Source organism: Camelus bactrianus, chromosome 23 (assembly GCF_048773025.1).
Source record: "Camelus bactrianus isolate YW-2024 breed Bactrian camel chromosome 23, ASM4877302v1, whole genome shotgun sequence".
NCBI lineage: Eukaryota > Metazoa > Chordata > Mammalia > Artiodactyla > Camelidae > Camelus > Camelus bactrianus.
Window position 1 is genome coordinate 37,516,959 of NC_133561.1, and position 72,089 is coordinate 37,589,047.

General features: G+C 42.0%; 1 long non-coding RNA gene across 1 annotated transcript; it reads right to left on the reverse strand.

Moving 5' to 3' along the window:
• Positions 1–23,019: 23,019 nt before the first annotated feature.
• Positions 23,020–57,355, reverse strand: LOC141574787 (uncharacterized). Its single transcript, XR_012501934.1, has 3 exons — positions 54,658–57,355; positions 50,005–50,570; positions 23,020–25,566 (listed from the first exon to the last, which is right to left on the reverse strand). It is a non-coding gene; the product is annotated as an uncharacterized LOC141574787 (long non-coding RNA).
• Positions 57,356–72,089: the final 14,734 nt, after the last annotated feature.

Consider the following 72,089-nt stretch of genomic DNA (forward strand, 5'->3'; position numbering starts at 1 on the left):
TAATGTATCTGACTAAATACACCGAAAGGGTTGTTTAAAAGAAATTAAGATAAAGCCATCCTGAATAAGCTGTCAGTATCATCTGCACAAATCCCCACACAAATGTCTCATTTCTCACTTCCACATAGGTGTTCAGGTAGCCTAACTTGGGTCTTGGTTTCTTATAACATGGGGATGGGAAGAGATGTGGATAGATTTATGTAGCAAATTTAAACCTAGAGTATTTGCTGTGTAGGAATCCTAGAAATAAACAAATTGATATATAGTCCCAGCCTTAAGAAGCTTAGCCTTTCCATTTACAACAGCATTAAAAATAAAATGAGAGACACATTTAACAAAAATTTACAAGATTTGTACATTGAACATTTTGAAGTATCACCGAAGAAAACTTTAAAAATTTACATATATGGAAGGCATCCCATGTTCATGGAATGGTAGACAATATTGTTAATAATGTTAAGACTCCCCAAAGTGATTTACAAATTCAGTGGAATCCCTATCAAAATTCCAACTGACTTCTTTGCAAAATTTGAAAAACTGATACCAAAATTCATATGGAAGTGCAAGGGGCCCAGGACAGACAAAACAATCTTGAAAAAGAAGAACAAAGTTGGAGGACTCACTTTAAAGTTTACTAAAAAGCTGTAGTACTCAAGTCAGTATAGTGCTGGCATAAGTTTGGATCAATGAGACACAATAAAACCCAGAGGGGAAAATCTTACATTTACAGTCAGTTTTCCACAAGAGTGCCAACAACACTCCATTGAAAGAATAGTCTATTCAACAAATGGTGCAGAGACAGCTGGGTATCTGCAGGGAAAAGAATGAATCTGGAATCTGGACCCCCATATTGTATATAACAAATAAAAATTAATTCAAAATGGATCACAGACAGAAACATAATAACTAAACCTATAAACTTTCTAAAAGAAGACGCAGTATAAATCTTTGTGGTCCTAGGATAGGCTTTGGGTTCCTAGATACAATACCACGAGCAGAAGTGACAGAAGATAAAGGCAGAGAAACTGGACTTCATCAAAATTAAAACCTTTTTCTTACAAAGGACATCATCAAGAAATTGAAATTACAGGGGAAGGTTGTTTATAAGGGATAGAGTGCATGCTTAGCAAGAAAAATAAAATAAATCAATACGTCTAATTACCTCCCCTATAAAGAAATTGTTTTAATGTTTAAGAAAACTAAAGTGAAATGACAATCTGCAGAATAGGAGAAAATTTTGCATAGCATATACCTAATAAGAGACTAGTATCCAGGATATGTAACAAATGCTTAGAACTGAACAAGACAAAGATAATTGACCCAATTTTTAAATTTGCCAAGGATTTAAATAGATACACAAATGTCCAATAAGCATATGAAAAGATGCTCAGCATCACTAGCCAAATCAATATCAAAATGTGATCTCATTTTACACCCAATAGAATGGTTATAATCAAACATGGACAATAACAAGTGTTGTTCAGGAGGAAGAGATACCTTATATGTGGCCATTGGAAAGGGACAATGGTGCAGCTTCTTTGCAGAAGTCTGGTGTTTCCTCAAAAGGTTAGAGTTATATGGCTCAGCATTTCCCCTCCTACATATTGAGCCATCCCTCAGTATCCTCGGGGGGTTGATTTCTGGAACCCCCACCCTGGATACCATAACCCAAGGATGTTCGAGTCTCTTTACAATCAGCCATCTGGATCCATGAAGTGGAAACTACACTTAAGGTGGGCCAACTCTACAGCCAAAAGAATGAAAACATATTCTCAGGAAAATCTTGTACATCAATATTCATAGTAGCCAAAAGTTACAAACAATATCCATCCATCAATGAATGGATAAACAAAATTACCAAGCATAGTCCCACAAACTTTTGGTCTTTGAATCTTTGACAAAGGAGGTGAGAACATACAATAGAATAAAGATAGCCTCTTCAGCAAATGGTGTAGGGAAAACTGGATAGCTGCATGTAAATCAATGAAGTTAGACTACTCCCTCACAGCATACACAAAAATAAATTCAAAATGGCTTAAAGACTTAAATATGTAGACAAGACGCTATAAACCTCTTAGACGAAAAGATAGGCAAATCATCTGACATACATCTCAGCAATGTTCTCCTAGAGCAGCCTACTCAAGCAATAGAAATACAAGCAAATATATATAAGTGGGATCTAATTAAACTTACAAGCTTTTGCACAGCAAAGGAAACAGTAAGGAAAACAAAAAGACAACCTATGGAATGGAAGAAAATATTTGCAATGAATGAAACTGACAAGGGATTAATTCCCAGAATACGTAAACACCTTTTACACTTGATAAGAAAGAAAAACAAACAATTCAATCCAGAAATGGGCAGAAGACCTAAACAAACATTTCTCCAATGAAGACATACAAATGGCCAATAGGCACATGAAAAAATGTTCAATATCATTATCAGAGAAATGCAAATCAAAACTGCAATCAAGTATCACCTCTCACCAGTCAGAATAGCCATCATTCAGAAGTTCACAAACAATAAATGCTGGAGAGGCTGTGGAGAATAGGGAACGCTCCTACAGTGTGGTGAGAATGAAGTTTGGTGGAGCCATTGTGGAAAACAGTATAGAGGTTCCTCAAAAGACAAAAAATTGACCTCCCATATGACCCAGCAATCCAACTCCTGGGCTTATATCCAGAATGAACCCTAATTCAAAAAGACACCTACACCCCAATGTTCAGAGCAGCACTATTTACAATAGCAAGACATGGAAACAACCTAAATGTCCACTGATAGATGACTGGATAAAGAGGTTATAGTATATTTGTACAGTAGACTACTATTCAGCCATAAAAAATTAATAAAATAATGCCATTTGTAGCAACATGAATGGACTTGGGGAATGACATTCTAAGTGAAGTAAGCCAGAAAGAGAAAGAAAAATACCATATGAGATCGCCCACATGTGGAATCTAAAAAAAAATTAAAACAACCAACAAACAAAAAGATAAACTTATCTACAGAACAGAAACAGACACAGAGACATAGAAACCAAACTATGGTTACCAGAGGGGAGAGGGTATGGGAAGGAATAAATTGGGAGTTCAAGATTTGCAGATACCGACTATGTATAGAATAAACAGCAAATTTATACTGTATAGCACAGGAAAATATATTTAATATCTTATAGTAACTTATGTTTAAAAACAATATGAAAATGAATACAGGTATGTTCCTATATAAATGAAGTGTTGAGTTGTACACAAGAAACTGATGCAGCATTATAAACTGACTAGACTTCAATTAAAATATGTTTAAATAGACCAAAAACGAACAAAAAGAAAAAGGATAATATCAAACCAAAAGAATAAAATACTGATTCAGGCTACAACATGGATGAACCTTCAAACTTTATGCTAAAATAAGCCAGACACAAAAGGGCTAATTGTGCCCTTTTAGGTGAACTGTATCTAAGCATTTATTGTACTATTCCTGTAAATTTTCCGGAGGTTTGAATTCTATCAAAATCAAAATAAAATGTATTATTCATTAATAACTTAAAACGATTCCTCACAGGAGGGCTTTAATTATTAAATGCAGGAATGCATGTAAAGCTCCTGGAACAACAATTTGCATGTCCACAGACAGTCACTGCTGTCACTGCCACTCAGGGGGTGGTGCCAGCGCTGATGAGACCTGCCTCCACTCGCTGCCCTGCAGGCAGGAGTGAGGGCCTGGGCTCTGACAGGCAGGGTGAGCGTGAACCTGTGTCAGACACAGCCACGCCCCAGACTCTGCGACAACCAACTTTCTTATACAAACTGCTCCATGTAACATAAACACGCTACAGGGATGTATCTTACAACACAGGGAATATAGCCAATGTTTTACAAAAACTATAAAAGGAGCATAACATTAAAAATTATGCATCTATTTAACACCCTGAAACTTATATCATATTGTAAATCAGTTATACCTTTATAAAAAATTAAAAAAGTGATTTTAAAATGTTATCCCTTTAATATTCCATTCGGTTTTTAAGTAACTACTAAACAGCTTAGAATGTATAAAAGCATTTAAGTGTGATAAATTTGTTTACATATATATTTACTTTCAACTTCCTGCTAAAAGAGAATTTAAACAACTTTTTAAACACAGCTTAACAACCGTAACAACAAAAAGACAAAAGTGAGAGTGAAGAGAAAATGGAGATTCAATACTTAAATGAAACCAGGGGGAGGTAAAGTCATAAAAATGGATGCCATGAAGTCAGGGTAAGTGTTAAAGGCCGACAAGAAATTCAGCTGTAAGATTCTTGGCAGCTAAAGCAAAAAGAAAAAGATGATGGGGCGGGTGGTAGAGCTCAGTGGTAGAGCGAGTGCTTAGCATGCACGGGGTTCTGGGGTCAAGCCCCAGGGCCTCCACTAACAGATAAATACACCTAATTGCCTAACCCCCAAAAAGAGCCCCAAAGAAAAGGAAAAGAGAAATTTCTTTATGAAAGAAATCTGATATTAAATTTCGATTAAATACTTAAAAAAAATAGAAAAAGATGAGTGACACAAGCGATAATGCCCGTGAGATAAATCTGTGGTGGCTGCTGGCAAGTCCCCATGTCCCAAGTGGGAAAATCAGAAACATCCTTCTCACCACTCAGAGTCATCCTCAGCCCACCCCACCCCTCCCCCTGTTAAACGCAGGAGCACAGGCAGGGCCTGGCCTTTGCTCTCTCTGTGTCATCACAGTGAGACAGGATGGAAGGGAGCAGAGCACAGCCATTCAAGGAAGGCAACAGCAATTAACATCAAAATGGTGAAGCATTCAAACCCCAATAGGCCTTGAGGCTCAGGATGAAGAGATTTAACTTCTAGCAGAACTTGAGCATCATTATACACCCACTGTAATAGTAACATGGTGAATAACACACCCTCAGGCACCATGGCAGTCCCAAGACTAGCCACAAAATGTCAAAGGGTGGGAAATGGCCAACTCCCTGGGAATTCCAAACCCTTGCCCTTAGGCTGGTCCTTCTACTTATTAGCATATGAAACCACCAAGCCCATGAAAACCAGCAACACAGCGCCACATCGCGGGCACCCGCCACTCTCTGTCTTCAGAGAAGGCCCACACTCTGTCTGTGGAGTGTGTACCTACTTTTTTTTTTAGTTAGCATTAAAGACTTTTATTTCAAAATACAGACGTTTTCTAAGCATTACAGCCAACAGATGACACTTAAAATTCAGCAACGCTTTGTTTACGCTTTAGCCCTAGTTCTAACAGATTTCATACTCAAAATAAAAAAAAGAAAGAGAGAAAGAAGAAATTGAAAAAAATAAAAAACCCTGCCATATTTGAAAGAATTAAGTTCAACTATGGTCAACTTTCAAGTAAAAATGCATTTCACAAAAAATAGAGAAAATGCTCAGAAAGGGTTTTATATCTGGAACCATCCCGTGAAAACATCCTCACATTCTTCTTTTTTTTTTTTTTTTTAACATTTTTTATTGATTTATAATCATTTCACAATGTTGTGTCAAATTCCAGTATTCAGCACAATTTTTCAGTCATACATACACGTATTAACACTCATTGTCACACTTTTTTCTCTGTTACCATAACACTTTGTGTAAATTTCCCTGTGCTGAACAGTATAATTTGTTTATCTATTCTACAATTTTGATATCCCAGTACCTACTTTTAATCTGAGCATCAAACCCCAAAACCTCGTGGTGTTTCTCTTGCCTTTCAATGTATCTCTCTGAATAAATCTACCTTTACTCAACAGTGGCTTGCTTTTGAAATCTTTCCTGAATGAAACCAAGGACAAACATCTGGTGGGGCACATTCCAGTGGCTCAACCAAAGCCTGGGGCACAGCCCTTCTCATGCCCCATGTTTTTTTTGTATCAACAGGACTGGATTTTGAAGGGAGCTCTGAGGCCCCAGCTAAGGGACAGAAGGAGCCCCCAGGGCTCGAATTGGCGGGAAGCCCCTCCCCCAGCAGGGGCCTGGGGTCTGCCCGGTTCTCAGTGGTTCTCTGTTGTGCTGAATCCACAGCCAGACAGAGTTCTCCCTAGGCCTATTCCCACAAAACCCTTCTCTCCAAAATACAAGCACATCATGTCACAGTCCTCTTGTTCAACCAGGAAATGTTCAGCCCACATATTCCTTCCCCAGTAAAAACCTAACTGTCCTCCCTCCGATCCCACCACTTCTTTCTTTGTGAGAACCCTGCACTCCTAACAGACCACGCTGAACGCAGGTGCCTTGCTGGCTGGGACGGAGATGTTTCAGTCTCATACAGCCTGAGTCCTTTCACTTTAACTTTGCTACCTTAAAAAAGTCTTTCCTGAGTCTCCCACCCATCTGATTCTGAACTTCACAAAGTGCTGAGGTTACAGTCACTATGTGCATACATCCCTGGTTTTGGCTAGGTTTCCTTTGCAAGATCTTCTTTAAGGAGCTGTATCAAGACTTTTAAAGAGGCTAGTCTTACATCTGAGCAGATGAGCCTGCATAAAATTTAAATGGCTTTGAAGAGAGAGTTAACCAGGGACAGAGAGGTCGCAGGTCCTAGTCAACAGTTTCATGAGGCAAAATGTTCTTCAAAGGCTCAGAGTGGCTTCTGAACACGGAGTCGGCAGGAAGGAGGTGACAGGCAGTGAGTGGGGTGTGTGACAGAGCTTACGCTCCCCCAGCTTGGGAAGAATTGAATTTTTTTCTAGTTTTCCAAACAATTTCTTACTTCCATTTTCTCCTATTGTCACATACCATTTCCTACGAATTAAGAAAATCAATATCAGTCATTTGGGCCACTTGGGAGAAGCTACACGATGCCATTCACAGGGCTGGGGCATGACACCCACGCCAGTCAAGGTTGAAAGACCAGTGGGGGTATTTCCAAGATGATCACGGGCATGCAGCAAACTCCCCAGCTTCAATGACCTCATCTCAAAGGTGGGGCCTATAAAACTACCAAGCAAAGTGCGTGATGATTATGGCCGACAACTGTTTACTAGGTAAGTGCCCATGACAGCTGCCATTTAATGGGGAATGAGAATGATCAACGAGGCCCAGTCTACCTGGTCACACGCGCCCTGCCTTCCTGCCTTGGTGCAGCAGCAGAGCTTGTTTAGCTGAGATGAACGCCCCCAGAGCAGCCCCGACGGGAAAGATCCCAGCGCTGCAAGGCGAGGCCTGTTCCTTTCCTTCTCAGAGCTGATCACAGTTTGCAGTCATCTGTTTTTATGTTTATCACTTTTGTAACTGCCTCCCCTCCGGAGTTTTGCTCAAGCAGCACAGGGCCAGGTGTGTCTTGCTGCATGCTGGGATTCTGGGCTGGGAGACAGGCGAGCCCACATCTGACTCTGGTGCTTAACGAAGAGGGCAGAAGGCCCAGGGTCCCATGCCAAATCGAGGCCCCTGCACCCAAAATTATGTTTTGACTTTGGGCAAATTACACAGTCTTCTTTACCCTGAGATTCCTCATCTGTCCATGAAAATAACTGCCCATGGCACACAGAATTACAAGGATTAATAGAAATCACCAAATTCACAACGTATTCAAGGGGCAACCAATGCGCCCTCAACAGACACATGCTGCCTTTATGGCTCTGACACACGCCAAGCGGGGCAGCCGCACAAAGTGAACACTGCTAAGTGCCAGTGTGTTAAGTGCTTCATGTGTGCTATAATACTCTTTACAACTTACAACAATCCCAGGTAGAAATGAATATTATCATACCCATTTCACAGAATCACCAACAGGTTAAGAGAGGTTACATTCTATTCCAAGGCCCTATGGTGAGGAAATGGTGATTTAAACCTGAATCTGGGCCCAGAATTGGGCTCCATCTCTCTCCCATCCACCTGAAAACTTGCCTATGAAATCCACCTGTCCAATACACAATTTCCAGCTGGCCAGCTCTTAAATGCATTGTGTTCCAACTTTCGTCAATGTTGGTTAATTACCATAAATTGTTCTCAGAAACCAGTACAGAAGAGAAAGGTGGAATCACGTCCCTGCCCACAAAGGAGAGGAATTCTGCCTTGCCTTCTCCTGTAATGTGCAGAAAGCCTTCCCTACACCACCAAATCCTTTTGTATCCTTCCTCCATGTTTATGTTTGCACACGGCTTATTAAAGTAGAAGGTACCTGCAGTAATTCCATCTCGGTTGCTTTCCAAGTTTGCAGATTATCCATAGTCAGTCTGTGAAAGAATTTATTACAATGTGAATGAAAATACTGCAACCATGTCAGTAAACAAAGAATGCTGAAACCAAGTCATCAGCGGCTGCCAACACACCCCAGCAAGGACAGGCCTGCAGCCCAGCCTCTGCAGCCACTCACAATGGTGCCCTCTGAGCAGACTCAGAATAAGAAAGGACAGGATACTGGCCCTAGATAGCTGGGTGCTTGTCTAAAGAATGAAATCAGTGAGTCAAAATGTCTGCTTCCTCCCATACATAGAAAAGCACTAAATTCTTGAACTTGACATACCAGGCTTTCTTTAGATAACAAGCAATCTTTTATTGTTCCAACTACCTGGTCTTTGATGTAAAGCTCCTATATAACCTAGTTCTTCCCCGACCTCTTCTGAGCAGTCCCTCAGAGCGATCTGAGAGGCTGTCATCCCAGCTCAAGTCCTCCTGCCAAATAAATCATAACTCTTAGCTTTTAGGCTGCACATGTATTTCAGTCAACAGTTTTGGAAACCATGAAGGGACCCAGAGCAGATTTCTCTCCAGCTAAACTCTCCGAGGAACCGGGGCCTTGGTACCAGCAGTGGCCCTTTGTGCCCATCCGCCTCCTTGGGGAGTCCAGATGAATTTGGGTGAGTCTTTCCTGGTTCTAGGATCTCCCATATTGGTTGATGATCCTGAGTTTTATTTGGTGGTGTTTCCAGGTACCTGGCCCACCAGTTGAAAGAGACTGGGGGGAATTACCCACCCAGTGGAGACATGCTGGGTGGGGCCTGGTTGAAAGATAACAGGAAACACCCACCTTGAGGAGACGTCCAAAGTGGGGCTGGTGGAAACATACCAGGAAAATACTCACCCAGTGGAGATGTCCCGAGTTTGTCCAAGTTGAAAGACACTGGGTTCAGGACTGAGTGATTAGGTAAGAGGCTGGTCTAATGTTTTCCTCAATTTGGTTACCTCTACTGAATTTTTCAGGATAAAAGTAAAACTCTTATGAGGAACCTTTCAACTCCAAAAATGGGACCTTCCTCCTGGCTGGTAACAGCTTTCTCCAGTGACAGAGAAACTTGCAGGATTGGTAGAGGCAAATACTTCATGCCATATAGTTGTCCCTGCGGGAAAACTTACTAGCAATTTTATTTTGAGAACCCGACCTTAGAATGGGGAATAGAATTTTCAAAAAAAGAAAAAAAGAAAAGAAAAGAAATGACAGATTGCCAGCCTCCAACTAGTACCACAGCCAGGTTTATATACGTAAAAAACTTACAATATTAATTCCAAAAAAAAAAAAAAAAAAAAACCTCACTCTGAAAGTAACTAACCAGGAATGTTAAAAACATTTTTAGGAATTCTGAACTTATAAAACAAAATCCCCTTTAGGGGTAACTTGGATTTTTTTTCCTATGTCCTTGAAATGAAAACGTTTTATCTTTCTCTGGGTATTTTATTTTTGTGTACGTATATATATGTTCGTTTCCTTTTTTTTTAAAGGGAACCTTGGACTCTGCCATACAAAAGGTAGAAATATTGTGTACATATGGTGGCCACGCAAATAAATTGGGATTCTCAACAATCCTTTTATTGTACCAATTTTCAGATATTTTACCATCTTAACCTTTGTTTCATCAGCATGTACCACAAAGGCCTTTAGCTTTTGGAGAGTAAACTTTTGAATTTAATTAGGCAACACACCCACTCTCATGTGGAAAATCCTCTTCATCTTATTTGTTTAAAATATATATATTTTTTATTTTATTCTATTTATTTATATATTATATATATATATATAAATTGATGACCATATGTTGGTTCCTTTAATTTGGAAAAACTTTTAAATTGGTGAAAGTTGAAAAAGCTCTCATTATAAACATCTGTTTTATTGGTACCTATTAAAATCAAGTTTAAAGTCGAAAAATGTATCTAATATTTGACCTAAGAATTTAGTTAAAAAAAAAAACTGGTTTCAAAAGCTACATTTGTGTTTTTCCTTTCCAGTCAATGGTTTTAGACATGATAATAAAAACTTAGAATAATTAATGTTAATTAGGTTGAATAACTGGAAAAAGGATTGTAAAGATGTAGGAAAAAAAAAAAAAGAGGCTTATCCCAAATGGATAAATATTTTTATATGGACATTTTGAATGAGATAAATAAAATGGACATTTTTGCATTTACATACAAGGTTTTGATACTACACTACGTAAAGTTAAAAAAAAAAGAGCCAAAGATATCACCTACTACGCCCAACATTAAAGTTCAAACAAGTCAGTTTTATTTACCACAGTTTAAATTATATGTATTTATAGGGCTAAAAATATATATATATAAATATATATAGACTGAAATATTTGATCAATGATTGGGACAACAGACCAATTAATGAAATTAAAATTGAGAAGGGCCTAAGCTCTTTGGCTCAAACTTTGGGATCCCAGAGACTTTTCTATAAAATTCGATACAATGCACGAAAAAAAAAGACCTTTGGCACTCCTTCTAGAAATAAGAATTATTGATTAAACATAATAAATATAAAAATTAAAGGTATAAGATTTAATAAAATTGAGATAAAAGTTTGTAAAATTGGTATATTAAATGGGCTTTGTATAAACATTTTGCTTATTTATGTTTTGGGATAGATATGTTTCAATGGAAAAACTCTTCCTCTTCTTGGTATTATAAGGCTGGGCACGTATCTGTCCCTCAGAAAATATTAATTGAACACAGTAAAGGAAACCAATACAGTTACATGAGCAGTCCAATATAACGTAAAACTAAAAACTAATATTCAGTAGCTAATAAAAAATATAATAAGAGGTTTACCCTGGGTTTAACTTATAACTCAAGGAAAAGAGACCTTATTAAATGCCTTATGCAAGCTTTCAAAGGCAAGATAAAGTAAACAACGTTTTAAACATGGAATTCTTTGTTTACAGCTCTTCTCACTGATACAAAGAAGCAAATTAAGGAGATACAATTGGGCCTGCGTGACAGAGCATTTCTCTGGGGAACTGGAAGCGTGTGTCTTTGTCTTGCAGATCAGAAATGTAAACACAGCAAACAGTGACCTAGGACTGAGCCTAATTAGCTCAAGGAGATAAAACTTAAGGTCAAAGAAATTTGTGGCATTTTAGAACTCAGAACCCTGACGGGTCCTTAAGACTTTGTCAAGAAATCTTAAATGTCTGTTTCATATATAGTAAGCTTTAGTGATTTGAGCAAGCAAACTCAGTTTACTCCAACTATTATTATACTTATCTCATAAGTAAGTTTTAAAGTGAAGCTATGAAATCTCTAGCTTTTTTCTGTTTATAAGCCTGCATACACATTGTAGATGTGAGATAATTCTACAGCTGAAAAAAAAAAAATCAAAGTCAAAGAGCTCTGCTTAATTGACGTAAAAAATAAGAGCTTACAAATTAAGTAGTTTTAAAATAAAAACTGACCAAGTTGACCTTCAGCTTCACGTGAACTAGAAAATATTCAATATTAAGATAATATTTGATATTGTTTAGTTTAAGTATGTTCTAATTAATATAGACATCTTTAAAGTCACCAATATTAAGTATAATACTTTTACCGTACCTAGGTTTAATGAAAGTCAAATAAGATCCTGTTATATCTGGTGCAGATTTGTTAAAAAAAATAATAGTAATTTGGTGTGGTAAAATTTAATAAATTAAATGCAAATGAGATGAGAGTTTTGGGTAAATTTTTAAAATATATTTTTAAAATGTATGTTTAAGATAATCTCTAAATGTTTGATATCTTTAAATTCTAGAGTTGTGCTACATTAAGTTAAATGATAGGATTTTATTAAATAGCTATGCCATTTTCAGATAAAATAAGATTGAAATATGAATTACTTAACATTTAACTTCCTCTTACAGAGAAAATAAAGGTGTTTAGAAATATTAATAAATGGTTGGTACCACCCTGAAATAGTCTCTATTATTAAGGGAATGATCTCGGTATCCTAGGAAAGTAAGATAAATGTGTAAAGGAAGATATAAGAATGGAATTATATTTTGTTAATAAAAAATAGTGAATTTCTCCTGAAGCTGGTTACTTCTGAATGGAACAGAAAATTAGGAACAAACTAATATGAGTATAGAAAGCTGTGGAAGGCTTGTGGAAGAGGAACCCTGAAGAAAGGGATTTGTACATGGTCGGAATTGGCTAAGTTTAGAATCAACTTGGGCAAAGTAAATGAATCTTAGACATAAACTGGTACAAGAGTAGATTTGGTTTTCTCTCTGTTAAGAGGACAAAATTGTCTTGAAATGTTAATCCACCTTCAGTAACAAATTGTAAAACTTCTTATACCACTTACCTGATCTGTTCTGCCTTTACCTTTGAAGTATTTTCTTAATGAATAAGTACTACTTTACAGTGATCTATATGTTTACGTGACCAAGTGTTTTGAAACCTTTTAACAAGCTCCCCAAATATCAATTTCTAATTAAAGTTCTTTTAATTTCCAGTTAAGTTTCAGATGCTACAGAGGGCCCCTGAAACATCCCAAAGAGAGGTTTTAAACTAGTAAATTTATTTGGCATGTTAAATACATGGTATTGTCAAATGAATAATAAATCTTCTAAGGTTATATTGTATGAGAGAACATTATTAATATAGATACTCTAGAAATTATATGGACTCCCTAAAATTCTGGCATATCTAAAATGTTACCAGTCATATTTCTGATTATAGTGACCAGGTTTCTTTATCGATTATAGTGTAACGGTTTTTAACCATGCTTTTAAATCTTTTGTCATTTACAGACAGTTAATTCTTTTCTTCTAATGATTTTGCAAAATGCTTTCTCTTCAAGGAGATTTACTGGTTTCTAATAAATTTCAAACTATAGCACTGAACTAAATTCGGTAAGAAATTTTAAATATCTAATGAAAACTGATTAAAAATTAGTTACATGGGACTGAGTAAACTGGTGAATATGGTTATACTTTTTGATTTTGTCTGAAATACTACTGGCTTGTAACCTGTTTCCCTGACATAAAGAAACACTTCTCCTTAACTAGTTAAGATTCACAGAAATTTAATAAATTATACCTATGTAAGCAGACTTGGAACAGTTACCTTTTCTCTCTATCTGATCCCTCAAGAGACTAAAATCTCTTAGGTCCCCAGTGGCTCTATCACACAAATGAGAAAGATCATCTCCTAACAGATATAGGAATCTCAAGGTATTTTAAGGATTTTAAAGAGAAAAGAATTTACCTAAATCTGTAAGGCAGAAAAACATGACAAGCCCTTGATGTGGCTTTCCTGGCCTTAGAAAACCTTATTAACATTCTATCCTGAGACTCTTTATTAAAAGTTCCAACACAGCCAATTTAAAAAAGCCTATATGATCAAATAAACAGACTTAACTTGTAAACAAATTAATCTTGATTTGACTATATTTGAGAAAAATGAGGGTAAATTTAGAGGGAAAAAAGATTATATTTTAGTGGATATTAAATTCTAGTTTTGTTAATTGAGGTCTATATTTACTAAGACATTTCCCAGATCATTCCTTGCTGTTATGTCACATTGCTGAAAAGGTTAATTGTATTATGAAAAGGATACTCTAGGTTTGTTTCTGAAGCTCAGTAATCTATCCTTGGGTAAATTTCCAATGCCCCATGACCTGCAGCCAGGGCATTATACATACTGGAACAGGCATGACTTAAAGAACTGTCTCCAACCTGAATGGAAGGACCCTTTATCAGGTACTCTTAACTAGACCGTACATACCAAAGCTGAAGGAAACGGACTTTCGGATTCATTTCCTATCAGAAACATCCCCTGAAGTGCACTGGCCTATAGAGCACCCATCACCTTAAAACAATGCCCAAATGAAGAAAAATCTACCCAGGCCAGGATAAGAAGAAGATGATATCTGAGGTAAGTCAGCTGACCCAAAACACCGAACCAGGCCTGTATGCCAATTACTTTGATAATTTCTGCTACCTTTGATTCTGAAGTACTTCAATTGTTAACTTTATGGTAAATTACCTATGTCTAGTACTTCTGTGTTACCTTGGTGGGTTTCCCTACTCCAAGGCTCTAACTAGATAGCCCTCAGTAATGTTATTCTAAAAAGAAATTATAGTTCTGTTTAGGCCACTGTTGATCTTCCAAGATGGGAGACCTCACCTGGCCAATTAATACCTGCTCTGACCCTGACCATAAATATGAAATTTCTCATAAGATCACTCAAACTCAATCAGAAACACAAGGAAAATTTTAACCCAAAACTATAACTTCTCGACTATTACATTCTTATTCATGACTTTATTAACGTTACTAGCTGAATTACTTATATCCTGTCTATATAATAAAATTGTTGTCTGTTACATTTCCCAATGTGTAACGAGGCCTACAAGATTGATGATGGCTAAACATCTTGAAAGAATAGATAAAATTTATAACTCTGCATAAAATAATTGTAATAGTGTGATTCTAGGTATGGGAATGAGCAACAAAGGGTAAACATTTCCTGGATCATAATAGACTAGTAAGACAGGCGAACCAGAGAAGTTTTAGTGTCAGCACGGCCTGATAAAGTAACTAACACCTTGAATGGCAGATCAGAAGATTCTTCAACTGAACTAGGAATGAGCCATCCTAGCACCGTGGGACAAAATTGGTCATGAACTGTCTCTCAAAATATTGGTCGAATTTAGGACCAAGGGGGAGCACTGTGAATGGAAATACTACAGTGTGAAAGAAAATACTGCAACCATGTCAGTAAACAAAGAATGCTGAAACCAAGACATCAGCGGTTTCTGCCACCACCCAGCGAGTACATGCCTGCAACCCAGCCTCTCAGCCACTCACAGTGGCGCCCTCTAAGCGGACTCAGAATAAGAAAGGACAGGATACTGGCCCTAGATAACTAGGTGTTTTTTAAAGTATGAATTCAATGACCCAAATGTTTGCTTCCTCCCATACATAGAAAGCCACTAAATACTTGAACTTGAGATACCTGGCTTTCTTTAGATAACAAGCAATCTTTTATTCTTCCAACTACCTGGTCTTTGTTGTAAAGCACCTATATATCCTAGCTCCTACACTACCCCTTTGGAGCAGTCCCTCAGAGTGATCTGATGCTGTCATTCTGGCTCGAGTCCTCCCGCCAAATGAAACACAACACTTAATATTAGGCTGAACGTTTATTTCAATCAAGTCCCAGAATAGACACAACTCATCACTTCTGTAATGGAACACACTGGATCAGGAACCAAAAGCGTGTTCTAGTCCTGAAAAACTACTGGTATCTCTTCCTTCCTGTCATTATACAATCCCACCAGAACTCATTACTTTGCTGTCTGCTCATCTGGCAACCAAACTCAGAGAAGAGTCAACTCAGCAGACTGCCCTACTGGGGAGAATAGCCGGCAAAAGCACTGTGGGTTGTCTGCCCTCCCACACGCACTGCTGACCCCTAGTGTCCTCCGTGGAGACCAGGGCAACAGAGCTGTTCCCAACAGCTGCAAAGTCCCACACGTTAAGTAAATCATTTTATTTTATATGATATGTTACGTATATACCCATCTCTGAAAACAGCTTTGCTAGAAGCCCAAATCTTCAACATTAATCTGCAAAGGCAAATCTGGTCCCCAAGTGAAAACAAGTCTTAAGACAACGCTAAGGCATCCAAAGTTCTCTCCACGACCATCAACAAAACTGCCTGCAGGTCTGCTGCTGCATGCGGCAACATGTCTGCTTTTAAAGCAACCCCTTCCTGCCCTCGGGTGCTACAATGTCCATCTACGCCCTCCCATCTCAGGGTAAGAGCAGCCACTGCAGAACCTTGCAGGGCAGCACTGACAGGACTGGACACAGAAGATCAGATCTAAACTAAGCCTTCTGATGACACGAGCTTGTCACTCTGTCACTTTACAGATGAAGATATATATAGAGAGAGGTGGGGTGATATTGCTCAATGTCACACAGCTAATAAGTGGCAAAGTCTATAACTCTGCTCCTCCCTCTGGTGTGACGCCCCAGCTGGGATGCCCACAAAGTTCTCTCGTGCCTGCCTGACCAGTCCTTTCCTGTCACTCATAACCGACCACAGTGTCGGGCACTAGCCTGCGTTTTCTGCATCTTTTCCCTCCAGTCTCTTAGGAGCAAGGCTGCTCTGGCCACTGTATGAATTCCGGCTTCCCAAGCCCTCCGTGCTCAGGCTGGCCTTGCCTGTGCATCCGTCCCCCTGCTCAGAGGCTCTTCCTCCCCTGCAGGAGGATGTTTCCACTCTCCGCAGGGACACCCCCTCAGGGGAGACCTCTTCTCGCCCTCAGCATGGGAGATGTCCCAGGCCACATCCCTAGCTGCCCCAATAGGACTGCGGGTACTCAGGTCTGTTAAATAGTCCAGCAGCCTGAGAGCCAGGGATTACGCCCGGGTCACCCTGCAAACCTACTGCCCACCACACAGCCCCCAGCCAGCAGCTCATCTGGAAGTCACAGCAAGTGCCCCACCCAATCCAGAAGTCTCTTCATTTGCCAGCACCGCTGATGACTGGTTTCCAAACTTTGGTCAGTTTCACAAAAAAAAGCACCTTCCAATGTGAACCGGGGCAGTTTTGCTTTTGTACCCCATCCTTACTGGAAACGTCAAGGGAAACCAAAAGGCCTTTTCTCAACACTTTTTTGATGACACCCTCCCACCCACAATACACAAAAGCTCAAGAGAATTGGGTCCACGTGATTTTGTTTTCCTTACGCTAAGTGGCTCAAAACACTGCGGGATTCTTTCTTTTTTGAGGGTATTTGTACTCAGTTCATAGGCTTTAATCTGCTTTTGTCTCTCTCTTCAGTATCCCTAGCAGTTGCCACTTCTTACTCCCTTCAGCAGCCTCTCTCCCAACAACAAGTCTAGGAAAACTGCTGTGACGAGGGGCCCGGGGGCAGTAACAGAAGATGAAACTAAGGCACATAGAGGCGACATAATTTGCCCAAGGTGATCAGCTTCAACCCCCAACTGTGTGTGTCACGTCCCTCTGTTTAACTCTTATGCTAAGCAAGTTAAGTTTTTGTAGATTATAGTTATAAACAGATGAGCTATCAAAATATATACAAGGACACACATCAACTCTAAGATGTTCATTAACTCCACTATTTTGTTTCTATTTAATTTATTTGTGTTAAAAAAATTAAGAACCTCTGCAGTCAATATAGCAAAATGTTACTGGGCTTTAAATCCAGAATATAGAGGTGTTAAGTGTGTCATTGCTCACACTTATTTGTATGTTTACAAGACAAACTGATTTGAAAGTCTCTCTCCCCTCCCCCTACTCACTACTGGCTCTCACCAGAGCTCCCAGACCACACATCTAACAGCCTTTCACTTTACCCACAGCTGAACTCATCAGATTTTCCCCAGAACTCCCTCTGCAGCTTTCCCTCATCACAGCACAGCAGGAGTATCATTTACCTCATTAATCCACCCAGAAACCTGGGCCTTACTCCATCCTACATTCACAGACATCATTCATCCTTTCCTTTTTACCATCTAAACATATCTTCAATCTGTTCGCTTTTACCCACTGACCATCCCACCGATTAAGTGGAAGCCACCAACACTGCCCACCTGGACTCACGAGTCTCCCAAGTGGCCCCAAAGCCACTCTCCCCTGCTTGAGACAAATGGGATTGTGTCACTCCTGCGCTTTTAGGACTCTTTTCAAACCCACTGTCCTTAGAAGAAACTCCCAGTTCTTCACCTGGTGAAAGTCTTTGCAATCAAACTGTCAGCTCAGGGAGGGCAGGACACGCCCTCTCCGGTCGGCCCCACCTCTGGCAGAGCATCAGCATGGGAGGACCTGCTGAGCTACACCAGCCTGTATTGTAAACCTGGTCTTGTGTTCTTAGCAAACTGCTTCACTTATACATATAAATCCAAGGTAGATTAGAAAGATTTCAGATGTTGAGCTAGACTATTGATTTGGGGATTTTGCACTAGCAACCTGCAAGTACATGTTCTAATGATTCTGTCTTCTTAAAACCACACCCAGATTTAAGTAGTACTTGTGGAATATCTTCGGAGTAAAAGGGACTGTACTTTTACAGACTTTATGTTATATAACATGAACAACCCGCACAGGGTCACAAATGGAACTGCCTCACAAGTGACAGAAGACAGGTGAGAGGCATATAGCAACAGTTCACAAAGATGGTAAGAGCAAAGTTGATTCTCCAACCCCCGAAAAAATTCCTCAAAGAACTGAAAACTCTGAATTTTGAAAGTAAAATACTATCATATAAAGAAATAAGATAAATAGTCCTCTTCATCAGGGTTTCAAGATCTGACTGCAGAAATTTTAGCAGGGTATACTGAATCCTAGCACAGGAAAATCAGACGGACTAGTGGTGAGTAAGTTCCAGGGAAACGGCAGTAATTCCTCCACTTGTAAGTGGACATACACTCACCTATCGAAGGTGAATGTAAACCGCATTCTGGAGAAATTTGGAAGCATCCAGCCTCCGCTTCTGGATGGCAAGGACACGGACAGCTTGGATGCATGCTTCTAACTGATTCACAAGCATTCATAAACTGCAGGGGAAAAGGAGGTCCTCAGTCAATAGCAGAGATGTTCCTGTCATGTCTCCCAGGCCTTTCCTCGGGGACTCAGTGCCCTGCAGCAGCCCGTCCCCAGGCGAGGACCCGCAGCGTGTCCCATCCAAGCAGGAGGGGCACTGTGCTTATGAAAGCCCATCCCCGATGGGGGCAAGAGGGGCTGGTTGGGAATGTTTAAACCTATAAACGCTCAAAGAAATACACCTACAGTTAATCAATTGATACAATTAACAGGAGCAGGCTATTAAATAAAATTTAAATTGTGAGTGGAAATTTGCCATTTTTTTTCGCTTGTCCCCTGCACTCTGAGACAGGCTTAGGCTCTCTCACACCTGCAGCTCTGAGGCAATAGTTGTGAAGTTATTTTAATTTGCTGCAAGTGTCTTCGCTCCCCGTGTTGCTGTGACTGTCATCTCTTAACACTGTCAGATGTCTTCTTGGATCTCTCCCTGAGTTCCTTGCTCCTGCTTCTCAGATCCTGAGGTCAAGGGCAAGTGAAGACACATGACTAGAAAAGTCACTGCGGACTTGACCAATGCCTTTAGTGTCCCCTAGGTGAGAGCTTCCGACCACTTACCTTCTATTCTCAACGTTCTGACCAGGGTGACATCCAGACAGGATAGCGTCCTGGGCCAATTAAGTGCTGTGTGTCTTGGGCATGGGGACAGGTGCAGGAGCTGGTTCCGGAGCCGGGCACCTCCTCACCTCTGCTTCTCTCCCTCCCGAGGCCGCGCTGCCAAGCCCCCAGTCTCCCTGATCTTCTGTCCTTCTCTTCTACTTTACTCCAAGCACTTTTCCTCTTCCTTTATTCCCTACATATCCCCAGCTGGAGTGATTTTTCAATCACAGTATCTGAAAAAATTTCCTGCAGCTGAAAAAGTGGTCTCCAGAGGTCAATACCCATATGCTGGTTCTTGAAGAGAGCCCCAGGTTAGGGAGACCCTCACCAACACTCACAGGGCATCAGACATGTTGCAGGGTCGACCACCCCCAACAAGAGTTTGCTGTGACCCCAAGGCACGCCCAGCATCCCTGCTCACAAAAATGTAGTTGGCTCATTTATCCGTTATTAAGAAGCAAAAATTAAAAATTGTTCATGTTTCTTACTAAAATTATTTATGAGGTGGAAAAAGATATTGTAATAGAAAAGAACAAATTTGACTTCATGTTAGATGTGTTCCTTTGGCTTTAAACCTGTGCCCTGTTTTATGGGATCAGACTTGCTATCTCTGCACCTTTTGTAAAATAAAGTTGCCTTTATCCTGAAATATCCAGGAGGGCCTATTATGCGGGCTCTGAACTTTAAGGATGTTAGCTTTTCTACACTTATATAGAGATGGCAAGTTGCAAAATAGAAAATAACCTGCTTTTTTTTTTTGGAAGATTTAAAAGGTCACCATGATTTGACCCACATGGACAGCTGTAAGAACACAGGACTCCAAGGACAAACAATTCATACAGAAAGAAGTTTGCAACAATCAACCACACCCCAGCCCCTTTTTAGTATAAAAGGAGACTGAATTCTGACTTGGGGAAGAGGGTTCTCCAGGATATCAGTATGCCATTTTCTGGGTCTGCCAGCTTTTCAAATAAGGTCACTATTCCTTGCTCTAACACCTCATCTCCCAATTTACTGGCCTGTCATTCAGCAAGCAGAACTAGTTTGGACGTAGTAACAAAATGACTTCATTGGAGGTAGTATGTCTCCACTGTTTCCTCATTTCCAGTATGTCACAACCTATCAATTTTATATGCTGTTTAACAACACAAACAAAACACCTAACAGAGGGAATTGATTCTACGGAAATAAAATTATTTCTACACCTTCAAACTTTTTTCTTTGCTATTTTATTTGTTTTGCTTATTGAAAAGAAATAGAAGTCAAATCTATTTATTTCATGTATTTTTGTTATAGATATGTATTTTAAATACTAAAAAGATATATAAATTGCAATAAAAATTGTTCATGTATTAGTGTAAAGATATCTAAACAATCAATGTGGATTAGGAAAGCTATGGATATTTACTAAAAATCCACTGCACATCCAGTCTTTTACAAGCATATCCTGGAAAATAAGCTCTATGATCCAGGGGTCCACCACTGCCATTCTCACTGCCGAGTTCCTTAGTAATCAACTACCAAGGCACCAACAAATAACCAAGCGATCAGTATTTTAGGTATAAATGAGGGAAATAGCTCATTCAATTGTATTAAAAAAAGTTAAAATAATTACTGAACTTACTTACAGACAAAGACAATTGGACACAAAATAGTACAGTTTCTTCCCCAAGGTCACAAAGCTAATAACTGGTAAAGGCAAGATTTGAACTCATCTGCCCGATTCTAAAAACTAGGTGGAAATCCCATTTGACTGTGGAGGGTCCAGCAGCACAGCCTATCACCATATCTATGTACAGATCTAGCCTTAGATAGCCTGAGACAGCACCCCATTCCTATGGAATTCGAGGGCAAATGATATCAATAAGGATTTTATATTCAGTAGTCACTTAGGTGTCATTTATATAAAGTGTCAGCAGGTCAGCAGAAAAACTCTGGGAAATATGAGTGGATCCAGAGCTTTTTGCTGATTAGAAACTCAGTCTACCAGGACAGAGTGACCTTCCCATGAGAGGCCACATGGACATAAACTAAAGGCAGGTGAGCAATGAAAACTAGCAAGACCCTGGAACTCAAGCAAGAAGGATCCCTGCCATCCCCTGCCCAGTTGCCTCTTCACCCACGTGGACACGATGGCAGAAGACCCAAGTTCTTGTCCAAGTTATAACATCATGGATTCTCACCCATAAAAAGTTACATCTCTATGCTCTTAAGTACTTTCCAACTCAAATATGATGAAACCAATATCTCAGCAGAATGTCTATATCTCCACTTCCTCTCTTCTATTAGGAGAATATTTCTATGGCAACAAAGCAGAAATCCAATTAAAAACACCATGCCAGAAACCGGGTGAAAGTCTGCATAAGAGAATTTGTTCTTACGCTTAGTGAATGAAAACACAGAAAAAGTGTTCCTTCTCCCTCAGCAAGTGGGAGGTAGCCTGATTGTGTGTGTGTGTGCGTGCGTATGTGTGTGTGTGTGTGTGTGTGTGTAAATCAAATACAATGAATTCTGGGATATTTACAGATTTTTTATCTTACTGTCATTTCATGAGGATGAGACAACCTTTAAATTAATTTGAATCTAGTGTTCTGAGAGAGTCTCAGGTTCTTTTGGTGGAGGAGGGGAAAGGGGAAATGAAAAGAGGAAAGAAGTAAATGAAGCAAAGGAGTAAGAACACTGCTAGGGAAAGGCAAGACATTAATTTTGTTCTTAAAAACATCATACACAAATTAGGGACTGGCTTTCCCCCATAGCTTGTCATGCACTGAGTGGCAGAAGATGAGGTGACAGCCCATTTCTCACTGAGCTTCTGATTGTACGTGGCATCTTATAGACACAAATCATTTACCCTGATCAAACACTCTAGCAGCAGGCCGTAATTCTCCTGTTTTGAGAGACAAAAAAACAGGTGTTCAAAGAGGGTATATAAGTTGACAAAAGGAAGAGGACCAGTAAACAAGAGAGGATGAATTCAAACTCAGATCTGAATGCAGAGTCTGCTCTTCCCACTCCCAGGACTGGAAAATCGTTAACACACAGGCTCCCCAGCTCCCCTGCAGTGTTCCTGGCACCAAGGATTTCCCATAGCGATGGTCTTCAGTTCTCACAGACACAGCACTCTGTGCAGCCCATTACCTCCAACGGACCTTTTTCATCTACCTGCCACGCCCACCAGGCTTCTCCATAAAGGTAGGAAAGCTGGCTGTCAAGGTAGTACAATGCCACCTGTGTCTAACCTGGGCCCTTCTGCAGCTTCTCCAGCCTAAAGGCAGCCATGAAACTGCTCAGAGTTTGTACATGAGGCACACTACCTCTCTCCATCTGTCTCCCCAAATATACTACTTAGCTATGACCATTTTGATAATCTTGGAAACAAATTTTGAAAAAACAGAAATGAAAGGATTCTGGAACAAGTACTTAATACTTACAATTTTAAATGACAAGTTACAAAGTGAGTATTTACAAACCGAATCTGCCTTCCTAGGTGTCAGTTTTAACAGTTAAAAAATATAATAGAAAAAATTCTCACAAAATTAACAAAGACATCAACAATAATCTGGAATAAACTGAAAACTAAAGCCCATGTTCTACATGGAGAAAACTACAGGACTGTACTGAGGAGTAAATTAAGAGGTGTGAATGTAGAGACTTCAACATATTGCATGGAGGAAAGCAGTTTGGTAAAGATGTAAGTTCTCCTAAAGATAATTCAAAACTTACTAAAAAATCCCATGAAAACCCTTATCTGTTTTTTTTTAACTTGAACAAAGTATTTTAGAATTCTTCAGGAATAATAAAGTCATAATACTAGCCAAGAAAATTTGGGATGAAAGAAAAGAATCAAAAAAAATCACACTTTCTGTTATTAAGTAAATATTTACAATATGTAAGATATAGCACTGGAGTAAGAAATTAAAATTGACAGAAATAAACCATGAGCTCAAAAAGAGACTCTAGTGTACATAAGTATATTTTACAGGTGGGATTTCAAATCAAAGAGCAAAGTATGAATTCAATAATTGTCCTGGGACAATCAGAGAATCACCTGGAAAGAAGAAATTCTATTCCTGTCCTAATGACCACAAGAAAAATTACAGATAGTGATATAAATATTAAAATACTAATAACAACAAATGCAACTCTTTGCACATATAAATTCAACTTCTCCTCACTGTAACAATTACTATTATCATCTCCATCTTAGAGATTAAAAAACTTACAGAAGAGATTAATAACATTATAAGAAAGTATTTCTAAGAATACTACCAAAGATAAAACCCAAAAGGAAGACATTTACAAACTTAAGAATATTTGGGGCCAAAACGAAAATAAAAAAAATCTACTGAACAAAATGAAAGGCAAGAAATGACAAGAAAAAGCTCTGTGGTACATGTTGATGAAGACAAGCAGTTAATGTTCATGACATACAAAGAGCTGTCACAAAGCAACAAGAAGCTCCCTCACTTAAATGTTTGCAAAGACAAAAGGGATCATTCATTTTAAAAAGTCAGATGGCTAATGAGTTAAAAATGCTCAATACCTCACTGGTCATCAAATGCAAACTAAAACAATGAAAAAGCACTTTTGCACATCATATTGGCAAATATTTATAAAAGATATTCTAGCTAGTGTCCATCTGTGAGAGAACAAACTGTGAGCGACATTTTGGAGGATGACATGTCAATGAATATGTAAACTCTGAAAAACGTGTGTACACACAGACTCAACTCAACTTCTAGGAATCGTTTCATTTAGAAAAAAAATCAGTTCAAAAGATGTACTCATCAGAGAATTTACACAGCACTGTTTACAATGGTGGGAAGAAAAGGTGAAGTGAAATCATATCCAGTGATAGAGAATTGGTTACATAAGTAATTCTACAGCTTTTCATTCCCCACTGGAGAAGCAATTTCTAGAGTCACTTAAAAGGAGCCTGTGATGAATGTAAATGTCACATCCACGGACTAAATTTCCAGAAGCCTCAACTAAAGGAATACTCATACAAGATAACAGGAATGTTTGTACAAGAAGGATGCCAGTCAAACATCCTTTCTGAAAGTGGAAAATGGAGAAAACTTAAGGGTCCACCATCAAGAAAATGATGCGGTAAATCATGGCGAGATGGGGGCTCTTAGGGTGCCGGCAATTCGGCACGGTCCAGGGCCTTGTCCACATCACTCTCCCACCAAAGTTGTCCTTGCACATGAGACCACACCTGCACATATGGAGACCCCTCCACTCTATCCGAAAGGACCGGGTGAGTCTGGAGTGGGAGGACGTCTATGATATACCCCTGAGTGCATAAAGCAAGCTCCAGAAAACATATAGTATGGCCTTGTTTTTCAATAAAGCATATATACACACACATATACATAGATTCCTCATATACGTGTATGTATGTATATATGTATGTATTTGTGGGTATATTTATATATATGTCATAGGCATAAAAGTCATGAAATATATACACCACATTGTCAACAGATTTTACACTCAGGAAATAAGGGGAAGGGAGGTAGGGGCCTTTCGGTACCACCACAGTTCTCTTTTCAGCATTTCAGTTAAGTGTACTTGAATTTAAAAGTTTATTTAAGTCCGAAGTAAAATGGATGATGGCCCCACAAGACAGAATGCTATACTGGTCATTAAAAATCATGCCAGAGGAGATAGAATATTGTAGAAAAACATGTAATAAGCCGAATGGAAAATGGAGGTCTCCACACAGTAAACAGGCACAGAGCGATCGCTGGTTTTTATGACAGAGGTGACACACACTGACGAAAAGAACAGAAAATAAATGTTAAAGTGTTAATTACAGTCTCTGAGTAGTGGGACAAGGATACACTCTTTTTTCAGAATTATTATATTAAATACACATTATTTTTCATCTGAAAAAAGCATTTTTAGATGTCTAGTACCACGCATTGGAGAAAATACACGAGTAATTACACAAACAAATAACTAGGATACACCGCAGCAGCGTCACACAATGTAGAACGGGTGATCCTGAATAACACCACGCAGTTACATAAGGACCCACAAAGTGAGAGCACCTGCTGTAACAGGGTATGTCTCCCTTCTATTCGTCAGTTGTGTATTCAGGGCTGAGGCAGTTCTGAGCACGGCCAGTGTCAGTGCTGGTGTCTGGATGGATGCCACTGGATGTGAGGGCACCTGCAAGCCGAGAGGAATAACAGAAATCATCCTCTGCTTTTTCTGTCTTGTTTCTTTGTTACTGTAAAAGAGAGGCGTAAATAAGATAAACTAAATCTTCCCTGCTGAAATTTAAGTAATGAAACCGTTTTTAAAGTCTTCACAGCTTATATTTTGCCTATAACTGTCTTTACAACAAAGCATCATATTTATTAAATGTAAATTAACTCAATTAACTCCCTGTTGAAACCTATTAAAGAACATGAAATGCACTACGTGAAAGCACCACACCTGCAGTGACAACCTCAGCTGTCTTGACGGCAGTGCAGTCAGTCCCCACCATCCCGTGGCCCTGAGCTCCAGATGCTGCTGAGAGAGCATGCTGCCGCCTCAGATGGAGAGGAACTGTGAAAGCATTTTCTGAAATCAACAGCACTGACAAAACATAACTGAGAAATCCCAGGCTTCTTGGAGGCTGTCATTTTCTATTTCTGGCCAACACCCCTCAATGAGCAGAACCACCCCATTCCGAGCCATGGGACTCACGTGGGAAGCAGTTTTGAGGAAATTTCCATGTATAGAATGTAACCAACTATACATAGAACTCTGACAAAGGAAAAGATGAAATACTCTGATTTTGGAAGGCACTCAAAATATTCTCCCAAGCCTTAGGAGCTGGAAAGGCTTGGCTTCTCTTCATCCACTTATTTATTTCACATCCAGGGAGAATGTCCCACAAACCCTGTTTCCCTGTGTCTGCTGGGAGCATCAGGCACACTCTTGCTGTCGATCTTATAAGTCACAGCAATCTTATAAGTCTTATATGTCTCACGCCTGCAACCCTCACACAAGCTCACCAACTAGACACAATGTCTGTACTTGGCCCCATTTTCTCACCTGTTTATTTGGTATCTGTTCTTCTGTAAGATGCCTAATATGCTTCTAGGAACAATTCAGAAGAGTGAGTGGGTAGATAAATGAAGAGATGGACAGGTGAGAGATGGGCAGACAAACAGAGAGACTCCAAGAAAAGGGGAAAGAAAATTTTCTATGCAAAACCCTCTTCTAGTCAGGGAAGAAAACCACCACGGAGAAGTGTGGAGAGGCAGGTAGCTTAGGACAGTTTCCTGGATTCCATGTAAAGTCACACCAAGTGATGAGAGGGTAGAACTATACATAATAAAAGAAAAAAAGCATGCATGCTTGAAAAATATATCTACAATATGTACTTTCTAAAGAATAGATTCAAATCAGCAAGGCCCAATAACACCATTTTTGGGTATTTAGAGAAGTGAGAATCCCACATCCAAACAACAAGACATCCCTTTGGCGCAATGAGAGTCTACACGTGGCGGTCATAAAGCTGTCTCCACAAATCCATTCTATCCTGCACTTACGAGGAACGAACAGCTGTGCTCGGGCTGCCCACTTGCGTCGTTTACACACCACAGCACCTCTACGGGGGAGGGATGCCTAGCGAGCCCAGTCTCTGCAGGACAGGAAACAAGTATGGGAGAGGCTAAGCCGACCTACCAGTTCTCCATCACACAGGACTGGTCACTCCAGAGCAGGACTCGATCACATACCCATGTTTGTAACCACAGTACTACCATGCTTTATGTGCTTTTTGTGTGCATAATACATTTGTTTCTGGCATGAAAGGATATTTAATAAATTTTTGGTTGTCTTGTCTATCTCATTAGCTCACAAACAATCTTTATACTGTTGAACTGTACTATTTCAAAAAGAGTACACCGGAAAGAGCAGGGGTCAGAATAAGTGGGGCTGCATTCTTTATCTGGTACCTCATCTCATCCAAGTCCCCAACTAGGGAGAAGGAGCAAATGTTTTCATCTTTTAAAGAGAGGGATCCAGTGATGTTGACTTACTCAACTCCAAAACCAAGGCTGGGGAATGGGCACAGGCAGCAACCAGAGCAGTATCACCTGTAGGAAGGAGAAAGTGCTCACGGGAGGGCTCAGGTGTCAGCCTGATTTAATTTCAATCGATAAAAAATACCACAGTCTGAAAATTCTACCATGCAATGGATTTGCTCTTTCTTGACATCTAGCAATTTTCCACAGCCCACATGTAACATTATCATGTACCAGTGAAAGGAAGAGTGTACAGACAGGGAAAATCAATGCCACAGGCAGGCTGAAAACCAGACTGGATGAAAGGAAGAGAAAGGACATAGTTAAGAAGAGGGAAAAGGCTGGGAAAAAGACATCATTAGAAGGACTCTCAAGCATCATCCAACAATCATATAATCATTCATTCAAGAGAGGGTTACTGAGGTCTTATTTTATGCAAGATTTTACACAGGGCAAAGAAAGAGCACAGCGTACATGGTGGCAGCAATTGGCGGGGATCAAATACACTTTTGATCCCGGTAATTTGCACACTTTTACTCAGTATAAAGGCAAAGAAAAAAAGTAAAATAATACTCTGTAAACACAATGCATTGTTGAAAAAAATTAGAGAATTCCTAAATACCTGGACAGACACACAACGCACATTCCTGGATCAGAAGACAGCGCTCTTGGAGTGGTAGTGCTCCCCAGAGCGATACATACATACAACGTGGTTTCGATTACAATCCCAGCAGGCTCCTCTGCAAAAACTGACTAGCTGCTACTACAATTCATATGGGAATTCGAGGGTCTCAGTAACCAAAACGTACTTGAAAAAGAAGAACAACATGAGAGGACTTGTAATTCTCAATTTCGAACCTTACAACTGTATCTCCAAGTGATATTAGAGACCATTTTTAAGTTATTATTGAGTTTATCCTTATTTTCCAAATTGTCTAAAATGAATATATCTTTTACAATAAGAAAAATAAAAAGTAAGGTATCTTTTAAAACATGCACACCGATTCATTCTTTGGGGAAAAATATATTTTAACTATAAAGAAGTAAACAAATATCTAGTGAAAAAGGACTACTTAAAAACAAGAGTGCATTTACATTTTTCATAAATTGAAATCTGAAAAGCACAAACACATCAAGATTCTAGGGAGACCGATGCAACGTATTAATATTTATTTCCAAAATACTAATTTAACAATGAAAACTCAAGAAAGGTAAAATCGTGGTTGACAGCCAACTGCAAACACATGGAGAGCAAAGGCCTAGAAATAACAGTTCCTTTAACTCTGCTACTATCTCAGTAGGGGAGGAAATTCCTCACTGAGAGGACAGTGGATTCCCATGCATAAGACAGGATACGCAGTACAAACTGCACTAGAATCAGGGGATATTTTCTTAGAAGAACTCTAAGGCTACAACATTGCTGAAAATCTATAAAACTTGGACAGACAGATTACAACACAGTCATATATATTATACAGAAACATATGAATTCTGCTCCCATGTTGCATAGATATACAAATATATTGGTTCATTTATGGGCACTGATTACTTTATCCCAGGTAGAATATTTCAACTAGAACAAATAATCAATAATACACACCTCTTGTCAAATCTAGTTGATAAGTTACTCTGCTATGTAACCATAATGTGTCTAAGATAGTTCTAAAATTAGTGAAAAAGATCTTTTTATGGTTCCCTGAACTCTTCTCAAAATTCCAAGCTAAATTTTAAAATAGATCAGAGCAGTATTTCTATATGATCTTTTCCCTCGTTAAATGAACAACACAGTCTGTTGTCAAAATTCTGTCCTTACAATGATTCACGAGCACCGTATCCTAACAAAACTGCTGGACAGCAAGGCACTATCCAGACAATGTGACCAAACCAATGAAACACAAGGAAGAAAGTGACCCTATTTTGGAGGGCTTATATATGTGTCAACACAGGGGGTTTTATTTGATTGGTTTGATTGGGTAGCAAAATAAAATCACTCAAGTACTTTCTTCTTTGAGCATTCTGTAAGTAATGACTCTGTTTTTAGTGTCATGAGCAGGAAAGAGTTAGGCATGACTTGATTAGGTCAACTAGCAACAATCATCACTGGAGAGTGAGTAATAAAGAAGTTAACTGATAGCAATGCTTCTGCCTACATGAGACCTAAAATAAACCTACACTGACCTCTGCAAAGAAAATGAGGAGATGAGGTCCCCAATGAGAAAACAAACTAACAAGAAATCAAAAACGGAAAGACTTTTTCATTAACGATTCCAGGAAGGAAAGGAGCATGTTGGTGAAAAGCACAGATGTTGGGGACAAACATGAGGGTCTGAATTCCCACAACACTGGGTAGCTGTGACACTGATATGTCAGTGAAATTTTCTGCATCTCCGTCTCCTGTCAATAGACTGGGGACAACAACAGCACCCGTCTCCTAGAACGGTCCTAAATTAAGTTATTTTATATATAAAAGTTTAAATAAGATACCTCAGATTTTAAATATTACCCCAAAAGAACAAGGAGCCAAGAAAACAGGGATAAATTAGAGTTCATCAAAATTTTAAACTTTGCTTCAAAGGACACCATCCAGAAAGTGAAAAAACAACAGACAGGAGAAAATTTTTTCAAATCATTTATCTGATTAGGAATTTGCATCTCAAAAAAACAAAACAAAACAAAACAAAACAAACAAACAAACAAAAAAAACTCCTACAACAATACAAAGGCAACTCAATTAAAAATTGAATAATGGATCTGAAAAAGTATTTTTCAAGGAAAATATACAAATGGCCAATAAGCACAAAGAAACGATGTTCAATATCATTAGCTGTAATTGAAATCAAGTCAAAACCAGTAGGAGAAACTGCTTCACACTCACTACAATAGGATATACTCAAAAAGAGATTAACAAAGAGTAATGAGGTCACAGAGGAAGCGGAGATCCCAGCCCTTGCTGGTGAGGACTTAACACAGTGAGGCCACTTTGGAAAACTGCTTGGCAGGTCCTCAGAGAGTTAAACATTTGGTTTATGAATGGCCCAGCCTTTCTGCTCTCTGGGCACACACTTAAGGGAACTGAAAACAAGTGTCCACATAAAAATTCCTACAGGAATGTTCACGGCGCCATTATTCACCACAGACAAAAAGCAGAAACAAACAATATGTCTATCACCTGATGAATGGGTAAACAGTGGGGCCCAGTCATACAGTGGAATATTATTCAGCAATTGCAAAGCATAAAGTATTGACCCAGGCCACAACTTTGACAAACATTGAAAAAGTTACTCAGTGTGAAAGAAGTCAGTCATAATAGACGGTTTCATTTACATGAAATGACTCGATTTATATGAAAATGTCCAGCACAGGCAAATCCTCATAGAGAGAAGAGTGGCTCCTTGGGGCTATGGGAGGTTGGTGAAGATGTGAATAACTGCTTATGTATACGGGGCTTCCTGTTGGGGGATGAAAATGTTCTAAGATTGACTGGAATGCACAATTATGGGCATAGAGTAAAAAGTGCTTTACATTTTAATGGGTGAATTGTATTAAATCTGTAAAGAACAAAAGTACCTCGGGCCAGTACCTTCCCATAGTAAATGCAGATTGCTAACTTTTATTACAGGAAGAAAAAACTGCCCTCAGCATGAAAGCAGGAGATCTTCAAATGTGGGTAAACTGAAATTGGACAAGAGCATTTCACTTGAAACACTTGCTGAGTGTACACGAAATATTCAGAAATAGGAAAATCAGTTTGACATCACGAAGAAGCTTTCTGCTTCAAATGAAGATCAAGGATTCGGCAAGACCAGCTGCTAAAAATGACCAGAGAAGAAACCTGGTTCTTAAAACAAGCACCAGAGCCAACAAGGAAATGGTGGTGAGGAAAGCAGGCGGCCGAAAATCTGGAACAGTTAGCTACAAATAATTTCTCCACTGAAAATTCAAATATAAAATGAAAGTGATGCAATGCTGTATTGACCTCACGTGAATGGGCTTCCTCCAGTGCACGACAGTTCTGTAACCCCGAATGAGAGACTCAGGATAATAAGCATGGTTCCTGGGAGCCCCAAGTGACTGCCCACTAGCACTCCGACCACATCACATCTGCCAGGGTTCAACTGCAGAGAAGAGACCAACTTCTGAAAGGCACAGGAAATGTTGACCAGGGAAGATAAGGCTGCAGTCAGTCCTGGGACAGAGGCCCTGTGAGCAGAGTCCAGAAGGCTGCAGGTGAACTGGATTTGCCCTGGGGAAGGAAGGGACAAGAAGGAAGCAGATCTCAATACTCTACTCGCTCTCCCTCGGGTAGGAGAGTTAAACCTGCATCCTTCTCACCTGGAACTGTGGGTTCTGGCTGGCAGAAATCTTACAGACACGGAATGATTATTCAAGACTGTGGAAAAAGTCCAGCAATAGGGAGTAGGGAGCCAACTCCACGAGCCTCTCAAATGCTCCCATATTTATTGTGTATAATCAAAGGAAATAGTCATTAACAGTTATGTGATAGTAAGCAGGAACTTGGGGAAAGTAGATGAGACAGAGATTATAGAATCCAACATGAGTACAAAGTCTTAGTGTATCCTTAGGTAAGTCATGGGGTGAGGGGAACAAAATACATTCTTTAGATATGTGAATTACAAAGCAGACCACCAGACCAGCCAGGTCCTTGTTTTGGGGATAACAGGCTATCTAACAGCACACAAGCCCAGCTTTTATAGCTGAGGTCCTGGGTCCTTGCTTTGCAATGAGCAGAGTGCTATCTTAAACCTCAACTACGCAAGCAAAGCATTGTCTCTGCTTTTTAAGGCAAGGAGACATGAGTGAGGATGCACAGGCGCTTGCTTGCAAAGCAGTTACTAAGCATAATTTTTCTTCTTAAAGTTGACAGGCGGCCTGGGTCTGCTACAAATTGTTAACCCAATCATGGGCTCCCACATGTAACCATTATGGAGAATACCCTGGGATGACAAATCCTGGTTTTGGGTATTTTCCTGCCAGCTTCAGCCACTATAGAAGGGTCTATGCACATCCCTGAATAACGATCCCACAGAACCACCCACACTCATAACTCCTGGTGCTTGAAACTTAATTTTAGCTCTACACAACTTAACTTAGAAAAGTTTCAGAGATAAAAGATATTATATACTTTTATAGCTCATCATAGGACAGATTTTTCTGATTGCTCTAAGCTGCTTCTACTTGGTAAAGCACCTAACTCTGCAGGTGAATTCAATACTTTCCATTGGGCATAATTAGCCAGTTTGAGCTCGGTAACTTCAATTGGTCAATTACCGATACACTTAATTGATTTTATTTTTCATCAATTTCAGCCGGGAGGAGAGGGAGTGTCACTCTGATCCTCAGCCCACCCTCAACTCTTTTCTCATCAGCAACTCAGGCCTCCTGAAAACATAAAAAAGCATTTGTTTCCCTTCTTCTACACATTCCACAAACCCAACAGGAAACATCAGCCTGAAGAAAGAATTCAACACAAATTTTAAAACAAAAATCTATAAACCTGAAGTATCTCCATCTCCGAATCATGATACACAATGACATGAGAGTAAGTGTGTCAGGCACAAAGCATGCGTCAACCTAACCATCTGATTTATATTCTTCAAAGGAAAGGTTTTCGTATTTTTTATCACTCTTTGTCATTGTTTCTGATTAACCCAAAAAAATAATTTATGAAATTATTTAGCACTGCAATAACAGATTTTTGTTGTATCAATTACAGAAGGCATTCAGAGGGGATAGGAAATCCCACCTCTGTAAAAAATTGAAAATATCTTCCCCTGTTAAGAACATGTATACAAAATGCAACAGGGAATTAAAATTCTTGAGGAGAGGACCAAAAGCCACAGAAACAAAGCAAAGTAATACTATGAGTGAATTCAAAATTCACTGGACAAACATGGTCAATGCATTCAATGAATTTTAAAAGCACACTGCAAGCCATTCACTTAATGATTTGCAGGCTAGAGGAAGAATTTCCCTCTTTAACACACAGCAGAAATCAATAGGGTACCCCACCAAACAACGACCAAAGAACAATCACGTTTTTAACAGTTCTGATAAATCAGCATGTTCTAAAGATGAAAATCCAGAAATTTTAAACATTCATTCACACCACAATGAAACAAGCACTTAAAAAACCCAAAAAACCCCAAAGATACTAAGCACATAGATCATGTACATAGATCAATGAGAATTTCTTTTGCCGCTGGAAGAAAGAACAAGCTATAGCCTTTTCCTTGAAAAATAAAACTACTTTTAAAGATAAATGTTAAAACACATTTCATCATTCATGATGCCTTGAAAAATCTGAGGCACTTGTATCTGATTAGAAAAGCAATTCTGAGTAATAGTATGTTAGAATTCAGTGCCGGTTTGCTTTAGAAGAGAAGAGAAAAGAAAAGCTACTGTTTCTCATGTCCTGCACAGAGTGTGAAGTGCCTCCTGGCCCCTTTCGCCTCCCGTTTTCTAAGCTCATGCTCCCCAACACTTCTGAAACAAGTATGAGTACCTCTAATTCCCACCAATATGCCAAATGAAAAAAGAAAATCAATTTATTTGTGTAAATATATGCCTATACCTTGAACTGGAGGAGAAAGGTATCAGAAGTCCATATGGAACTTATTTCTAACTTCCTGAAATCACACACACACAAACGTTCACACAATCCCAGACACATACCCCCTGGATTACTGGGCACTTCACAAGTTTAGGAATTCCAACTTCTAGAAGATAACTTTGTAATTAGTTTAAAATACAAAACTGTCAGATTTTGAAAGCCTTGATCATCTGCTAAACCATCCAAATATCAAAGAGACTCAATTAGCCTTCTCTGTAGAATGTAATTTCTCATGATGGCAAAATAGACCCTAGGAAGTACTGGATCCAAGTCTCGTGTTTATCACTTGCTATGATCGTTTTTAAGCACATTAACAGATTCAGAAATGTATGTCCCAACAGCATTTATTCTTATTTAAATAGTATACGTGTTCAATTGCCTATACAGGCTACGTCCCATGATGGTGTTTAAGAGCTATTTTGTGTATTGCAATATGTATTTTTAAGTGCAGACAAGGAGAGTGGGTATTACTCAGTTGTACAGCACCTGCTTAGCATGCACAATGTCCTGGCTTCAGTCCCCAGTACATCCAAAAAAATAAGGGTATATGTAAAAATAAGAATAAAGTTATAAAAAAATACAGACTAAAAACCACTGCAATCTAGGAGCCACAATTGGAATAAAAAAACAAGTGTTTCTATCAAATATTGACTATATGTCAATCACAGAGACAACCACAAAACACACCTGACAACCATCACGTGTGATTCTCAGCAATCCTATTAAGTAGACACGAATGAGAAACCCGGCACTGCGGATGAGGAGATGGAGCTCGGAGGAGCCGGGGACACTGACCGTCCTTCTCCCCGTGACAACACTTCTGGCCAGGGCAACACTGACGGAGCTGCACTGAGGGGACACCCAGCTGCATGGAACCTTGGGGCACTGGGGAGTCCCAGAAAACACAAAAATTGTTCAGTGAAAAACCAGCTCAAATATAATACACTGTGCCACATCCTTTAAACAGGGAACATGACTGACACCTTTTTGATGCCTCCGTGTCCTTTCTGCCATCATCAATATTTGCCCTCTCAGCGCGACCTTTGATGAACTGGACCCCATATGAAGTGCACTCAGATGGAAGATCATTTGAAGCTGTTTTATGAATTTTGTAGGACTCTGTCTATGCCTCACACAGTCAGTCATCCATGAATTCTCCCCGGTGTGGATATACCACCTGAAATCACTCCTTTCTGCTTTTTAAAGTCCCTTCTTCTACTCCAGACTTTTCAACAGCAAAGCAGCAGCTCAACCACAGACAGTGGACAGCTTCTCACCAAATGGACTTGAACAGCCCATCGGACTACCTGGAAGCCCTTTTTTCTATTAAACACACTTCCAAGTACTTCATCATTTTCTGATTGGTGGACTTGGCCTCTGACTGGCCTACTCTGAGAGCTTCCAGCCTCACATCCAGGGATGGGATAGGACCCTGATATTGGGGTAAAAAAGTGTGGAAGGCGGACATCATCCAGTCAGGTCTGCACGGGTAGAAGTGCCACAACGTGCTCAAAAATTATGCAGTCAGCACCCCAGGGCTCCCATGGACTGATTTCACATTAACCAAACGCATGAGACACTGATGCAAGAAAACCAGAAACTTAACTTATTAATGTAACAGAAGACGTGAAACTATGAACCAGACTGCAATATCAGAGTTCAACCATGAGTACATTTTCTCCTCAACAGTCCAATCATGGCCAGGCAGTCACATGGCAAGCATGGACAGAAGTAGAGCAGGAAGGGTTTCTAGATTAACTCAATGGACTAAATTTCTGTTATACGAACAGATCTACTGCCTGGAAAACAACGCTAATCACGGTGCACTCTTCGTGGACAGTGGCCGAGACACGACTGTGAGCACCTGTGTGACTCTCCTTTCCCTGTCCTTTCTGGGCTAACGGACGCACAGACATACAGAGATCAAGGCATGCAGATACATCTAAACTCCCAAAGCCCGTCTCTGTGAGCCTCAAAACCAGACAGCCAGGGTTTAAATACCAGCTCTGCCACTTACTATTTCTGTGACCTTGGCCAACTTAACTTCTGTGTGCCTCAATTTCCACACTGTAATGCTGGGGTAAAAATCAAACTTTTCTTACTCGCTTGTTGAGAAGATTGAAGGATACATTTCTTTAAAACGCTCAGAAAACAATGTAGCACATCTTTGGTGTTCAAAAAATGTCAACTTAATATTACAGTGGTTTACAAGTCTCCCTTCTAATCATCTTCTGTGTTTCCTGGCTAGTCTAAGTCCCAAAGAAAATCCTTATTTCTCCTTTTATAAACTCTTGGGGTGCACACTTCTGTTCCATCCCACCACCTGTTTAAACTGAAGGAGGGGATGCCTCCTCCCAACTCCTCTGGGCCATGGAGAGTGCTTCTCCCTTCACACCCCTGACCCCTTGCCCACAGCTAGCCCTCCTCACAATAACAGAGTGAGGTGTGATTCCAGGGAGACAAGCAGGGCATGTGAAACCCTTCTTTCCCTCCAGGGTTGGCCACCCTTGGGAAGCACCCGGGATGCTCAGCTCCATGGCAGGACATCCCTGTGCATGATGGGGCAGATTCTCTCAAGGGAAGGCTCGCTGTGTCACAGAGATACCTGGGACAGGGTAAGTCTCTACTTCTGGTACACAGTATCACGATACTCATTTACCCACATCCCTGAAGTTCATGGAGAACGTGGCTTCATCAGTAACAAAGAGGACATTTAACACCTGCCTAATCTTTTGTGTCATCTCTCAGTTGGCTTCTGGAGATAACATTTGTATAATATTGGATCCCCTTAAGCCCCAACATATATGAAGTAACAAAAAATTCTGTGGCTTAACATTGTTTCAGGGCCATTGTGTAACAGTTCTGACTCTGCTGATGCTAAGTTATGGGTATAGGAACTATGGAACCTCCTCAAATATCTTTCATCATAAAACCAGCTTTTCTTATTTTCCTGTTTCTTAGTAGTTGCCAAAGACCGTCAAATGATGGCTTCACACAAAACAGAAGCTAAAGTTTATAAGCCTTCTTGACATACCCACTGTGGTAAACACTTTACATAACTTCTAATTCTCACAATTCTACAAAGCTGATATGAGCGTCCCCATCTCACAGACGAGGGAAATCTCAGAACGAACTGACTTAGGCTCACGTGGCTCAGTGGCAGCACGTGCACGCAAACCCAAGTCAAAACACTACACTCCTTTGTATATGTACCAAATCATCTCCCACCAATTAACACACATCGGCGGGGTCAATTCTCAGGGAACTCAACACACTTTTTAGCTTTAAGTTGCTCCAGAGGCCGCTTCTTGCTCTTTTATAAAATCCCGGCCCAGTGATTTCTAACACTGGAAGAAAAGACCGATTTTGCCATTGTTGGCACAGCAAGTCTGAAAAGTTCACAGCTAGATGACAGAATAAAACTAAGATATAAGCAGAATAATTTTTCCAGGTAGACAGACACAATGGACATTGTGGTATTCTGAAGCATTAAGCAAAGAAATCAAAATAAAATAACGTTGTTTAAGCCTTCTTTTACAAACAGGAAAATTAAGACTGTAAGAAGGTGCAACAGCGCCACCTATGGCTAAAAAGACCTTCCAGGTTGCCGGGAAACATGCAACACAAAAATTGCCTGTAGGATGAGAAACGAGAATCAGGGAACTAAAAGCTTGTATACCACATAATGCACTTTGCTTCAGGGGAAGGGAGGGGTATTCAGTATTTAATCTGATATTGCTAATAGTCCTGAATATAAACAAAAGGCACAGGCACATGGAAACTCATCTTAGAAGAGGGAAAAATACAGTCCAGCCACTTCATTTTACAGGAGGGGAGACTGAGACCTGGGATATGTCCTCCTGTTAATCCGGAGCAAAGCTCCCCTAGGCCTCATGTCTTGAACTGTAGCAAAAACCAACAGATCTGTACTAGGCCTATATTCATAAAAGTCACGTCTGTATTTATCCAAAAGCAGATAATCTAAGTATCTTGCAGAATACTTCTCAAAGAGCCAGAAATCATACAAGTTGGTTGAAATACAAAAACATTTATTTACATAGTGAAACAGCATGAGCTTTATTCTCTCTATTAAAAAGTGACACGTCAAATCAATGTTTTTATATTTTAAACCTGTTAAGATTGGAGGAAAAAAATCAAAATTTTCTTTAATTACAAAAGTGAGAAGCTTACTCCCTGAAAATGATCAATGTGGATTTTTCTAAATTTAATGGATCTGTTCAGAATCAGACGAATTTAAATGTCTGAGGGGATGGTTACACTGCAACATGAATTCTGAGTTGTAACAATACATATTCTGAGTAAATAATCTTCAAGGTCGTCTGCTTAAGGCAATTTAACTAATCCCTGTCTCATTAGAATGATACAGATTTCATTAAAACTTCATACTGCACACAAAAAAAGAATCCTTGTTACTTTAAACCATATTCATATATATCATATATAAACATATTGAATATGCATCAGAAATAAGCCACCTTCTTTAGTATTCAGAGTTGATCCTTCTAAACTATCTGGCATTGTGACAGCATATTTGTATTAAGAACATCTTGGGTGTTTTGTATACAAGGCGTCTAACTCTCACAGTCAGACAACTTAAACCATATTACACAAATGAGGAAATGTACATAAGTCATGAAAACAAATTACATATTCATCATCAGGAAAGAAAAGAGTAAAGATTTTAGTTACAATATTCACTGACAATCTTTTCTTCATTACTAAGACTACATAAAACCAATTCAGTCTTTGTAAGTATTTCTGTCAATAAGGGCCACTAGAGAAAAACATGTAACATCATAAGGAATGGTTGGACTTTCAAAGCCCACTTCTCTTTTGCACTATAATTACTTTTAATGTTTTGTTTTAATGCTTACAGAGCACTAAAATAAAAAAATACTAAATTTTAAAGTCATTACCTGAGAATAAAATATTTGTGAAAATGTACAATTTTAATTTATGCCACTCTGTCTCACTTTCTCACTGGTGTCTCTCCTTTCAAGGCCTCATCAGGCTGAGATCACTAAAATCGGCCACTTATGGACTTAGAGGTTTTCGGGAAACCACTCAACGGGAGGCTGATTAAAGGAGCAATTAAAAATGCATCCTGTGCAGCCAGGGTTCCAGCACAGAGGTAGCTACCACCAGCTGCATGTGATTTGGGACAAACTGCTCAATCTGAAAATCCCTCAGCTGCAAAAAAGGAGACACTGATACCTACCCTCAAACACCTGCTATGAAGTAAAACATGAGGAAAGCATTTTAGACTTAGGTAGGTGTCCACTCACAGCGCTTTCGCTCATTATGATGATGAGGATATCTGTTAATTAATTGAGCTAGACCAAAAAGGAGAAATCACCATAAAGGAGAAACAATTTAAGTCAATGAGCATTTACTTTTGGATGGATTGCAGAATATTCCATTGATGTTTTCAATAAACCAAGTTTTGTCCATTCATTATAGATTTACAGGTTCATAAACAAGTCTCCAGAAAAAGAATTAGAGGCCTCTAACCTCTGAATATTAAGAAAGTAAAGTTTAAAAAAAACAGGGGGGAGATTACACCTCATTTGGGAGAGTATGTGCTTAGCATGCATGAGGCCCTCAGTTCAGTCCCCAGTAACTACACTTAAAAATTTTTTTTAAGAAATGGAGAATTAAAGCAAAATGATGGAGGAATACAGAATTTTTTTAGGGACTCAACTCCGATTTAAAATGAGGAAAAAAACATCCATTTCTCAGAGGAATTCTTGAGAACTCTGTAAAATGTGTATGAGATGTCTAGTCTTTTAACATTATTCAAGAATTCATATTACCAAGTCTTAAAACTACCTGATAACCCACAGTGGTGATAGTGATCGTAACAGCTGCCAACACGGATCGAGTTCTGGCTAGGACTGCTCTGTTCTGACATCTCTGCCCCTGAGGCCTCACCAGGCTGAGAGCACTAAATTCGGTCATTCATGAGCATCACGTGTAAGTCCTACATTTGTGCTTCTCACTCCCCCCTCCCCAGCCCCTCTGAGGGAAGCATTGTTATCATGCTCTCCACCCGCAAATAAGGCCACTGAGGCACTGAGACTAAATCTTTTCCAGGTCACATTGGCATTAAAGGACGTCTGTATTTCTGCCGTTTTGCTTTTGACAAAGGAATCTGAGATATCAATTCAAGAGAGACTGTTAAATAATCAAGTCTGTCTGGTCTTCACCTCAAAGACCAGATACTATAAATTCCTGATGTAGGATGAGTCTGCCGCCACAAACTGACTCAGCTTGAAATTAATATCTAAGGTGAAGCAGCGGATACATGTAAATATTCACGAGTGTCAACTCTGCTCACGGGTCTGGGCCCTTCACTGCCTGAACGGGTGTGAAATCCCCACCTGTGTCTGGGAGGGAAGCACGGCTCTTCCAGGTCTCACCCAGGCTTCATAGGCAATTTCCCCCCACAGACTGTCCTCAACGATTAAAAAGCTCTCAAGAATTTTACGCCATGCAAAACTGAAAGACATTTCTGCAGATGGAGCAATTTCTCAGGCTTAAACCTTTTTTGCCTACACTTAGCAAAAGGGAAAATAGAAACATGACTCTGCAAAGTCTCTGAGCCTCACCACTCACAGGATTAGAAAGGCCACAGCAGAAGATGAATCTTCACATTGCAGGATGAGGCCTAAATAAAGCAGCCCCAACAACAGGCACTCCCAGAGACAGTGCTAAGCAGTCTTCTGCACACTCACGGCTGTGCAGCCCTCACCACCATCTATCTCCAGAACACTCCATCATCCCAAAAGAAACCCCCTGTCCACTAGTAGTCACACCCCATCCCCCCTCCACCCAGCCATTTGCAACCATCACCTGCTCTCTGCCTCTGCATGTGCCTATTCTGGGCATTTCAGATCACTGAAATCAACAATAAGTGGCCATTTGTGTCTGGTTCCTTTCACTTAACATGCTGTTATCAAGGCTCGTCCATTTTGAAGTGGTATCAGCATCTCTCTCTGTTGTTTTTTGAAAACGTTAAAGTTTATTAGAAGGTGGTCAGTACTATCAAAAAGAGTAGAGTGGAGCATAAGGTATTGGGTTTCAAAGGGAAAAGTGCAGGTTAAGCTGTCAGGGTGGACTTCCCAGAACAGGTGGACTTTTTCATCTTCCCCTTTATTTTTTTTTTATTCACTCTTACGTCTGAATAATGTTCCACTACAGGGAGATACTACATTCTGTTCATCCATTCAGCAGCTATGTATGGACGAGGTCCAGAAGAATGAGTGTAAGAGGTGACTAGCAGGGATGGCATTAAACAAAGGGCAAGATGTGCTTTAAAAAAAAAAAGCCACCAAACAGAGGCGCAAGGAAATTCAGTGAGTTTCTGAGTAAAATGCATGCTTGCTTCAGCAGGATTACCGTGCAGGGCTGAGGCGGATATTGGCAGGAATCACGGGGAGGGATTCACCTGAGAAGATTCTCCACTGCAAGCAGCTCAGACAATTCTCATCCCTCATCCTTTATTGTTAGAGCCATGTTTCTTGGTTTCTCTTATTTCAAGTAATGGCACTTTAACTACACATCTGATCATCTGCATCAGACCACCTTACCTCCAAGCCACAGAAAATCATTCACTGACCTGAGCATCTCCAGGACATAACGGTGATGGATTAGGGAGTCCTGCAGCTTCCCAGCCTGCATGCACAAACTCCACATGTGCCCTGGTGATGTTGGGAAAATTAAATGCATGGAAATATCTCACTGCTGGTACATGACATCTGCCCTCAAATTGCCCCAAAATCATGCTGGCAAAACACAACTCAACCCTCTCACTACAAAAAAAAAAAAAAAGCTAAGAAGGCAAATTTGGGCTCTTCCATTGAAAACCAGCAACCATCACTGCCAGTATCTGAGCTGGAATGCCCCTGACTTCAAAAACCACTGCACAGTTACTTTTCAAACGTGAAACTCATATATGTATTCCACGTAGATGTTATTACAGTAGGATTTTTCTTTTCAAAATTTCCAGTTGCAACTTTAGCACAAGAAAGTTTATGTTTCAGCTTTAAAAAAATCAATTATCTTCCACTTTCTTAATTTTGAACCTACTATTATTTTATAAATGTAGCTATGCTGCGTAGTATAAACCAACTTTTTGATTTCTGCAAACAAGACCTTTATGACCTCACTATTTCAGAGCAAACTTTAATGATGTTTTGAGAGGTGGGGTCTGGGGCGCTCACTAACAGATCTTTAAATAATGACAAGTATGTGGTATTAAGTAATGCAAAGGCTCTAACTCCACATTAGCTCAGAAACGAAAGAAACTACACCAAAGCCTTACTTTACCATTTTTATATATTCCTATTCTTTTGAATATTAATGTTCTTAAAAGATATGATTGTTTTTGAGAAAGACAACAGCTGTATTAAATTTCCTCTCTCCAAGACAGCAAACTTTATCAAGAATAAATACCCCTATGGAAATCGAAATGATGGGACGTTTCTAGCTAAGTGAACATGCAGATCTGAACACAAATCTAAATCCTATCAGATCTCACTCGAACGAGTACAACAAAGACCTGGGCTACACTGGAACTTACCTCTTCTGTTCCAAAAGTTGGCTGAGCTAAGATCATCACACAAGGCAGGGAAGCAGAGAAGAGGAATGTCCACCTAGTGTCCTCCATCTGTTTTCTTCCAGCCAAAAGTCGCCTCTAGGGCGGCCCCGATAACAAGCCCTCCCCAGAAGGAAATCCGGCATCCACACTGCCCCTACCATCCCCAAGCAGCCCCGAAGCCCCTCTCCCAGCCTGTGAATGGTCTTCTAGTGGCCCCCCCAGTTGGTGGCACCCTCCCCCTCTTCCCAGCTACACACACACACACACAGAGCCACGGCAGTCTTCCCAAATCACAAATTTAATTACATCACCTCACTTCAAACCCTTCAGAGGCTCCCTGGTGGAATTCTAGCCCCACCCCCGACACTGCTCACCCAGCCTCACCTCAGTACAGGTCCCCAGTGACCTCAGGGGCCCCCTGTCCTGCTCCTACTTCCCACTTGCCTCCAGGTTCATTTTGACTGTTTCCCGAGGAAGCCTTCCCTCCCTCCAACCTCCGCAACTTGTTCCTCTGTTCCTAGAACATTCTAGGCTAAGTCAACTTCTGACACTGCTAAGCTCACAAGAAGCAAATACATTTTGCTTACTAATGTGGGTCAACCTTCTCTCCCCTAGACACACAGAAGTTCTCGTGTTATGAATAAATGAATGACGGGGTGGGACTCAAAGGAACAGACAGACCTGCTCTCGCCTGACCAGACCCTTCTGTCTGTAGAATATCAGAAGCAAAACCAGAAGTACCTTTCCTGAGGGTCACTTCCTGCTGACACCCTTCACTGCCTCCAGTGTCTGTTCAAGTAAAACCCAAACTCTTCCAAAGCCCTTCACCCCAGGCTCTCTCCAGTGTCCTCCCCAGCAGGGGCACACTCCACCCTGGACCACACATGGCACCCTCCCCGGGTCCCCACCCCACAAGCCTCCAGACCTCTGCTCGGGCAGCCCCTGACACCTGAGCCAGACTGCTGACTCCTTCTCCTGGCTGACTCTTACTCTGTCCTCATGACTGAATGTAGAGCCCATTTCTTCCAGGAAGTCCTCTCTGAAAATGTCCTTTAAGTCTTGGCTGGGCTTCCACTACATCAGCACTTCATGGAGACCAACTGGGTGTTTGCCTGCTCCTTTGAGACCACGACCTCTTGGGGGCCATGTTGGAAGGAGTGAGAGATTACAAGAGGGGTGGGGGAAGCAAAAATCACAGCCCAAGTCCCAAATTCAAGGATTCTTTCTCAGAAAAAAGTATAAACTATTTCACACGTGTGCAATTTGGCTACTATCTTTGTGGCTTGTGGACAGCAAGAGCTTGGTGTTCTAGTCCAAAACCCAGGTTACATGCAAAGAAATGTATATATTCATATCCAAAGGAAACCAGAGCTGCTCAACAACAGTGTGCAGTTAGAATTGAAAGGAACTTTGATAAAGGCCATCTCTCTCTCTCTCTTCTTTCTTTTCTGGCATCATATAATTTTAGAAGTATTTGCGTGACTAAGAGATGGCTGCAGCCCATGATTCTGCACTGGAGTGTTTGGGGCTGAGGAAGCCCAGATTACATTCACTGCATAAATGCAATCACAACAACACAGTGATAGGTGCCGTGGTGGTGGAGCTGATGTTCCAAAGCAGGCAGCCATATGCTGTAAGAGAACTCTAAATAGAAAGTAAGAAATGCAATGTTCTGTACTCAATTTCATTCTCTATATGGGCCATGAACTGATAGTATACCTTGTCTAATGAAACCCAAAAATAAATTGTCAACGTCGATTTTCTTCATCTGACCGTCTTATGCTAACTTTATATATGAAACCCTCACTCCATACGGAAAGCTCAGGCCTATGCTGCAGCACAGTTACATCCCGCGGAAGAAAGTCTATCAAGGGAGAAGTAGAGAGTTTCCCTTCAGAAGATGCTAAGTCTGGTTTTGCACCTGTACGTCATTTGCAACCACGTCATCGTCAAAGGAGTAAGATCTTACCTCTGTGGGACGAAAAGCACTGCGGTGCTTCCGAACCATCAAAGAACACCGAGATTTGTGAAACAGTCCTGAGGCACATAAGTTGCACTTTTTCTGAAAGTCTCCAAAACTGACCCACTTCACCATTCCACGTACAACAGGGAGGTACCGGAATTAGTAGAGAAAACATGCCCTTGAAATCTGACAAGGCCCTGCTTGAATCTTGCTACAGCATTTACTAGCCGCAAAACAGACCAATTCCGTAACCCCTCTGAGAAGGCTTCCCAATCTGCAAAAGGGGGCTGCCACCACCCACCTGGGAGGCATGGATGTGAATGCAACACGCAAGTAGGGCGGCCGACTGGTACCTGACACGGGGCCTGGCTAGTTTCCCTCCACTGCCCTCCTCCCCCTTCAAACTTGCTCTGTTCCTCCCGGTAAGGGTCAAGCCCCCGGAACAGGCTGCCTGATACTTCTGTGTGTCCCCAGATACATGACTTACCCTTAGGAGGCCAGAAAATGAACTGTCTCCTCCCCAGTCACTATCAATGTTCTTAAGAGTCTGGGTATTTTTAACTCTATTTTTCAGGGAGACTATTCCAGAACTTTCCAAGCACCATTCTCCAGGATGGCTCTCCTCTGAGCGCCCATCCCGTCTCACCTCAGATCCTCTGTCTGATTGCCTTCTGTTCATTGGAAAGTGAGTCCAGTAAGGTGGGGACTCCCAAGGACTCCCTCCCTCCCTTACAGGTGAGTGTGACTACTTTCTCTCCACTCCCCACTCCAACTCCAGCTTCTTAGAAGTCTACCCTCCCGGACCCTGCAGACTCTGCATCTTCCCAAGACACACATGTGGCCACGACCCTCCCTTCAGGTTTCTTCCTGCCGACCCCCTGGCCCTTTAAGTATAAATTTCATTAGTCTGAAAATCGCAAAAGCCGCTCACTGACACACCAAAGCTGCATGGTCTCGGGTTTCCTCCAACCAAGGCACAGCCCTGCCCCCCTCAGCCTCAGTCTGCAGCTCTCCAGATGAGCTAATTCAAATGCAAGGCTGTGAACACCAGCTAAGAATGACGATTCCCAACCTGTATTTCTATTCCGGCCCCTTCACCTGAGCCCCAGTATCATAGACCCGAGTGCCTCTTTGAAGTCCAAACGTGGATGACAAATAGCATCTTAAAAATGACTCATGTCCACCATTTACTCTGGAATTCGATTCCTGGCAGGTACCTCGCAGACTCCCCATTTTAGTAACAGCCCCAGGACCCACCTATGTGTTTCAGGTCACATTCAATTTCCCCTGTTCCCTCCCACCAGCCCTGCCCTGGAATGAGTCCTGTTATTTCCGTCGCTAAGCCCATCTCAAGTCTGGTTCTGCAGGGACCACGGCCGGAACCCCACAAGCTCACAGCATGGTGCACTGAGTCACAGTCCTCTAAAGGGGTCTCCCTGGAGGGGGAGGCATCTCCTGGCACAGGTCACCACAGAAGTCAATGAATTCTCACAAAGGAGGCCCAGGAGAAGGGACTCAAGGTTCTCCAGTGGTCTGAGCTTTGAAGGGCCCGAGGTCTGGGGGAGCTCCTAATTAGCAGACACACTTGCCAGTGAGCAGATGAGGATGGAGGAACCCAAGCAAGGCTGTTCTCACTCCGACCCCTGGGCTCTCGGGAGCCACGGGAAAGGCCTGTGTCCAGGGCACAGCCCACCCATCACAGATCACAGCCTGCATTTGCCAACCCGGACAGCCTAGACTCCTTCTACTTGCGACATTTTCTTCTGATCTGTTCCCCACCCAGAATGTGATGGACTCATTCAGATATTATGGCCTGTCTCAAGCAAGATAAATTCAGTGAAAAATGGTGTCCACATTTGGACCAGAGCATGAAAGGAGAAACAAGGCCTCATGGTCAGCGTGATGGTAGTGGCCAAACCTTTCCACCGGGTGAGATGAACCATGGTGGGCATGAGAATCCAAGGTCCTAGGTCAGCCAAAGCATCTTCCTTCACGGCTGACTGGGGTGTTGGAGACTCACTACCGCAAAATAATGACAAGGTCAACAGTGTTGGACGTCAGCTGCAACAGACACGGAGTCAGCTATTTACTGCCAACATGGGTTAAAAGTAAAGGCCGGTTCAGGGAGGCCTGCACGGCTGCTGAGGCAAACCACAGACCCGGCTCTGAATGCCCACTGGCTGAAACAGAGAGGAAGCTACAGTCCCCTTTAGCGGTACCTGTGTCCACCAGATCCAGGTGAGCCAGCTACTTAGGAGAAGGCCATGTTGTCCTGATATTCAGAAAAACCAGCCTCATAAAGGGAAAAAAAATAGTGGCATGGATATTAGACCCACTTCTGCCCCTTTATGAAGGCAAAGTAAAGTAAATGGCATGGGGAAGTACAATGCAAAAAAAAAATTAAATAATAAAACGGTGACTGCTTCCTCCAACAGCGTCCCCTGCAGCTGCTCAACCCCGAGACTGCCACTTCCTCACCAGTGACAGCCGGCCAGGAAGCGCCGTCACTCACGTCACACAGCGACAGCCAGGAACCATGTGCCGAGCACTTTTGTGTAAAAGCAGGAATCGAGCAAGATGCTGCAGAATTTGACTTTACAAGTTTAAATACACCATGAAAAGAATCCCTCAGCAGCAACCTAAATCAATTCGCATCTCACTTCTTCAAAACAATCAAACAAATTTAATAAGGGCACATTTGTCACCAAATATAAGGAGGACCAAACTGTTTCCTCAAAGAAAGGATTTTAACAGGTATCAAACACCAGTGGGTGATGTGCTAACAGAGCAAATATTCCAAAAAATTAGAAAAAAAAAGATGACTATGATAATACATGGATCAAGGCAGCTGTTAAGTTTTTGCTTTTTAAAGCGATGGAGACAACACGGAGGGCAATCTGGCTATTTCCAATGCAGGGTGTGCACAGCCCACATTTTCAGATGCAACAACATGCTCACAGGGCAGTACAAGAGAAAAAGGAATAAAGAAAAAGGAAAAGAGGAACAAGAGAAAATTAGAAACACACAAGAACTAAAATGATTTTGACAGCGCGTACAAGAATTTACGTGATTGTGTGAGGCCCACCGTCACCTCGTGCTCCAGGGAAGGCAGGGGCCTGAGGGGAGCGGCGCTGCCGGGGGATCCCCAACGTGGTCAGCGCCCCTAACCAAAACTCCACCTAAATGGGTCTAGGCAGGTTTTAAGCTACAAATTGTGGTCGCATTTCAGGCTGGACAGTTTTACACACTTCCACCAAGAGTAGCAGGAGAGAATTAGGCTCTGCTCCTGCACCAAAGCATTGTTTAAAAAATTAATGACTGCGGAATAGTAAAAGCAACAATGGAGTAAAAGTGACTGGAGGAGAACGCGCTTGACCCGAGTTCACTGGCCGCGTTATCTCACTGACTTTAAGATGCTGGCTGAGCCCTTATGGTACCAAAACAGAAAGACCCACCAGGATGGAGGTTTAATGCGCTGCTGTATTTTGATGCCGAGAGCCATGCCTGGTACACGAGGTTCTGGGTAAACAATGGTGACAGTGTCAACCGCTATGGGCTAAGCACACATCCAGCTACTCCGCCAAATCCCAAGGGCAGACTTCAAAAGGCAAATACAAGCTGGCATTCTCTGGTGGGTCTGCAGACTCAGAGCCAAGCAGTTGCTGAGCAAACATGTCACCAGTGCCTCCTGTGACAAAAGAGGAGGCACTGGCCAGGGGGCTGTGGCAGGGCTCCAGGCTTCCACTGCTCACTCACCAGTCTGTCCAGGGGGAAAACGTGGTCCCTGCTTACGTTGCACCAATGCACCTACCTTGACTAACACCTGGGGGCTCAGCAGGAGGTGACATGTGAGGTGAACCGAGCCAGCCTTGGCGTAGCACAGTGCTGGCAGCTATGCCCTCAGCAGTGCCCAGGCTCCTAAACCTGCCACCTCATCTCCAAGGAGCAGAAGGGGAGTGTGGGCATGTAGATCACAGGGCCCTGTGAGGACAAGAACAGATCATGACCACGACATGCCTTGCCCCTTCCTTGAGCCATAGAGATATGTCCGGGAGGAACAGAAAATTCATCCAGAGCCCGCCAGGCACCTCACGCAGGTGAGACTCATGTCTCCTTGCCTATCACTCACAGGGCTGTTCTGGATATTCTTTTTTATCAATTCTCTGGCATCTTCTCCTCCAACTGACTAACAACCAGAAAGTAGGATCTCATCTTACGTAAGTTCAAGAATCACAGAGCACCGCCTCCACAGCGGGCCCGGAAGCACGTGCCAGGTCCTCCGACCGTCACCTGTGGGACCGCCATGAGCGCTCTCCAGACTCAAGGCCCGAGGCCGTAGGCCGGGGGGCACAGCTTCCCTCACTCTCCCCAGCAAAGGGGGACCACCTCTAGGCAAAGACATCTCACCCTCTTCTGCATGAGGGACAGCACGATAGATACACGGGGAAACAGAGCAGAGGTGGGGGGGTAGGCAGCCCAGAAGAGCTCGTCTGTATTTCCGAGGCAAAGTGGGGCCATTGACTTAATCACAGGGACAAAATGAAAAGGAACATTTCCCTGCTCTTTCCCATACTCCGTGATACGCCTTTCCCTGCATAAGGAGTTCATTCGGAGGTCCCTGGCGGTGTTTTTGATGTCCAAAAATGGCATGGTGGCTGTCGGGCAGGAAGAGAGGGCCTGAGCCGAACAGGTGCTGGGCCTGGGAGGCAGGAGACACCGGCTCCAGGCCAGCTCAACCAACGCCTTGTTCTGCCTCTCGGGATTCAGCATCTCATCTATAAGCAAAGGGATGAGACTGTCCCAGGAAAGGCTGCCCAACAGAAATGAAATGAGAGCCATGTAAAGAAAATTTCCCAGTTGCCACATTTAAAATGGTAAACAAACAAACAAACCAACAAACAAAAAACAAACACTAGAAACTGATTTTAAGAACAGATCTTACTTAATCTACTGTATTTAAAATACTATCATTTTGACATGTAATCAATATAGAAAGTAACAAGATAGTTTGTATTCTTTTACTAGACAAGACTCAGTGTCTCATGTGCATTTGACTTAAAGCACATCTCAGCTCAGACCAGCCTCCTCCCCAGTGCTCCTAGCATCAGTGGCTGTGGATAATCTATTGGACAGCAACTCCAGGGGTCACACCAGGGTCCTGGCTGAAAAGCGGGAGTAAGTGTCCACACTAACCCTAAAAGGATCTCTCTGAAACAAAGGCGGATTCACTTTTAAATGTCTGTAAACCGGAGGGCTGCATCTCCCTCCCCCCTTGGCTACAAGACAGTCCTCTTCCTTGCTTATCCCTTTCTGGATGTAGGGAAGAAACCTGGCACACAGCCAGGGTGGACTGGCCTCCAGGTAAACTTACCTGCTGTCTGTGTCCAGTCCCACGAAGTCCTCCTCAAACAGCATGCAGAGGAGTGGGATCTTGTCCCCAGACTTGTCAGGGGCCCCATCCAGCTACTTGAACTTGAGCAAGAAGAAGAGTGACTCAGTGAAGTCCGTGATCCTCTTCTCCACCACCCTGCAGTCCTCGTAGATTGAAGGCCACGTCGGTGCGCGGCTGCTCGGCTACCTCCCCATGCAGCACAAAGACAAATAACTGAGAGTCATTAAGCGTGGTGCCATACAACTCCTCTGCACGTGGAGCTTCTCGAAGGCCTTGGCCGAGAGGCAGTTGGCAATGGTGACAAGGCCCACTACCTTGCGGTGGGTCTGGAAGTCGCTCCACCCTTTCTCGGGTGCATAGTGGTGCCTGTAGTGGATACAGAGTGCCCAATGCGAGCCGCACGGATGACCTGGCTCACCAAGGAGATTCGCTTATAGATGCAAAAGAAATTCTCCTCTGAGATCCTCACGGGTTGGACCACCACGGGAAGAGTCTCATAGTCCTCAGTACACTACACGTAGTCAGGGATGCTCATGTTGCAGGCCCTGCCGAGAGGGGAGAGGAGATCGAGGTATATACAGTGCTGTGGGCTGCAGGCCCATCTGGGATGCAGTGACCTGGTGTGTACCAGCCAGAAGGCAAGGGAAGCCAAAGTAAATCCAGGGTTACAGATTGTCCTTCAGTGTCTGCACATGGCTACCGTAGCTCGGATCACATTACCCAGCTTTTGGTCTAGGCTTCCTGCCCCTGCAGAGAAGGGTCATTTCTTGTTTTGTTCCCAAGCACCTAGCAAAGCCCTGATGCAAAGTCACTGCTCAAAAATGCTGAATAAAGAAATGAACAAAGGAACTGCTTTCCACAACCCCCTTCAGCAGAATATAAAGAAAAGGACGACAGTAGGAGCAAAAGATCTGGATTTCTATCCAATTTATTTGAACCCCTAAGCTGCAGAATAATGGATAAGAAAACGTGACTTGGGGATTAGGGTAGAGTTCAGTGGTAGGGCACGTGCTTATCATGTACGAGGTCCTGGGTTCAAACCCCAGTACCTCATTTTAATAAATGAAACAAATAAATAAACCTAATTACCCTCCTCAAAAAATATTTTTAATTCAAAATTCAAAAAACACCTTGCAATTCACACATTGTAAACTTGACTATAATTCAATTAAAAAAAAATCCTTGCCTTACAAGAATATATCTGGATTACAGAAGTTTGCAAATTTAAAATGCCTAGGGTACCACCTGCATACAAAGGGGTGACTGTACAAACTTAGTATTGTTCCTTTATGAGCTATATTTCCTTTGGGGGGGTTATAACTTCTCAGAGCTAATTTTCTCTGATTAAAAAAAAGTAAATATTACCTGGTTCTCAGTACTGCTGAAGAATCAGGTAACCCTATGAAAGCATCTGACCCACAGAGGTTACTCAATAAATGTTTGTTGAATGAATGAATAAACAAGCAAAGTGAATGCTGCTCCCTGCCACAAACCATCATAATGGTACTGCCTGGAAATGCCAAGCCCACGTTCCACCCGTCTCTACACTAACCATGTGGGTGACCTGGGCAGGCCTGTGTGCTTCTCTAAGCCCCAGGTTAATCATGAATAGAAATGAGGGGAATAACACAAACCTCAAATTGTTAGTGAGTCAGTAATGAATTGTATACCAACTTTGCAAGATGGAATCATTAAGGAAAACTGGGCAAAGGGTTCATAGGCCCCCTCCATATTATCTCTTACAACTACATGGGAATCTACATTACATCTCAAAATAAAATGTCTAATTGTTTAAAGAGGCTATTGAGGTTAAGTGAGATCACTGTCTCAAATAAGGAACACACAGTAAAAATAGGACAATGCCCAGCACATGAGATACACTCAGTTAACATTCCCACTGAACCCACTAGTCCCTCCAACTTCAGAGCAAGAGGATGAGTCCTCATGGCAAGAGGCCAATGCACCTGAAGCTAACAAAGCTAATGGTGCCCACTTCCAAGAGCCCCGTCACCACCCTTGTTCTAATTTTCTATTTGTAATTTTTTTTCTTTTTATCAAATAGAATCTCCCAATTGCATAGGCTTCACCTGACCAGACATCATGATGGCAGCCCTTCAAAACCTGACCACAGAGATCATGATGGCAGCCCTTCTTGGTGAAACAATAAAATGAAAAGCCGTTTCCACAAGACCTCTGTGTAAATCTACTAGGGAACTTCATCCTGGACAGAGGATGAGGACTGGGGAGAAGGGGGCAATCTGGGGCACACAGAACCATGGGCCAACTGTCCCACGATGGACTTTAGACTCAAACCTCACCCTCCAGGAAATTCAAAATACACACCGACAGAGTGCTATGGACAAGATTTTTTTTTTTTAAACAAATTCCTGAATCCCTAGCAGGTCTTGTTTCTACTGAGACACAAATGGATTATGTGCATAATGTTTCACAAAAGCCCTAAAATATTATCACCCCAACTTGACACATCAAGAAACTGAGGTAGAGAAGTTTATCACATTGTACAAGATTAAAGAGAGGCCACGACAGACACCATATTTAAATCCAAGCGCCTGCTCCAGTGCTCACACTAGAAAGTGTGACATACTGCCGCTTTCCTGCCCTCTCCCTGCAATAAATCTCTGAAGAGTCTTTTCTGTGCCACCTGGAATCACAATCACATCAATTTTCCACAAAGAGCAATGTCACTCCTTGGAGGAATTATCAAAATCTAAAGGGTTGGGATGGGAGGAGAGATTTGCATTTTCTGTTTCTCAAAGGAAACATGGCTTTAAAAGAAACTGAAAATCACTTATCTAGTCTAAGCCCTCATTGTGCAGAGAAAGAAACGGAGGGTCAGAAGAGATGAGGAAAGGTCCTCATTAATAAATATTGCCTCAGCGCAGCACCAAGCCAGCCCTGGGCACTTCTGGGGGAGGATCTGGGAGGCCCAGGAGAATGAGTGTTAGAAAACGGAAAGAGAAGAAGCATAAAAGACCCTGTCTCTACACCACCATACCATGAAATTCCACCAAATTACCAGTATCGGTGCAGCCAATATTAAGGTGGGCTAAACAGGTTATAGAAACCTGGAAGTCTCAACCATAGTGGAAATTCCAACATTTACTATGTTGTTTTCCCAGTTCAAGCATCAACTCAGTGGGCACTCTGTACCAGGGACTACACGAGGCCTGGAGTTCTCCCAAATACAGATCTCTATTACCACGTGTGCAAACCACATAAAGGCCACCAGAAGAAAAGCGCCCACAGATAAGATGGAATTACTGAAACTGAAAGCAGCCAAAGAGCATATATTACTAGGAAAAACGGTGCTGCTATAAATGGACTCATGGACATAGAAAGCAAACTGTGGTTAGCAGCCAGGAAAGGGGGGATTAACAGATGCTCATTAATAAATATAAAATAAATGACAAGGACCTACTATATAGCACAGGGAACTATATTCAATTTCTTGTAATGACTTGCACTAAAAACAATCTAAAACATAAGTATATACATATGCATATGTTTATAACTGAATCTCTGCTGTACACCTGAAACTATCATTGTAAATTGACTACACTTCTATAAAAAATAATTTAAAAAAATAAGTAAAAATAAAAGCAATGCCATTAAGAAAAAATAAAAGAATACTGTAATCCCCTTAGCTGTAGGTGCTGGAGAATTCTGGTTGCAAGCACCAAGTCCACTGGATCACTCCAGCACTGGCTGTCACTCTTTCTGACCATCAGAGAGTCACTTGGCTTCACTGAGGTTAATTTCTCTCCTGTGAAAGGCAACAGTAGCAACTAATGATGTATAGAATCTCATCATTCACAAGCCCAAAAATTAGTGAGGACTTCCCATGGGCCAGGCTCTGTACAGATGAAAAGATACGGTTCCAGATATATTAATGGGTAGAAAAAATTTATGCCATAAAGACATTAATTCTTCCTGTTTTGATAGACAAATGCATTGCAATTCTGATTAGAATTCCTACCAGATTTTTCATGGAATGTAACAAGTTAACTTATGGTCAGGAATAGCCAAGAAACTTCTTTAGAACCACCACTGGAGAGGGGTGGATAGGTCACTCATTTCCTCTGGTCTTTCTGATGTGATGAAACGTTCTGGAATAATAATGGTTGCAGCACTGTGAATATGCTAAAAGCTGCTGAATTGTACCATATAAATGGATGGACTTCATGGTGTGTGAACAATATCACAATAAAGCTGTTATATGAAAAAATATTTCTTGACAATTATTTTTCCCTCTATAATACTAGATTGCCCCACAATTTAAGAAAAACAAAAAACCAAAACAAACCAAACTGTGCCAGGAGCTCTTTAGGACTGCAATATCACTGGGTCTCCAACGCCCCTGGTGGTGCTGTTCCTGTTAACACACCCTAGCTGGGCTGGGCTAGTTAGGGACTGTAACTATCTTTTTAAAATCGACGGTCACACGTTTCACCCTGGGAGAGGGAAGGAAGGAGGATGTCACAGCCTCATAGCATCAGCACATTTTTAACTGAACCAAGCCCTGCTTTCAACACTGTAATCCCTCGCACTATAAAAAAAGTGACATAAACAAGCACCGCCATCATAACCTCTGAAAGTGTTCAAGGTACTTACCTGCGGCAGAAACACTGAGGGAGGAGATAGAAGCTCACTCAACACTGAGGATCCCTTTTCCCGACTCCACTAGGAGAAGCTGGGCGTTACAGCCGGGGGCTCTCAGCCGGGGTAGCAGTGCCCACGCCACTGAGCTGGTCCTGAGGGAGCGGGAAAGGGAGAGGAGGGCAGCCCCGTGGTCGCGGGGCAGGGAAAGCGGGGGGTTGGGTACGCGGGCTGCAGCCCCGCTCGGAGTCTAGCCCCAGCCCCAGCCGCCCGCCCCCATCCAGGTCGGCAGACCCCGCCCGCCCGGGACACAGCCCGCCCAGGTGTGGGGACTGCCCGGCGGCCGAAGAGGAAGCCCGGGAGGAGAGGACTCGCGGGCGGGAGAGGGGAAGGGGACGCCAGCCGCAGAGTGAGTGGTGCCCGGCTGGGTGAGAGGCGGCAAGTGCACACCTGGCCCTGGACAGGTTTGGCCGGGGCCCCGGGGCAGGTGGCGCGGGCAGAGGGGTCTGGCCCGAGCAATTCAGCTGAACACAGGCTGACTGGCGCCCTGGGGGGCTGTGACACGCAGACCGCCCTCCCGCAGTCGCCTGACCCCTTTCCCGGGAAACCCCACGTTGCAGTTCCACAGCCGGAGGCCCCGGCCCGGGCAGGAGCCAAAGGCCTACCAGGCGACAGAGCTGAGAAGCCTTTGGGGCCGATTCCTGGCTCGTAGCTGGAGCTTCCAACTCGGGTCCAGCTGGCACTGACTGCCCATGCGCAGGAGGGCCAGCGATACTCTGGGTTCTGTGAGGGAAGGTGGGGCAGCGAGGGAGGGAGAAGATGGGAGGTGGAGGAGAGGAGGGGAAAAGTGGAGGGAGACAGATGGACAGGAAGAGCAGAGAAAAGGGAGGGATCTGTGGAGGGGAGGGGAGTAGCGGAGATGGAGAGAAAAAGCTTTACCTCTGGGGGCACCCCGAAGGAGGAGGCAGTCCTGCCTCTGTACCCTTCTGTAACCCTTCAAGGCCCGCAGCTCACGTTTTACCACTCTGATCCAGCCCTCCTTCCGATGCTTCTGCAGAACCCCTACGGGTATCACACCCGTTGCCCCCACGCGGAGCTGGGTTTTCTGTTGCTCTGGGAACCAAGCACCCGCAGGTGTTGTCGCTCAGGACTACCTTGGGAAGGGTACATATTCCCCTTTTACACGCTGGGAAACAGGCAGGCACAATCTCTGCCTTAGCTCCACTCTCCCAGGTGTTGGGCTGGCGGGGAGCGGGGTGGTACAAGATCAGAGCCCCAGACAGATCAGACTGCCTGAGTGTTGGTGCATAGTCCCCATCCCTCCTGGGTAAACCACACCCCACCCTAGTGGAACCATCAAGGGCTCACAGTAGTTCCCTGGGTGTGGGAGAGCTATCCTCATGTGAAGGAAAAGCCAAGCTGGGCTAACAAGCTAAGTCACAAATCTAAGTGTGATAAGTGTCGGTTTACTGATCTAAATTCTGCTGGGCTAACTCGTAAATCTGAAGTTTAGTGTCAGTTTAATGGGCTAACAAGCTAACTCGTAAATCCAAGCTCAACAATTGTCAGTAACGTGATCTATTACAAGTTGATAAGCTCTAGTGTACTGATTCCTTGCTTTTTGTTGTTTGAGCCTTATTGGCTAATAGCCCCTTACTTGTAATTAACCCTTTAAAACCTCATGTGCACGTCTCGGAGGTGCTCAGAACTTCGGAGCAGAAACCACTCTGAGCCCGCCGGCATAATAAATCTGAGTACACCAACACTCCGAGTGGTGCTTGTTTCTTGGCTGGCCTGTTGTTTCCATAACACTCAGTTCCAGTGCCCAGCTTGCTAGGTAGATAGGAGTGTTACCGAGTCCAAATTCATTCTCCTCAGTGCAGGACAGGCCAATAAGTTCAGAGACCAGGTGTTGGGGCATGGAATAGCAAGTTTCTGTAGACCTAGATGGCAAACTAATGTCCTGGAAAACCATCTCCCCAAGTCAAAATTCAGGCTCCTTTCCTACATGCTTGGTTGTTGCAATCTTCTTGGTGTAGGAATTCCTTCTTGTTAGAATCCTTTGTTCTTGCAGCTATCTGCCTGGGTCAGATCCCTGTAAACCTCCAACAAAACAAACGTTATTTTCTATTCTGCAATTTGTTATCTTTTTATGAATGAAAAAGTGTTAAATATCCTTAAAGGTCAGAGCCCTCAGAATAGGCTCTCCTGTATATTTCAGGCTCTAGGCAACATTGTTTTACAAGCAAGATGAAGCCTAGGAGACAGAGCATAGGGTTAAAGTCAAAGGAACAGATCTAATATGGAGTCAGATTTGTTCTGTTCTATTACCCAGGCAGAAGCCACTTGAGGATTTAAATCCCTTTAAGTTAAAAATAACTAAAACTTTAAAGTAATTTACATACATAGGTGGGACTATGCATAGCATATCTGGAAAAGCACCCAAAGGATAGTAAACAGTGGCATCTCCAGGGAGGGCTGGAAGAACAGGGGATGAGGGAAAACTTCTTTAACTTGTGTATTTTTGTGCTCTGTTTGAATTTTTTAAAAAAATTTGCATGTATTTCTTTTTCAGTTAAAAAAATGTGTAATGGAGCAAAGGAGTAATTAGCTCAGCAAATACAGCAGCCATGGAATCACTGAGTCATCACTTTTGATTTAAGCCAGGAAGCATTTATTGACTCTCTCCAATGTGCCCAGTGCTGTTTTAAGACTTCTTTTATTATTATTTTTTTTTGTTGTTGTTATTATTATTATTATTATTATTATTATTATTATTATTATTATTATTATTATTATTATTATTATTACTGTTATTGTTATTCTATGTAATAATAACAAGGTATCCCTCACCCCTGCCCATGGCTGGTGGAAAACCAACTGAGTTTTTATTGAGTTGTTTTCCAAGGAGTAGAGATGAGTTATAAACAGAACACATCTTCAGGGCAAAACAGTCGGAGTGGTTTTCCAGCATGCCAGACAGCTATGAAGGGTTTTCAATAGAGGCGCCCAGAGGCTGAGAGAGAAAACCTCCAGGACCCTACCAAAAGCTGCCCAAACTGCCTTCTCCATGGTACTACTGAAGTAGGAAAGAACAAATCTGACTCCATATTAGATCTGTTCCTTTGACTTTAACAAAGCCAAGTTAATATGCTACAGTCTTTTCATGGGTTATGATGTCACAGAGGAGATGGACAGGTCAACAAGGAACCACTCTGCCGTGATCACGGAGCCGGGGAGCGGGATGGGCGGCAAGATCTATGACGCAGCCGTAGCTGTGCCCGTGCTTCTAGGCAGGTACCCAAAGTCACCTCGACAAGGTGTCAAACACTTGTGCCCACGTCCTCATCACCTGACATGTATTAAAGAGAAATGAAAACCTATAAAAGTCCAATATACTTGGTGGGTACACCGTCGAAAGAGCAAAGTCACAGTTTGACAACTGGCCATCTCAGTTCCCTGGGATTCATTCTTGGAGAACCTTAAAAACCACTCCTCTGTCCTGAAGAAGTGCTGCATATTTGTCCTATCTTTGGCTCAGGGTTGGAGCACGTTCAAGTGAACTTCAATGTCTGCACAGATTTGACTGTCTTTGTCCAGGTTCACTTGTCCATTCTGAAGAGGCCTGAGCTAAGTCCATCCTCTATAAGATCTATTCCCTCCAATGACAGCTCATTGAGCCTGCAATTAAAAGCCAACTGAGCAAGACTGTCTGTCCTCAGCTAACAATTTCACCCACCCTTCACTTCTTTCTTAATCTCCTCTCCTGGCTAATTGCAACAGACTAACACCCCCCTCCACCAAGTTTCCCGACTATGTCAGTTTGTCTCCCCAAAGAGAAAGTAAGGTCCATAAAAGAGAAGACAACTCCATAGTCACCTCTGTATTCCTAGCATATAGTAATGTCAATAAATAGAACTATGATTATGGCTTCTTTCCTTTAAAACCTTTGTGGTTATTTGAATGAGACCTTGGAAGAGAGGTGTTTGCGGTCCAGTATCTTGATCCACAAGACTCAGGAGGCCTTTTTCGGAATGGCTGCTCACTGATTTATTCAAACCACAGCTTCTCATTCCAGGAGTAGCTGTGCTTCTCTGCCAGGAGTTTGCAGTCACTCTCATGCCAGAACAGCTTTAAACTATATCCTTACTTTGATTTGTTATTTTTCCCCTCTTCCAACAAAATTGACTTTCCTTACTGTCTTGTCTTGAGGAAATTTTTTTCCTAGTTCACCCTATAGTAAACCATGCTTCTCGGGATGGGCTTGGCCTTACATATGATCAGTCATCCAACTCCCAGTGTGAGAGGCCTCGGGCTCACATCCTGCCCTCCTGCCAGGGCAACTGAAACTCAGTACAGGAGCCAACAGGCACCCCAGGGCTTCAAAGGCTCACGTATCTCCCAGAATCCCTGCTTTCTGGTTTGTCTTGGATTCTGAGGATTTCCCCTCACTTTCTTGACAATTAGCTGTGCAGCTTGAAAGATGAGGAAGGAAGGATTTATTTCTTAATCAGCATTTTAAGAAACTTGTGTAATGAAAGTTTTCACGAGTTTCTACAACACTCCATTGCCGAATCAGAAAACACACTAGATATTTTCTAAATTTAGCTATCATGTGTATTTTTTTCTTTTGTTTTCTTAACTACAAACAGACATTTTTATATTAAAAACAATAAGGCCCCAAATAGGATAGAGACTTGAAGGGGCATACAATATTAAAGGGCAAAGACAGAAAAATGAGAAATACTCTACAAGGTTAATATAATACTTACACTATGGATCAGATCAGCAATTCTCAGTAACAGCTAATTGAAATATGACAATGATGTAAAACGTCTCTCCTGTCAGGAGATGGCTAACAGAAAATAGAATTAAAACAACAAATTAAAATTCTAAGTCTGGCGAGGTACAGAAGGCTACCAGATAAATGTGTCTTCTTCTGGAAAGGAGGGAGGCTCACCAGCTCTTTACTGTGGAGCCTGAGCCCAGGGGAGGGCAGTGAAGTGAGCTCTGTAAGTACCCAAATAGCAAAGTGAGTGATGAATAAAGAGACGTGAGCTTTGATGAAAGAGATGATACTACTATTCACTTGTCCTGTAAAGTATGTCTTCACGTTCAGTGATCAATACCTCAGCGTCCTCAGGGATTAAGATTATAGGAAAATGCACAGCCCGGGCCCAGACCTAACCTTTGTGCTTGTGACACTGCACTTAGATGTCTCAAGGGCAACTCCAACTCCACCTGCAAAGAGCTGACTTCACAGTGCTCGTCCCATAGCCGTCCTGCCCAGGGCCCCTGGTCGGGGAGCAAGGTCTCCCTGCCTCTCCCAGCTCAGGCCAATCACTCACAGATGTTACTGGACCCCTCCTTCAGGGCTCAGATTTCATCAGTCACCGAGTCCCACCACCCACACCTGTCCTACCAGATACTCACTGGCACTCACGCAGCACTGACTCTGTGCTGGGGACCACGCTGCACACTGTGCACACGTTATCTCACTGGATCTCCACAGCAGTCCTGGTAGTTCGGTACATCACTGCTTGAATTGATTAGATAAATTGTTTCATTTCCTTGAGTGCATCATCCAGTGACACGGCTACTGAACCACAAAACTGGAAAACTGAACACTGCTACACCTCGCAGCCACCCCACTCTGACTCATCACATCACCTCCTGCCGAGCCTTCTAAAAGTTTCTAAGCATTCTACAAGACAAAAGTGATCTACGAGAGCACCCCACTTCCCTACTTAAAATCTGTCAATGACGGTCCACTTCCCTTAGGAGAAAGCCCCACCAGCCTGAGCACAGCCCAATGGCCTGGCATCCGTGTTCCCTGTGTGGCCGCGCCGCTTCACCCACCATGCAACACTACACTGGCTGTGCCCAGGACAAGGATGCTGACTCCGTACAACCCGGGGCTCATCTCAATCAAACAATGATCACCTTCTTCAGTGTTCACCCTCTTCACTGCTGACTCTCAGAAAAATGTTTTCTCAGGGTGAATCAATATCTTTTTCCTTACAATTTCCCATCATTGATAATGAGCTCCACCCAAAAGAGAGAAGACCTAATTCTCAGTCTCCTTATCTGTAAAGTGAGAATAACAAGGAAATATGTGAAGTTTTAAGTGAAATAATATTCATGTGAGGCTGAGGGACAATTCCCAACATACAGTAAGCACTCAATATGTGCTTACTTAATATTAATAAGAATATATTGCATTCCAGCAATCTTAACTCAGTGTTTTATGGCTTTGTCCAACAGACTACAGATAAATTGTTGGACGAACCCCTTTGAGCAGATCAACACAAGCATACTGGGAAAGGTAAGTGCTGACTCCAGTTACAGCTGCAGCCAACCAGCACTACGGGGCTGGGGCAGTTTGCTCAAACTCTTACATGTTGCTTGAGCATTTAGTTGTCATTAATGAATAAAGACAGGTGTTCTTTAGTCAAACCTCCTGAAACATAAATCTTCAAAGATAGATACAAATTAGGTTTCAAGTACAACACTCTCACTAGAAATTATTTGAAAATGATAGTCTTAGCTCCTCTGCACATCAAAAGGCATGATCTTAATGTATCTGACAACACCGAAAGTGTTGTTTAAAAGAAATTAAGATGAAGCCATCCTAAGTAAGCTCTCAGTATCATCTGCACAAAGCCCCACACAAATGTCTCATTTCTCACTTCCACATAGTTGTTCAGGTAGCTTAACCTGGGTCTTGGTTTCTTGTAACACGGGGGTGGTAAGAGTTGTGGATAGATTTATGTAGCAAATATAAACCTAGGGTATTTGCTGTGTAGGAATACTAGAAATAAACAAATTGATACATAGTCCTACCCTCAAGAAGCTCAGCCTTTCCATTTACAACAGCATTAAAAATAAAATGAGAGATACATTTAACAAAAATTTACAATATTTGTACATTGAATATTTTGAAGCATCACGGAAATAAAATTTAAAAGATCTACATATATGGAAGACATCCCAAGTTCATGGAATGGTAGACAATATTGTTAAAAATGTTAAGACTCCCCAAAGTGACCTACAAATTCAGTGGAATCCCTATCAAAATTCCAGCTGACTTCTTTGCAAAAATTGAAAAACTGATACCAAAATTCATATGGAAGTGTAAGGGGCCCAGGACAGACAAAACAATCTTGAAAAAGCAGAGCAAATTTGGAGGACTCACTTTAAAGTGTACTAAAAAGCTATAGTACTAAGTCATTATGGTACTGACATAAGTTTAGATAAATAAATCTATGAGACACAATAAAAATCCAGGGGGAAATATCTTACATTTACAGTCAGTTTTCCACAAGGGTGCCAACAACACTCCATTGAAAGAATAGTCTATTCAACAAATGGTGCAGGGACAGCTGGGTATCTGCAGGCAAAAGAATGAATGTGGAATCTGGATCCCCATATTTTATATAACAAATAAAAATTAATTCAAAATGGATCACAGACAGAAATGTAAAAACTAAACTTATAAACTTTCTAAAAGAAGACACAGTATAAATATTTGTGGCCCTAGGATAGGCTTTGGTTTCCTAGATACAAACGAAGAGCACAAGTGATAGAAGAAAAAAGCAGATAAACTGGACTTCATCAAAATTAAAACCTTTTTGTTATAAAGGACATCATCAAGAAAGTGAAATGACAGGGGAATCGGGTATCTCACGTGATAGAGTGCGTGCTTAGCAAGAAAAATAAAATAAATCAATACATCTAATTACCTCCCCTATAAAGAAACTGTTTTAATGTTTAAAAAACTAAAGTGAAAGGACAATCTGCAGAATAGGAGAAAAATTTTGCAAAGCGTGTATCTAATAAGAGACTAGTATTCAGGATATATAACAAATGCTTACAACTGAACAATACAAAGAAAATCGACCCAATTATTAAATTTGCCAAGGATTTAAAAAAATACACAAATGGCCAATAAGCATATGAAAAGATGCTCATCATCACTAGCCAAATCAAAATCAAAACGATATCTCATTTTACACCCACTAGGATGGTTATAATCAAAACATGGACAATAACAAGTGTTGTTCAGGAGGAAGAGATACCTTATATGCGGCCAGTGGAAAGGGACAATGGTGCAGCTTCTTTGGAGAAGTCTGGTGTTTCCTCAAATGGTTAGAGTTATATGGCTCAGCAATTCCACTCCTACATGTAGAGTCATCCCTCAGTATCCTCGGGGGGTTGGTTTCAGGAACCCCCCACCCTCGATTCCATAATCCAAGGATGTTCGAGTCTCTTTACAATCAGCCATCTGGATCCATGAAGTGGAAACTACAGATATGGCGGGCCAACTGTACAGCCAACAGAATGAAAACATATTCTCACAAAAACTTGCACATCAATATTCATAGCAGTATCATCCAGAGTAGCCAAAGGTTACAAACAATATCCATCCATCAATGAATGGATAAACAAAATTACCAGGAATATTCCCACAAACTTTTGGTCATTGAATCTTTGACAAAGGAGATGAGAACATACAATGGAGTAAAGACAGCCTCTTCAGCAAGTGGTGTAGGGAAAACTGGACAGCTGCATGTAAATGAATGAAGTTAGACTACTCCCTCACAGCATACACAAAAATGAATTCAAAATGACTTAAAGACTTAAACATGTAGTCAAGATACTATAAACCGCTTAGAAGAAAACATAGGCAAAACATCTGACATACATCTCAACAATGTTTTCCTAGAGCAATCTACTCAAGCAATAGAAATACAAGCAAAAATATACAAGTGGGATCTAATTAAACTTACAAGCTTTAGCACAGAAAAGGAAACAAAAAGCAAAACAAAAAGACAATCTATGGAATGGGAGAAAATAGTTGCAATGAATGAAACTGACAAGTGCTTAATTCCCAGAATATGTAAACACCTTTTACACTTCGTAAGAAAGAAAAACAAACAATTCAATTCAAAAATGGGCAGAAGTCCTAAAGAAATATTTCTCCAATGAAGACATACAAATGGCCAATAGGCACATGAATCAATATCATTATCAGAGAAATGCAAATCAAAACTGCAATCAAGTATCACCTCTCACCAGTCAGAATAGCCATCATTCAGAAGTTCACAAACAATAAATGCTGGAGAGGCTGTGGAGAATAGGGAACCCTCATACACTGTGGAGGGAATGCAGTTTGGTGGAGCCAATGTGGAAAACAGTACAGAGGTTCCTCAAAAGACAAAAAATTGACCTCCCATATGACCCAGCAATCCCACTCCTGGGCATATATCCAGAAGGATCCGTAATTCAAAAAGACACCTACACCCCAATGTTCACAGCAGCACTATTTACAATAGCAAGACGTGGAAACAACCTAAATGTCCACTGACAGATGACTGGATAAAGAGGTTTTAGTATATTTGTACAATAGACTACTATTCACCCATAAAAATAAAATTAAAATAATGCCATTTGTAGCAACATCAATGGACCTGGAGAATGTCATTCTAAGTGAAGTAACCCAGAAAGAGAAAGAAAAATAACATATGAGATCACTCACATGTGGAATCAAACAAACAAACAAACAAACAAAAAGATAAAATTATCTATAGTACAGAAACAGGCACAAAGACAGAAACCAAACTATGGTTACCAGAGGGAAGAGGGTGTGGGAAGGAATAAATTGGGAGTTCAAGATTTGCAGATACTGAGTATGTATAGAATAAACAGCAAGTTTATACTGTATAACACAGGAGAATATATTTAATATTTTATAGTAACTTATGTTGAAAAAGAATATGAAAATGAATACAGGTATGTTTCTACATAAATGAAGTGTTGTGCTGTACACAAGAAACTGATGCAACATTATAAACTGACTAGAATTCAATGAAAATATTTTTAAATAGACAAAAAACGAAAAAAAGAAAAAGGATATTATCAAACCAAAAGAATAAAGTACTGATTGACGCTACAACATGGATGAACCTTGAAAGTTTATACTAAAATAAGCCAGACACAAAAAAGCAAATAGTGCCCTTTTAGGTGAACTGTATCTAACCGTTTATTGTACTATTCCAGTAAATTTTCCAGAGGTTTGAAGTCTATCAAAATCAAAATAAAATGTATTATTCATTAAAAACATAAAATGATTCCTCACAGGAGGGCTTTGATTATTAAATGCAGAAATGCATGTAAAACTCCTGGAACAACAATTTGCACATCCACAGAAAGTCACTGCTGTCACTGCCACTCAGAAGGTGGTGCCAGCGCTGATGAGGGCTGCCTCCACTCGCTGCCCTGCAGACAGGAGTGAGGGCCTGGGCTCTGACAGGCAGGGTGAGCGTGAACCTGTGTCAGACACAGCGGCGCCCCAGACTCTGTGTTACCCAACTTTCTTATACAAACTGTAACATGTTATGTAAACACGCTACAGGGATGTGTCTTACAACACAGGGAATATAGCCAATGTTTTACAATAACTATAAATGGAGCATAACAATAAAAATTGTGCAACTATTGTACACCTGAAACTTATATCATATTGTAAATCAGCTCTACCTTTATAAAAAATTAAAAAATAATTTAAAAATTTTATCAGTTTAGTATTCAATTCGGTTTTTAAGTAACTACTAAACAGCTTAGAATGTATAAAATATTAAATTGTGATAAGTTTGTTTACATAGTTATTTACTTTCAGCCTTCTGCTAAAAGAGAAATTAAACAATTTTTTAAACACAACTTAACAACCATAACAACAAAAAGACAAAATTGAGAGTGAAGAGAAAATGGAGATTCAATACTTAAATGAAACCAGGGGGAGATAAAGTCATAAAAACGAATGCCATGACGTCAGGGTAAGTGTTAAAGGCCAATTAGAAACTCAGCTGTAAGATTTTTGGCAGCTAAAGCAAAAAGAAAAAGATGATGTGGTGGGTGGTAGAGCTCAGTGGTAGAGCGAGTGCTTAGCATGCACGGGGTTCTGGGTTCAAGCCCCAGGGCCTCCACTAACAGATGAATACACCTAATTGCCTAACCCCCAAAAAGAGCCCCAAAGAAAAGGAAAAGAGAAATTTGTTTCCTAAAAAATCCTGATAATAATTTAGATTAAATACTTGAAAAAAAAAAAAAGAAAAATAGAAACAAATGAGTGACAACAGCGATAATGCCTATGAGATAAATCTGCGGTGGCTGCTGGCACGTCCCCATGTCCCACGTGGGAAAGTCTGAAACATCCTTCACACCACTCAGTCATCCTCAGCCCACCCCACCCCTCCCCCTGTTAAATGCAGGAGCACAGGCAGGGCCTGGCCTTTGCTCTCTCTGTGTCAACACAGTGAGACAGGATGGAAGGGGCAGAGCACAGCCATTCAATGAAGGCCACAGCAATTAACATCAATATGGTGAAGGATTCAACCCCCAATAGGCCTTGAGGCACAGGATGAAGAGATTTAACTTCTAGCTGATCTTGAGCTTCATTATACATCCATTGTAATAGTAACATGGTGAATAACACGCCCCAAGGCACCATGGCCATCCCAAGGCTAGCCACAAAATGTCAAAGTGTGGGAAATGGCCAACTCCCTGGGAATCCCAGCCCCTTGCCCTTAGGCTGCTCATTCTACTTATTAGCATATGAAACAACCAAGCCCATGAAAACCAGCAACACAGCGCCACCTCTCGGTCACTCCTCTCTCTCTCCCTCTTCGGAGAAGGCCCACACTCTGTCTGTGGATTGTGTACCTACTTTTAATCTGAGCATCAAACCCCCACACCTCGTGGCGTTTCTCTTGCCTTTCTATGCATCTCTCTGAATAAATCTACCTTTACTCAACACTGGCTTGCTCTTGAATCCTTTCCTGCATGAAGACAAGGACCAACATCTGGCGGGGCACATCCCAGGGTTTCAACCAAAGCCTGGGACACAGCCCTTCTCATGCCCCACGTATTTTTTCTTGTATCAACAGGACTGTGTTGTGAAGGGAGCTCTGAGGCCCCAGCTAAGGGCAGAAGCAGCCCCCAGGGCTCTAATTGGCGGGCAGCCTCTCCCCCAGCAGGGGCCCTGGGGTCTGCCTGGTTCTCTGTGTTTCTTTGTTGTGCTGACTCCCCATCCAGAGAGCTTTCTCTAGGCCTGTCCCCACAAAACCCTTCTCTCCAAAATACAAGCACATCATGTCACAGTCCTCTTGTTCAACCAGGAAGTGCTCAGCCCAAATTTTCCTTCCCCAGTAAAGAACCTAACTGTCCTCCCTCCCATCCCACCACTTCTTTCTTTGTGACAACTCTGCACTCTCCACACACCATCCTGAACACAGGTGCCTTGCTGGCTGGGACAAAGATTTTTCAGTCTCACACAGCCATCATCTTTTCACTTTCAATTTTCTACCTTAAAAAGCCTTTCCTGAGTCCCCCACCCCTCTGATTCTGAACTTCACAAAGTGCTGAGGTTGCAGTCACTGTGTGCATACCTCCCAGGTTTTGGCTAGGTTTCCTTCACAAGATCTTCATTAAGGAGCTGCATCAAGAAGTTTAACGAGGCTAATCTTACATCTGAGCAGAGAAGCCTGCATAAAATTTAAATGGCTTTGAATAGACTGTTAACCAGGGACAGAGAGGTCGCAGGTCCTAGTCAAGAGTGTCATGAGGCAAAATGTTCTTCAAACGCTCAGAGTGGCTTCTGAACAGGGAGTCAGCAGGGAGGAGGTGCCAGGCAGTGAGTGGGGTGAGTGACACAGGGTACGCTCCCCCAGCTGGGGAAGAATTCAATTTTTTTCTAGTTTTCCAAACAATTTCTTACTACCTTTTTCTCCTATTGTCACATACCATTTCCTACGAATTAAGAAAATCAATATCAGTCATTTGGGCCACTTGGGAGAAGTTACACGATGCCATTCACAGGGCTGGGGCATGACAGCCAAACCAGTCTAGGTTGAAAGACCAGTGGGGGTATTTCCAAGGTGATTACGGGCATGCAGCAAACACCCCAGCTTCAATGACCTCATCTCAAAGGTGGGGTCAATAAAACTACCAAGCAAATTGCGTGATGATTGTGGCCGACATCTGTTTACTAGGTAAGTGACCGTGACAGCTGCTGCTTAATGGGGAAAGAGAATGATCAACGAGGCCCAGTCTACCTGGTCACACGCGCCCTGCCTTCCTGCCATGGTGCAGCAGCAGAGCTTGTTTAGCTGAGATGAACGCCCCCAGAGCAGCCCCGACGGGAAAGCTTCCAGCTCTGCACGGCGAGATGTGTTCCTTTCCTTCTCAGAGCTGATCACAGTTTGCTGTCATCTGTTTTTATGTTTATCCTTTTTGTAACTGCCTCCCACTCCGGAGATTTTGCTCAAGCAGCACAGGGCCAGGTGTGTCTTGTTGCCTGCTGGATATTCTGGGCTGGGAGACAGCCGACCACACATATGGCTCTGGTGCTGAACCGAGAGGGCAGAAGTCCCAGGGGCCCATGCTGAACCAAGGCCCCTGCACCCAAAATTATGGTCTGACTTTGGGCAAATTATACAGTCGTCTTTATCCTGAGATTCCTCATCTGTCCATGAAAATAACTGCCCATGGCACACAGAGTTACAAGGATAAAAGGAAATAACCAAATTCACAACCTATTCAAGGGGCTACCAGTGCATCCTTAACAGACAAACGATGCCTTTAAGACTCTGACACACGCCAAGTGGGACGGCCGCACACAGTGAACACTTCTAAGTGCCAGTGTGTTAAGCGCTTCATGTGTGCTATAATATTCTTTGCAACTTACAACAATCCCAGGAAGAAACGAATATTATCATGCCCATTTCACAGATTCACTAACAGATTAATAGAGGTTACATATTAGTCCAAGGCCCTATGGTGAGGAAATGGCGATTTAAACCTGAATCTGGGCCCAGGCCTGGGTTCCATCTCCCATCCACCTGACCATTTGCATATGAAATCCACCTGTCCAATACACAATTTTGCAGCCAGCCAGCTCTTAAATGCAATGTGTGCCACCGTTTGTCAATGTTGGTTAATTACCATAAGCTGTTCTCAGAAACCACTACATAAAAGAAAGGTGGACTTACGTCCATGCCCACAAAGAGGAATTCTGCCTTGCCTTCTCCTGTAATGTACAGAAACCCTTCCTTACACCACCAAATCCAAATGTATGCTTCCTCCATTTTTATGTTTGCACACGGCTTATTAAAGTAGAAGGTACCTGCAGTAATTCCATCTCGGCTGCTTTCCAAGGTTGCAGATTATCCATAATCAGTCTGTGAACGAAAATACAATGTGAATGAAAATTCTGCAACCATGTCAGTAAACAAAGAAAGCTGAAACCAAGTCATCAGCAGCTGCCAACACACCCGATCAAGGACAGGCCTGCAGACCAGCCTCTGCAGCCACTCACAATGGTGCCCTCTGAGCAGACTCAGAATAAGAAACGACAGGATACTGGCCCTAGATAGCTAGGTGCTTGTAAAATGAATGAATTCGATTACCAAAATGTTTGCTTCTTCCCATACATAGAAAAGCACTAAATACTTGAACTTGAGATACCTGGCTTTCTTTAGATAACAAGCACTGTTTTATTGTTCCAACTACCTGGTCTTTGTTGTAAAGCTCCTGTATATCCTAGCTCCTCCACTACCTCTTGGGAACAGTCCCTCTGAGTGATCTGAGAGGCTGTCATCCCGGCTCGAGTCCTCCCGCCAAATAAAACATAACTCTTAACTTTTAGGCTGAACGTTTCTTTCAATCAAATCCCAGAATAGACAAAACTCACCAATTCTGTAATGGAACACACTGGATCAGTAACCAAAAGCGTGTTCTAGTCTCGAAAAACTACGGGTTCCTCTTTCTTCCTGTCATTATACAATCCCACCAGAACTCATTACTTTGCTGTCTGCTCATCTGGCAACCAAACTCAGAGAAGAGTCAACTCAGCAGACTGCCCTACTGGGGAGAAGAGCCGGCAAAAGCACTGAGGGCTGCTTGCCCTCCCGCACGCTCTGCTGACCCCTAGAGTCCTCCGTGGAGACCAGGCGAAGAGAGATGTTCACAAAAGTTGCAAAGTCCCACACGTTAAATAAATCATTTTAATTTATATGATATGTTACGTATATACCCATCTCTGAAAACAGCTTTGCTAGAAGCCCAAATCTTCAATATTAATCTGCAAAGGCAAATCTGGTCCCCAAGTGAAAACAAGTCTTAAGACAACGCTAAGGCCTCCAAAGTCCTCTCCACGACCATCAATCAAACTGACTGAAGGTCTGCAGCTGCAGGAGGCTACATGTCTGCTTTTAAAGCAACCCCTTCCTGCCCTCGGGTGCTGCAATGTCCATCTATGCTCTCCCATCTCAGGGTAAGAGCAGCCGCTGCAGAACCTTGAAGGGCAGCACTGACAGGACTGGACACAGAGGATCAGAGCTAAACTAAGCCTTCTGATGACACGAGCTTGTCACTCTGTCACTTTACAGATGAAGATATATATAGACAGAGGTGGGGTGATATTGCTCAAAGTCACACAGCTAATAAGTGGCAAAGTCTATAACTCTGCTCCTCCCTCTGGCGTGACGCCCCAGCTGGGACGCCCACAGGGTTCTCTCGTGCCTGCCCGTCTAGTCCTTTCCTGTCACTCATAACCCAACACAGTTTCGGACCCTAGCCTGCCTTTTTCATCATCTTTTCCCTCCAGTATCTCAGGAAAAAGGCTGTTTGGGCCACTGTATGAATTCCAGCTTCCCAAACCCTCCGTGCTCAGGCTGGTCTTGCCTGTGCAACCGGCCCCCTGCTCAGAGGCTCTTCCTCCCCTGCAGGAGGATGTTTCCACTCTCTGCAGGGACACCCCCTCAGGGGAGACCTCTTCTCGCCCTCAGCACGGCAGATGTCCCAGGCAACATCCCTAGCTGCCCCATTAGGACTGCGGGTGCCCAGGTCTGCTAATCAGACCAGCAACCTCAAGCCAGGGATTATGCCCTGGTCACCCTGCAAACCTACTGCCCACTTCACAGCCCCCAGCCAGCAGGTCACCTGGAAGTCACAGCAAGTGCCCCACCCAATCCAGAAGTCTCTTCATTTGCCAGCACCGCTGATGACTGGTTTCCAACCTTTGGTCAGTTTTGCACAAAACAGCAGCTTCCACTGTGAAGCGGTGGGTTTTAGCTTCTGCTCCCCATCCTTACTGGAAACATCAAGGGAAACCAAAAGGCCTTTTCTCAACTGTTTTCTGATGACACCCTCCTACCCACAATACTCACATTCTCAAGAGAATTGGGCCCACGTGATTTTGTTTTCCTTACGCTAAGTGGCTCAAAACACTGTGGGATTTTTTCTCTTTTGAGGGTATTTGCACTCAGTTTATCGGCTTTAATCTGTTTTTGTCTCTCTCTTCATTATCCCTAGCAGTTGCCTCTTTTTACTCCCTTCAGCAGCCTCCCTCCCAACATCTAGTCTAGGAAATCAGCTGTGACGAGGGGCCCGGGGGCAGTCACAGAAGATGCAACTAAGGCACAGAGAGGGGACATAGTTTGCCCAAGGTGATCAGCTTCAACCCCCAACAGTGTGTTTCACGTCCCTATGTTTAACTCTTATGCTAAGGAAGTTAACTTTTTGTAGATTATGGTTATAAACAGATGAGGTATCAAAATATATACAAGGACACACATCAACTCTAAGATGTTCATTAACTCCACTATTTTGTTTCTATTTATTTTATTTCTATTAAAAAAGTTAAGAATCACTGCAGTCAATATAGCAAAATGTTACAGGGCTTTAAATCCAGAATATAGAGGTGTTAAGTGTGTCATTGCTCACACTTATTTGTATGTTCACAAGACAAAATGATTTGAAAGTCTCTCTCCCCTCCTCTCCCCTCACCCTACTCACTACTGGCTCTCACCGGAGCTCCCAGACCACACATCTAACAGCCTTTCACTTTACCCACAGCTGAACTCATCAGATTTCCCCCAGAACTCCCTCTGCAGCTTTCCCTCCTCAGAGCACAGTGGGATCATCATTTACCTCATTAATGCACACAGAAACCTAGGCCTTACTCCATTCTACATTCACAGACATCATTCATCCTTTCCTGTTAACAATCTAAACATGTCTTCAATCTGTTCGCTTTTACCCACTGACCGTCACACCACTCAAGAGGAAGCCACCAACACTTACCACCTGGACTCACGAGTCTCCCAAGTGGCCCCATAGCTGCTCTCCCCTACTTGAGACAAATGGGATTGTGTCACTCTCGCGGTTTTAGGCCTCTTTTCAAACCCACTGTTCTTAGAAGAATCTCCCAGTTCTTCACCTGGTGAAGATCTTTGTCATCAAACTGTCAGCTCAGGGCGGGCAGGACACGCCCTCTCCGGTCGGCCCCGCCCTCTGGCAGAGCTTCAGCATGGGAGGACCTGCTGAGCTACACCAGCCTGTATTCTAAACCTGGTCTTCTGTTCTTAGCAAACTGCTTCACTTGTCCA